The 61,938-nt window shown below is 38.0% G+C and overlaps 3 protein-coding genes and 1 long non-coding RNA gene across 8 annotated transcripts in view; 2 read left to right on the forward strand and 2 right to left on the reverse strand.

The window, feature by feature from the left end:
• The window catches only part of LOC141381079 (uncharacterized), a 42,880-nt gene extending 34,874 nt beyond the window's left edge, over positions 1–8,006 (reverse strand). Inside the window, exon 1 of the long non-coding RNA XR_015480311.1 lies at positions 7,843–8,006. This is a non-coding gene — a long non-coding RNA (uncharacterized LOC141381079). The remainder of the gene's footprint in view (positions 1–7,842) is intronic.
• A 2,399-nt stretch (positions 8,007–10,405) lies between these two features.
• On the forward strand, positions 10,406–20,989 carry sox10 (SRY-box transcription factor 10). The gene is given in 4 exon segments (NM_131875.1): positions 10,406–10,537; positions 12,655–13,336; positions 15,201–15,463; positions 18,857–20,989. Coding segments are annotated over 3 exon segments (1,458 nt in total). The 5' UTR covers positions 10,406–10,537; positions 12,655–12,896; the 3' UTR covers positions 19,612–20,989.
• Positions 20,990–30,621: 9,632 nt separating this feature from the next.
• On the reverse strand, positions 30,622–39,193 carry polr2f (RNA polymerase II, I and III subunit F). 2 transcript variants are annotated; one of them, NM_001002544.3, is given in 5 exon segments: positions 30,622–30,936; positions 35,016–35,087; positions 37,310–37,440; positions 38,741–38,810; positions 39,054–39,193. In NM_001002544.3, coding segments are annotated over 5 exon segments (384 nt in total). In that variant the 5' UTR covers positions 39,074–39,193; the 3' UTR covers positions 30,622–30,845.
• Positions 39,194–42,061: 2,868 nt separating this feature from the next.
• LOC110438610 (GTPase IMAP family member 8) lies at positions 42,062–55,196 on the forward strand. Of its 4 annotated transcripts, none has more exons than XM_087243521.1 (6): positions 42,062–42,114; positions 42,608–42,698; positions 42,973–43,029; positions 46,010–46,585; positions 46,655–47,566; positions 52,638–55,196. In XM_087243521.1, exon 6 carries the CDS (start codon positions 52,757–52,759, stop codon positions 54,569–54,571), a length of 1,815 nt encoding a protein of 604 aa, XP_087099647.1. In that variant the 5' UTR covers positions 42,062–42,114; positions 42,608–42,698; positions 42,973–43,029; positions 46,010–46,585; positions 46,655–47,566; positions 52,638–52,756; the 3' UTR covers positions 54,572–55,196. The 4 variants fall into 4 exon arrangements, with proteins under 4 accessions (XP_087099647.1, XP_087099646.1, XP_087099645.1 ...); XM_087243520.1 differs by having other exon boundaries at positions 42,062–42,154; positions 46,655–47,530; positions 52,638–55,190; XM_087243519.1 differs by having other exon boundaries at positions 46,655–47,530; positions 52,638–55,190.
• The last annotated feature ends 6,742 nt before the right edge of the window (positions 55,197–61,938 follow it).

Here is a 61,938-nt window from a genome sequence, read left to right on the forward strand (position 1 = left end):
GAATAAATCAAGATCCTATAATGCAATTTATAAGCAGAAATAAACAACAAAAAAAAAAAACATGAACCACAATCAGCATAGTGTGTAATTAATTACGCTATTTCTGTTATTAAATTATTTTTCTGCTGTAAAATTAAGATTAGTTTCATTTTGTGTCATTTATTTACAGTAAATTGTACATCCTTAAATACAGTAAATAAATGTAACAGTTCTGTATAAATCAATTCAGACAAAATAGGTGCTCACACTGATCAAGAAATGAACTGAACATGCTTAAAACCATAAATGCAGTGAGATATTAGTCAATATAAACTCAGAGATGCATAATTATAATTTGTCAGTGCTGATTTGTTTTATAATTTGAAAAATTTCACATGCATAAAACATTTCGATGCATAAAATGCTTTAAAAAATTATAATTTTTAAAAAATAAATTCAAAGATCCTGTTTAGAATTAGTTGTTTAATTTCTGTTGTCAACGCATTGGGATTTATATGGGGTTTAAGCAGCAATAAGTCAGGTAATTAGATTACTTATGGAGTAATTAAGTTACTTTTCAGACTAAGTAATTAAAATAAGTAATTTTGCAAGCCATTTACCCAGCGCTGACTGACACAAAGTCACCAACACTGTAAAATAAGTACGCTTCATAAAACTGTGTCCTGTATTTTGTGATTCTTGCTTTTTCTGTTGATGTAAAGTGTGTAAAGTGTCATTTCTGCACATTATTAATAGTGTGCAGTGCTGTATTGTCTGGGTTGGTGTTGTATATTACACTACAGTCTCCTTGTAATAAACTGTAGCACATTTTCTGTTATTTCCACACTTATTTCTCTAGGTATTATTTTTATCCATTATATTATTATTTTAAATGACTAAAATCTCAATAGAAGTCACTTTGTCCACTTCTGATGATGAAGATTCAACTCTACAGTTCAACAGAGCAGAGATCAACATCCCATAATGCAATTCACAACCGCAAATAAACACAAAACACACACAGAAGCTGCTCATTACAGTATCATTTTAGGCTAATGCGTAGTTACTTAATTTAAAAAATTGGGATTGAGTAACTATGTTGGGCGACGCAGTGGCGCAGTAGGTAGTGCTATCGCCTCACAGCAAGAAGGTCGCTGCTTTGAGCCTCGGCTGGGTCAGTTGGAGTTTTTGTGTGGAGTTTGCATGTTCTCCCCGTGTTGGTGTGGGTTTCCTTCGGGTGCTCCGGTTTCCCCCACACTCAAAACACATGTAGGGGAATTGGGTAGGCTAAATTGTCTGTAGTGTATGAGTGTGTCTGGCTGTTTCCCAGAGATGGGTTGCAGCTGGAACAGCAACACACACACACACACACACACACAGGTTTAAGTGTATACTGTGTGATTATGCTGTTATTGCTTATACATATTGTAAGTTTTTCTACATATTACGTTCAGCTTTTGCCATATTTTGCAGAATAATATTGTTTTTTACTAAATAATGTTTTGTATACATTAATATAAACCAAAATAATGCTATAAAAATAACTATTTACAAAGCACTTTGATTTTATTCATAAAAATCCTTGTAATAAACTGATCAGGGGTGTCCACAGCGGAATGAACCGCCAACTTATCCAGCATATGTTTTACCCAGCGGATGCCCTTCCAGCTGCAACCCAGAACTAGGAAACCCCCCAACACACTCATACACTACGGCCAATTTAGTTGATCAGTTCCCCTATAGCGCATGTGTTTGGACTGAAACCGGAGCACCCGGAGGAAACCCACGCCAACACGGGGAGAACATGCAAACTCCACACAGAAATGCCAAGCCGGGACTCAAACCAGTGACCTTGGTTCATTTTGCTGTGGCAGCCTAATCTCACGAGAAAATGTAAGTATTTTACGTTTTGCCAGTTTAGTGGCTAATTTATACGAATTCAGTCATACGAAGTTGTACAATTTTAAAAAGGAGGCGTGGCACCTAACCCCACCCCTAAACCCAACCGTCATTAAGGGGTGAACAAATCGTACTAAATTGTATGAATTAGATTGTACGGATTCATATGAATTAGCCACTAAATCAAAAAGTTACGAATTGTCGTGAGATTGCGTTGGCTGTGGTGACCCCTGATTAATAAAGGGACTCAGCCGAAAGGAAAATGAATGAATGAAATGCAAATGAAAGCCCATTTGAATATTATTTTCCATGTTTGATTTACTGATTGATGCTGAATGATCTCCACAGCTGTTCTCCATCAGTGTGTCCACACCTGAGCATCTGAGTGCAGGTGCACAATATTAAACTTTAATCTTAGTTTATGGAGTGAGATTATGTTCATGAGTTATACTTTAATGAGTTTATGGACTGAATCACTGAACAATTAAACTGCGCACACACTACAGTCATAGGTTTAGAAACAGATTGGGTTATGTTTTAAAAGAAGCCAATTCTGCTCTCCAAGGCTGCATTTATTTGATCAGAAATACTGAAATAAAACTGTTTGACTGTGAAATATTGTTACAAATTAATAAAGTCATTCAAGTTCAATTTATTTTTGTGACTCAAAGCTGGATTTTCATCACCGTTACTGCAGAAATCATAAAGAAATTAAATAATTTATTGCCACAGAAGCACTAATAATTCTAACAATTATCAGTGCAGAAAAGGAAACTGCCATACATTTTACTGTTCATTCATTCATTTTCTTTTGGTCTTAGTCCCTTTATTAATCCGGGATTGACACAGCGGAATGAACCACCAACTTATCCAGCATATGTCTACGCAGTGGATGCCCTTATATAGCTGCACCCCATCACTAGGAAAAACCCATACACTTCCATTTACACACATACATTATAGACAATTTATAGTGCATGTGTTTGGACTGTGGGGGAAACCCACGCCAACATTGGGAGAAAATGCAACCTCCACACAGAAACGCCAACTGACCCAGCCGGGACTCGAATCAGTGACCTTCTTGCTGTGCTACCCACTGCGCCACCCCTATTTGACTGTTAGTTTAATAATTTATATAACTATAAAAAGAATGCTCAAAATAATAATAATAACAAACTTATTTTGTTTAACTAACATCATAAATGTATTTAACATAGTTTATCCTGAAGCCAATACAGTTTTGTTCTCTCATCTCTTGCACTCTGCAATGCTGGGTTGTTGGAACCCAAATTTGGGTAAAATATGGACAAACCCAAAAATTGGGGTTAATAAAATGTACTCATTTTACATTTTTAATTAAAATTATTTAATTATAAATTATATTTCTTATAGACTACTTAGTTAAATTTATTATTTAGCCAACAAATAAATACAGATAATAGGTTTAAAAAGTACATTAGTAAGTTTAGTGTTCAACTAGATGCTAATAAACGTAAGCGCTGCATTTATTTCTGAGAGTAAAAAACAGATCATATGATTTTATATCCATAAAGCTTTATACAAGCAAATAATAATCAGCTTTGTAAAAATAAAACATGAGTGAAAATGTTTACAAGCAATGTTTTTCCCCCAATGTCTGTATATAATAGTTTTAATATCTCATCTCTAATAACTGATTTCTCTTTGTCATGATGACAGTAAATAATAGACTAGATATTCTTCAAGACACTTCTATACAGCTTACAGTGACATGTAAAGGCTTCACTAGGGTAATTAGGGTAACTAGGCAGGTTATATAGCGATGGTTTGTTCTGTAGACAGTCTAAGAAATATTTAGCTTAAAGAGGCTAATAATATTGACCTTAAAATGGCTTATAAAAAATTAAAAACTGCTTTTATTCTAGCCGAAATAAAACAAATCAGGCTTTCTCCAGAAGAACAAATATTATCAGACATACTGTGAACATTTCCTGAATCTGTTCAACATCATTTGGGAAATATTTAAAAAAGAAAAACAAACTCAAAGAGGGGCGAATAATTCTGACTTCAACTGTATATATGTGTGTGTGTGTGTGTATATATATATGTGTGTGTATGTTTCTCCGGCTCTAAGAGTGTGTCAGGTGAGTCTCCCCCACAGGTAAGGAGTGTGAGCATCAGCAGAATCATGAGCTCATGATCGCTCCATCAGTGTGTCTGACCTTTGTGAGCGCGCTCAGTGTCTCCGAGCAGGAATTCCCCACAGCGGACAACAGGACAAAACCTCTCACTGCTACATGATCAATCCTCCACCCACTGCCCGCTGCACTTCCTGTCTCACACACACACACACACACAAGCAGAGCCAGTGCCATCAGGTGTGTGTGTGTGTGTGTCATGGGACATGCGTGTCCTCCTATTGACCTTCTGACCTCACAAACATCTTTCTCTGACATCCCAGAGACCATCTCCAACGGCAACCAGCCACATCATCACTGTCACATGCTGCATGACTGCGCACACACACACACACACACATACACGCACACACACTTTCTCGCTCACACAAACATATTGATTCACATTTATACACACATTTAAACACACAAACACATTTAAATACACACACACACACACACACACAAACACACGCGCACACACACACACACACACACACTTTCTCATACTCACACACACATTAAAAAACACACATGCACATTTAAACACTCAATCAAACAAACACATTTAAGTACATACACACACGCATACTATCACAAAAACACTCACACTTCCACACACACACACTGATTCATTTTCATGCACAAACACACACACATACTATCACGCACTCTCTCACTTAAACACACACACACATAATTCATAATTGATGGCACAAAAACACACTCATAAAATAACAAACACACACTCTAACACTTACACACACACTTACATTTTCATGCACAAACACACACATATCACATAAACACACTCTCTCACCCTTACACACATTGAATTACATTTTCACACACGAACCCACAATCATACAATCACATACACACTCTCTCACACACACACACACACATCCCGATTCACATTTTCATCCACACACTCATACAATCACATACACACACTCACTCTCTACCTCTCTCTCTCTCTCTCTCTCACACACACACACACACACACACACACACACACAATTCACATTTTGATGCAAAATAACACACATATCACATAAACACACTCTCTTACACTTACACACATTGAATCACATTGTCACGCACACACACTCATACCATCACATACACACTCTTCTACACTTACACACACCAACTCACATTTTCACACACAAACACACACTAATTCACATTTTCACAGACAAACACACACTCATACCATCACTTACACACACACGTCGATTCACATTGCATATACACACTCTCTCTCTCTCAAACTTACACATCACAATTCACATTTTCACACACAAACACACTCATACCATCACATAAACACACACACACTAATTCACATTTTTACGCACAAACATACTCATACCATTACATAAACACAAACACACACTAATTCACATTTTCACAGACAAACACACACTCATACCATCACTTACACACACACGTCGATTCACATTGCATATACACACTCTCTCTCTCTCTCTCTCTCTCTCTCTCTCTCAAACTTACACATCACAATTCACATTTTCACACACAAACACACTCATACCATCACATAAACACACACACACTAATTCACATTTTTACGCACAAACATACTCATACCATCACATAAACACAAACACACACTAATTCACATTTTCACAGACAAACACACACTCATACCATCACTTACACACACACGTCGATTCACATTGCATATACACACTCTCTCTCTCTCTCTTAAACTTACACATCACAATTCACATTTTCACACACAAACACACTCATACCATCACATAAACACACACACACACTAATTCACATTTTTACGCACAAACATACTCATACACACTCTTTCACACATTTCCCATTTTCACGCACAAACACACTCATACCATCACAAACACACACAAACACTCATCAAATACAATCTCTCATGCTCACACACACACACACACACACACACACCAATTCACATTTTTACGCACAAACACACTCATACCATCACATAAACACACACACACCAATTCACATTTTTACGCACAAACACACTCATATCATCACATAAACACACACACACACACACACACACCAATTCAGATTTTTACGCACAAACACACTCATACCATCACATAAACACACACACACACACACACACACACCAATTCACATTTTTACGCAGACACTCATGCCATCACATAAACACACACACACACACAAACACCAATTCACATTTTTACGCACAAACACACTCATACCCTCACATAAACACACACAAACACACTTATTCACATTTGCACGTACACACACACACACACACACACACACACACATTATCCTATAAACTGCGCACAACACTAAGCACCAGCAGTTTTAGTTTGCTGAAGCATCAGTTTGTAACAGAATAACTCTGCCTCCTCATGATCTCCTCTTCGCTGCTCATTCAGGCAAAACTGCAGTTTAAAAGCGTTGATAAACAAATCTCCAACTGTGGCACACACACTCTCTTGATCAGAGATGAATTGATAAAATTAATTATGTTTTTGTGTGCGTATTTCTTTATTAAATCACGCAGACGCGCGCAGTTTTATCTCTGCGGTAATGCGGATCATAATAAACTCGTGATTAAAAAACTAATTACACTGTCGCACGAACATGCGCGCATTAACAACGAACACACGAGTTATTTCGATAAATACACAGCTCAGAAATTACATTAAACATTTATAAGATATCAAAAACGGTCAAGAGAAACGAATTTATTTATGTTTTCATAAAGCGCATTTGCGAGTCGCTCAGGAGTATGAACATAATAATGTTTAAAATACACGAAATACTTATACAAATAATACTGTTAATAATAAAAACATTGTTATTTGTATTAAATAGCTTGTGGATATCCAGGAATAATGCGTAATTCTGACCCGACAGATGATCTAAAATAATTTCGTCAGTCTCTTGTTATTTGATGAAGACTACAAATGCATGAAAGGTAAAACGCGTTTTCGTTTTTATTAAATTGGTTTTATTTTTTTTGTTTTAATTGAATTATAATATTATAATTTTACAATAAAATAATTATATTTATTTTTATTACTGACATGCACGCATAATAAACGCGCTATACAAATGCGCATACGCATTACGCACCTGCGCGTTTGGGTTATTTCCATTTAAATAAATTCGCCTACAAAACCCCAAAACAAAAAGTTTAAAAACATTTTAATTTCTGAATTTAAAAAATAAACAAAATCAATCATTTAAAGATTGTAGGCAGGGTTGTATTAACCCAACGCTGGGTCAAATATGGACTCAAAGTTTTTGCATGGCATTTAAATATTTAATCCATCTGCTGAATTTGTCCATATTTGACAATAATACATCCCAGCTATTTTATAGCGCATTTCTGATTTCTTCTTTACCATAAAAACGGAACCCCTTGATAAAGCAGAATGGCATTAAACTGGAAACTAATAATAATGTAAACAATTAACTAATAACATATATAAAACAAAACGATTTACACAAATAGCGCAGGACACATTTCAGCGGTATAAAAGAAGCCTCCCTGTTCTGACAGGCGACGCGACACACATAACAAATCACTCTTCTCAAGCAGCCACATTAAATAACAGAAGAAACAATTAACATGCACGCGCATACTAAACAGCACACATTTACAAATGTCCCTCACTGACAAACACCCCCCAGCTTGATGTTTATGTCCTATAAATGCTCGGAGACCGAGTGTCACTTTCTCCAAAGCGGGGTCTCCTCCTTCCCAAAGCCTCCCTAAGAGCAACAGGGCAAAACTCACATCAAAGTGTGCAGCAGGCCTCAGATCCGCGCGCTTTCCCGTGTACATCCACAGACCCGCGAGAACCGAGACATGTGTGCGTGTACGTTTGAAGGGACACCGAGAAAAAGACGCTCTAAAGAGAGACACACGTCTTTTCTCTTTTCTTTTCTTTTTTTATATACACAGAACTGCTTTTTGTTCCTCATTTTTTCATTTAAGAGGGTAATGGAAGGGGGGTGTTCGTTTGATCACATGATTACAATTCACCTGAGATAAAACAAAGGACGCAAAGAAAGGAGCCGAGCGCCGGAGACCGAGACAGAGAGATGCTCTCATGGTCAGGATCCCCTTATCAGAGTCAACATTCATGGATAATGAAAAAGGCAATGATTTTTGGCTTGGGTGGGGGGGGGGCCGTCGTGAGATGGAAATACAAGAGGTTATTGTTGACCAGAACAGCGCGCGTGTTTGTGTGCGTTTGGCCCGTCGTTTGCCTCTCTTCTCGTCTTTCTATATTTTCTACTAAAGCTGTTTAAACGCGTTAAATGCGCTCTCTGTGTGTGTTTATGCGCGCTGATGCAATTATAACACTAACACACATAGCGCGACACGATGCAGGAGTTCATTCCAGTGCTGCGGGCCTGCGCGCGCAGCATGAACACACCACTGCGAGCAAATCTGCAATATTAATGAATATATATAACTAAAGTGTGCACTTTCTGGTTTATAACTGCAGCACCCCGCATACACCACAGTATAAAGTAATCTACAATATTAATGAATATAATAAACAAGAATGTTCACTTTTAGGTTTAAGAATGCAGGCCTGCGCGTGCAGCATCCCGCGAGCACAACACTAGAAACTAAACTCCAATATTAGTTAATATATTCAATTAAAATGTACACTTTCTGGTTTAAAACTGCAAGTATGCGTGCGCAGCATCCAATATCCCCAACACTAGAAACTAATCTACAATATTTATGAAAGTATTCAACTAAAATGTTCACTTTCTGGTTTAAAACTGCAAGTATACGCGTGCGCAGCATCCGACATACCCAACACTAGAAATTAATCTACAATATTAATGAAAGTATTCAACTAAAATGTTCACTTTTTGGTTTAAAACTGCAGGAATGCGCGCGCAAAATCCTGCGGATAACTTTAAAGACAATTCCGCAATCAGCTAAAACTGAAATGTTCAGTTGATTAATAAATGTAGGCATGCGCAAAATACTCTAAATGCGCACACACATCTATTTAAAACATTAAAACTAAGGCTAAATGTTCACTTTCACCATTTTGGGGAAGATGAAAATTCAGTGTCCCCCTTAAGTGGCCAGCTTTAGGGCTATAGGTGACCCTCCATAAGTAGCATAAAATCGTAGGCTATTCTGGGCACCCTTTGACATCGCCACGCGTTAAACAGAGAATGGAGAGGTTATTGCGCACAGCAGGTGCGCAGAGTCGCGTCCGCTAATGGCGCTGGAGCTGCTGACAGGTCCGCTGGCGCTCTGCGGGGTGGAAGCGCTCGAAACCCCGCACAACCCCTGATTCACCCTGAGGCACAGCCAGGCCAACAACGGGCCAGTGTGATCGGAAAAGAGTTGAAAGAATCTCCGTGACACCAATGAGGAGCCAAAGACCACCTGTGAAATACATCACATGTCAGACAAAAGCATATTAAGCTGATCAAATATTGCGTGTATAACCGCATTACATCACAAAGAAAAACATTAGCTAGCTATGGGTAACTTAATAAGTGTTCTACATTTGCACTGCAGCCATGATTGTGAGCCGAAAAGGTTTGCGCAATAATATTCACCCCCCGAGATTTACATTTTTTGCGTTTCTCTGATGTCGATTAATGGCCACGTGGCCTTCAGATAAACACATATAATATTTAATCTTTTAATTATGTGTTTTAATCAGTGTGTTCCGAATTATTCGGTTATTTTTATTTAACATTTTTATTAATTAGCTTAATTCTGATCCACCCCAACTCTAATTAACGAATCACAAATCAAATGTATAGTTTTAATTGCACAATTAGCCTGTCAAAACTTAACTAAAAGCTGTTAATGCACTGCTTTTAAGTTTGAAAAATAAAGAAAAATTATTAGAAAACTTAAGATTAGATTTTAACATTTGTTGAAATTATCAAATCGGCACGTTTATAATAAAATTTGACCTAAAACTAAAATTCAGATCAACAACAACCTAAATGAAGTTGCATATATATGTATAAATGTGAGGCAAAAGAAGATTATTTAAATAGCATGTCATACACAATGGAAAATCAAAGTGTTTTACATAGACAACAATAAAAGAAACATAAATAACAAGCGTAAAAGCAAATTCAAATTGAATAATAAAAAAATAATAAAGTTGAAGACACAAATGTATATTTAAAAAAGTTTAAGATCTGAATTAAAAGTAAGATGCCCATGTGAGAGGCCAAATATTACTGTCGTTGATTTGCAGCCGAAATCACCGCCCTCTGGGGCAAAACTCAGCAGCCAATCAGAGCGGGACCCGACAGGGCTCTGTTGCTCCTTTAAGAGATTTTTTCCATGAATTGATTTTTTTCTCGCTCTTCACACAACGGGGCTCTTTAAGCCTCGACGCGCGACACAGAGCAGGCATTCAGAGCGCGAGCGAGGGGGCTGAACCGACGGACTCTCGCGCTGGGCGGGCGACCTGCTGCACTGTAAAGTAAGTGCATTACTGGCTTTCTCTCTATCGCTTACTCTGTGTGGGAATATATACGCCATTGCACTGTCTAACGGAGAAACTTTTACATTTCTTATTAGTAATACTACTACTAATAATAAGCAGTGTATATCGCTTTGAATTTATAAACGACATCTACTTATTTTAGATTTTTCGGTTTATGTCTTGATGGGTTTGGTCGTGGATAACTGTAATGGAGAAAGTTTCTAATTGAAATGGATTAAAGGACGTTTTTAAAAGTGCAACTTATCTAATCTTTTGGCGAAAGGAACACTTTAAGTTGGTGTCACGAGGCATAAATTTCGAGATTTGCGTGAATGTGTAAATCAGAGACGTGTTGGGTTAATCTGTCTTAATTGGAAAGAACGGCTTAATCTATCTGTGCACGGACCACTTGGGATGTACATACACTTTTAGGTCTTTTAGTAAATGTTTACAGTCCGATAAATTATACATTTGAACACTTTAATTCGAAGTGAATCAGTTTTTAAATAGTTTTATAAGAAATAATTTTTTTTAATTTAATCCTCTGAGAAGTTTTACTTGCGTAAGGCTATTTGTATATTTCGCCGTCTCTTGCCAAATTGCTCATGTAACCAACGCAAAGATTAACAAAGAGACCAAACTTTAAAGTACACAACTTATAATATTGTTTATCTACACATCCTTTCACAACAAATATAACAGGATCAGAAAACTTAAGTAAAGTAAAACTAACTGAAATGCACATTTGTGTAAGTTTAAATCAAATGTTTGATACAATAATAATCTCCGCAGATTAGTTTGAAAGGTTTCATTCGAATGAGTTTGTGTCATTTATGAGTTTTGTGTTTTGGCATGAGTGAATTAGGGGCAAATTATTGCCAAACCAGGCGTTATGATCCGCCCTACAGCAGCCAAAGATGAACCCAATCAAAAATGAACAAATAAAGTTTACAGCGGAGGAAACTCAAATAAGCAAGAGTTGCGAGCATAGGTGAAATGAATGAGCATAAAGTTTATAAATTTCTCCTGACAGAAAACAGCCGCTGAAATATTTTCCTAAAAACAAAATAAACCCAGCAGCGCAATTACCGAAATTGACGGATACATTTGTTAGCTACTAAAACAAACCAAGTCTTGTGCGATGCTTTCTTTTTCGTCCCAAATAGGCTAAATTGCACAAGTCAAACCATTAACGCTTTCTGTAGGCTATACATGTGATTAACAAATGATCAATGTGTTAATGTGTTTTGTAAGGGGTCTACAAGTAGCCATTCTTGGCTAACTCTGGCACATTTTACAGTAAAGTTTATTAATGTTCAGTGACCTTGTAAATAAACTAAACATGGTTCTGCTCATGTGAAGTCACTTGTATCTTAATTAACACTGCTGTTGGATGCTGTGTTTTTGTGTTTGGCTTGAGATTGGATGTCTGTAACTCAAGTTCAAGCTGACAGGTCGCATCTCAACACCTTCTGTCGCATATAAATTATTTGATTGATTTTTCTGTAATTGGACCTAGTCAACCACATCCACTCGTTTAATTCACGATTACTTCACATTTCAGAAACACACTGCCATGACTCTCTTGATTTTTTTCTTCTTCTGCTGGTTATAAGTCGTCGTTTGTGCTTTCACCAACAAACACTGTGTAATTCAGCTGCCCACGGCAGCGCCGCTCCGTGTTTATCCAGCAGCGAGGAGGAATGAAGCCGGTATTATTCCAGCACTTTCTCTCCCGGGAGCTTGAACAAACCGCCAAACCTTCAACAGTAGCTTGTTAGCAGAAGTGAAGCTAAAATAACACACACACATATACACACACCGAAGCCCACTGACGCCACCGTATGATTGCAGCGCTGCCCTGGAAAAAGGCGACTTCTAAATAAAGTCAAAGCCTCAGTGTTTGTAGGTTTTTCCTGAACAGGTTTATCTTGTTCATGAGGTGTTCGGGTGAACAGCAAAGGGGTTGTGCGGTCATACAGCCAACCATTAAAACGACATTTTAATGTTATTTTACATATTAAGAAGACTTGCTTTGCAGAAGCAAGCTGTTTAATACAATAATAACAATGATTATTTTAACTAATAAATTACCTGTGTGTGTATTTTTGTAGGTTTCCATCAGATCTATATTCTGAGGAAGACGGCGGAAGGATTCCTTCTGACAGAGTCGAGTCGTTTGAAAAGAACTGTTAAAGTTTCACTGGATGATCTTAAATAATAAACAAAAGCACAATTATTTTACAAGAAAAAAACATTTGAGAAGTATAAATTAATACATTTATATTTAAAATAAAATTTAAGTGAGGAAATTAAACCTACCGAAGTCACCTGTGGCCGCAGAACTAGTGGACCGATGTCGGCGGAGGAGCACAGCATGTCGGAGGTGGAAATGAGTCCCGGGGTGTCGGACGATGGGCACTCCATGTCCCCTGGTCACTCGTCGGGCGCTCCCGGTGGCGCGGACTCCCCTCTGCCCGGTCAGCAGTCTCAGATGTCCGGGATCGGGGATGATGGAGCCGGTGTCTCCGGCGGGGTCTCGGTGAAGTCCGACGAGGAAGATGACCGGTTCCCCATCGGCATCCGCGAGGCGGTCAGTCAGGTGCTGAACGGGTACGACTGGACGCTCGTGCCCATGCCCGTGCGCGTGAACTCGGGCAGCAAGAGCAAACCGCACGTCAAGCGGCCGATGAACGCGTTCATGGTGTGGGCGCAGGCCGCGCGCAGGAAACTGGCGGATCAATATCCGCACCTGCACAACGCCGAGCTCAGCAAAACACTGGGGAAGCTGTGGAGGTGAGCGCGCACGAATGATGCTTTACCTGTACACGCACTGCCACAACGGGACTGTTGCGCCACCATGTTGCAGTACAATGTGTAAAATAAAGAGCTAAATATCATACACACATACATATAGTACTACACAGGGGTTAGTTCACCCAAAAAATAAAAATGCACGCACTATTTACTCAGTCAAGTGGTTTCAAACTTCAAAGTTTTTTCTTTAGTTAAACATTAAAGAAGATATATATATATATATATATATATATATATATATATATATATATATATATATATATATATATATATATATATAAATTTCTATTGTAGGAAAACAAATGGAAGTCAATGGTTTCAAACATTTTTCAAACTATCTTATTTTGTATAATTTTATAATTATCTTATCTTATCTTCTCAACAGAAGAAACTAAAGGTTTAAATAAGTATAAATAATGATTAAAGAGTAAATAATGACATCATTTTAATTTTTGGGGTGAACTATTCTTTTATGGCAATGCTTTAAACCACACATTTCATCCTGTGGCAATTCTAAAGCGATTCAATAGAAATAATTTAAAATTAAAAGTAAAATAAAATGTACAATAAAGGTATAGTGAAAAATATTTGGTCGTGGTGACATAGTTTTGGGTAAAACATGGGCAAACCCAACCATTAGATAAAAAAAAGTCATTTAAATTCAAGATAAAAATGAACCAACCAATGGTTTAGTCCATATTTGACACAACGTTGGCTTATGACAACCCAGATTTTTCTTTCTTTTCTTTTGAGTGCATCTCAATAAACCCACGGTGATCAAATCTGAGCATTCTCTGTGATGAGCCACTCTAGAAACAGCCTCCGTGAATTCATTACAGTAATTCTATCAGTTCATAATTGATCCTGCAGTCTGACGGGTTCCAGATCTGAAGCCTCCTATATTAAGCGCACGCTGCTGTGGTGTGGTGTTGTAAACTCGGCCTCTGGCTCTGAGTTTCTCAGAGGCTTTAGCTCAGAATAATCATTCCTTCAACATGCCAGATTAGAGGGACAAATCCCTTCAGGAGCTGCTGTGGAAAAGAGCACACACACACATGCGCAGCCCGTAAACAGCACTATTAACCTGCGGCTTCCAGGCCAACTGCAACTATTACAGAGGCTGTTTATCCAGAGGAGTTTATTTTGCTGAGGAACTGAGTGTTTGGCTTTGCTGGACTTGTAAATGCATGAATAAACTGTGAATGAAAGTGCGTCTCGCTCTGCAGATGACAGTGCAGGACAGGTGGAGAATCACACCGAGGGCTCGCTCATACGCCAGCTGGAATATCACACACACACACACACACAAACTGATCATGTTCAACACTTACAGGAGAAATCTGAGTATTAAGTGTGCTTTACACATATCTGATGAGTTACAGTCAGCAAAATGGGGAAGATAAACACACATTTGTACATACAATAGTCATCATAAAGGAGATTTAAAAGCATACGGATGAGGATATTATGACTAATAATAAAGTGTTTTGATAGTTTAAACATGTTTAAATTCTGGGTTGTTGTTGGGTCAAATATGGACAAACCCAACCATTTGGTTAAAAAGTGTAATTCAAATTAATTTGGAAAAAAAAAAATAACCCAACATTGGGTTAGTCCATATTTGAACCAACGTTATTTAAATAATAATAATATTTACACCATTTAACCTAAAGGTTATTTGACCCAACATTGGGTCACAACAGCTTTATTAGAGTATATATAATGTAATTTCAGCCTCTGGGGTTATTGTGGTGTTTGTAATGTGAACTCGTTCACATTGTCTTGAGTGTTTCTCTATTAAATGTTTATAAATGTATTAATGTATGTTTTTCACATGTTTCAGACTGCTGAACGAGACGGATAAGCGGCCGTTTATCGAGGAGGCCGAGCGCTTGAGGAAGCAGCATAAGAAAGATTATCCCGAGTACAAGTACCAGCCACGTCGACGCAAGAACGGCAAACCGGGTTCCAGCTCAGAGGCCGACGCCCACTCTGAGGGCGAGGTCAGCCACAGCCAATCGCATTACAAGAGCCTGCACCTGGAGGTGGCGCACGGCGGGGCTGCAGGGTCACCATTGGGTGATGGACACCACCCTCACGCTACAGGTGAGATACACCTGCCTATACACACACACACACACACACACACACACACACACACATGTTTGTTTTTGTGAAAAGTGGGGACATTACATAGGTTTCCATTCATTTTATGCAGCCCAAACCGTATATTATATTGCCCTCACCCCACCCCACTCCTAAACCCAACCACCACAGGAGACTGTGTGCAGCTTTACTCTCTGATTAAACTCATTCTGTAGGATTTATAAGCATTTTGAGAAATGAGGACGTCACCAATGTCCTCATATTTCACCTCCTTTTTGTAATACCTGTGTCATACCCATGTCATTATACAGATTTGTGTCCTGATATGTCACAAAAACACGTACACACACACACACACACACACACACACACACACACACACACACCAGTACTTGAAATCTCAAACACACATTTAACTGATTAAAAACTGATGGCAAAGACCTTTGTAGAATTGTTCCACCAGCCTGAGATAGGACATTACAGTGTTCATCAGCAGGGTAAATGACGAAAAGTTTAAATTTTTTTGTAATTTATAAAACTACAGTTAAAATTAATGAAAATAATTACTTGTTAACGCTAATAGGTTAGTTAACTACACTGAAAAAAATATTTTTGCAAAATTGTTTGTATAATAAATAGTACTGTTCAACTTAATTTGTTTGTGTAAATTTACCCCATATAAATTGTTTGCATCCACTTGTATTTAAAAAATGTAGTAAATCCATTTTTTCAGTGTAGCAAGGGTGTTTCTAATGCAGTGTTTAGACTCACTTTATATTTGTTTTACTTTTTTGAAAGTTGTAAGGAAACACGATCATGAAGGTTTTGTTTTTGCCATTTAAACTAAATTTGTGGTGCTCTCTCATTCACTGCTCTAATTTTTACCATTGAAGATTATCAGAAATGTTTCTTAATCATCAAATCAATTAATTTTATTCTATTATTCTTTATTATTATATTAAATCACCCAAAACATGCTGTATTGTTGTAACCCAGTGTTTGGTCAATATATGGACAAAATATGGTTAAAAAGCATAATTTAAATTTAATTGATATAATTTACTTGATGTTGTGCTTGTTCATATTTAACCCAATGTAGTGATACAACAATCAAGCATAAAAAAAAAAAATTATATTATATATATTTACAGTTAAAGTAGGACTTATTAGCCCCCTTGTTTTTTCCCCCCAATTTCTGTTTAATGGAGAGCAGATTTTTTGCAGCACATTTCTAATCACAATAGTTTTAATAACTCATCTCTAATAACTGATTTATTTTCTCTTTGTCATGATGACAGTAAATAATATTAGCCTAGATATTTTTCAAGACACTTCTATACAGCTTAAAGTGACATTTAAAGGCTTCACTAGGGTAATTAGGGTAACTAGGCAGGTTAGGGTAATTAGTAGTGCTGTCAATCGATGAAAAAAATTAACTAATTAATCGCACCTTTTAAAAAAATTAATCGCAATTAATCGCATTTAAAATACTGAAACTTGTAATTTTGGCTATTTAAATGTAAAATTAATGTAAACGCAAGACAAAAAATATTTAAATTCAAAATATTATTGTTTAATAGAATTTTTGTTTAACTTGTAACACAGATTTCTTCATGTAAACAACATACCCACAATAAAACATCAAGATCCTGCTTGACAGCCATATTTATTACAGAAATTAAAACACAGGCATGTTAATGACATTTACATTTCAAAACAATTAATGCCAATAAAGAAAACACTGATTTCCATGTTGGATTCTAAGTGGACTGAAAAATGCCAAAATACAGGAATTGCAGATATGGAAAATGAAAAATTATAACAATAAACTATAGAATACAAACTGTTGCACTCATTGTAAAGTTTTATTGCTGTGAGTTGAGAACATTAATTATAGAGTAGAAACAATTTAGCTTAATCCTCCTTTACATTCATCCAGTTGCTAAGACTAGGAATATCCCGCAAGTGCACAGAGACTCCCAAATGCCCGCAAATGAATGATAATTTCTCGCAAACCGGTCGTTAAATACATTGCACACCCCTCTCGTCCATACTCAGATACGTCGCTCTCTCCACCCCTGACACCCCTCAACAGGCCTGACACAGACACACACACAGACAGACACACACAACGCGCTGACGCTGAACGTCACCAGACGTTCTGAGTATATTTACATAAGACACCAATAATTCGATTTTAATATGATTAAGATAATACTCTAATTAAAATTCTACCGTGTAGCCTTAAAAGGAACCTTACCTAAAGGAACACCGAGTCAAGAAATGCGGAGGATTTTCTTTCTGTTCGCCATGCGGTATCAACTTACAACAGATGTCGAAAGTTAAAAATGAAACACCCGAAATTGCATGAAACTCTGAATAACTTGTGATGCAACTAATTGTTTTATACTGGAACTTGCCTTCAAAAAGTGCTTCCTTGGTCTTATCCACATTTATTGCATGCTGAACACACGTCCACCACAACAGGAAGTAAAAAAACCTGAACTGCGTTAATTGCGTTAATTTTTTTAACGCGTTAATTATTTAAAATTAATCGCATGCGTTAACGCGTTAATTAAAAATGACAGTGCCAGTAATTAGGCAAGTTATTGTATAAGGATGGTTTGTTCTGTAGACTATCTTACAAAAATATAGCTTAAAGGGGCTAATAATATTGTCCTTAAAATTATGTTTAAAAAATAAAAAACGGCTTTTATTCTAGCCGAAATAAAACAAATAAGACTTTCTCCAGAAGAAAAAATATTATCAGACATACTGTGAACATTTCCTTGCTCTGTTAAACATCATTTGGGAAATATTACGGTATATAACGGTAGGCAACAAATAATTAATTCTTTATGAATTAATTAATTATTCATAAACAATTAATTCACCGTCACCTATGACGACGATGCCACCGCCCATTGCTATGCTTCACATTAGACATTATACGATGGCAAATTGTTCAACATTGCCCAACCCTAATATACATTTAGACTGATATATTTAATGGACCTAGTGTATAGTTTCTATTAAATATACAGATATACACCTATTAAGTATAAGCGTAAAACATATGAATTAAAATGAAAAATTATCTGTATATATATATATATATATATATATATATATATATATATATATATATATATATACATATATATATATATATACACACACACATAATAAATATACAAAGTACGCACAAATATATTATGTAAATACAAACTTTTAAATGTAAAAATTCATTCGACAATATTATTAAAATAAATTAATTTTTAATTAATTTCAAATAGCAATAACACCTTTTCCACTCTATTTTTGAGTAAACAACTACTACTTTTGAAAAACGAAAAACCAACTAAAACTATTTCCTTGTATTTGTTTGCTCAGGTCAGAGTCACAGCCCTCCGACGCCCCCTACCACCCCCAAGACGGAACTGCAGGGAGGAAAATCAGGCGAGGGCAAGCGTGAGGGCGGAGCCTCTCGGAGTGGACTGGGGGTGGGAGCAGATGGAAGCTCCGCCTCATCGTCTGCCAGCGGGAAACCGCACATCGACTTCGGTAACGTGGACATTGGCGAAATCAGCCATGACGTGATGGCCAACATGGAGCCGTTCGACGTGAACGAGTTCGACCAGTATCTCCCACCCAATGGCCACCCGCAGGCGTCCGCCACCGCCAGCGCAGGATCTGCAGCGCCATCGTATACATACGGCATCTCCAGCGCTCTAGCGGCCGCTAGTGGCCACTCCACCGCATGGCTGTCCAAGCAGCAGCTGCCGTCCCAGCAGCATTTGGGCGCAGATGGCGGGAAAACGCAGATAAAGAGTGAAACACACTTCCCTGGGGATACAGCGGCGAGCGGTTCACACGTCACATACACGCCGCTAACACTGCCACACTACAGCTCCGCCTTCCCCTCGCTGGCGTCCCGCGCACAGTTCGCCGAATACGCCGAGCACCAGGCCTCGGGATCCTACTACGCCCACTCCAGCCAGACCTCAGGCCTCTACTCCGCCTTCTCCTACATGGGCCCCTCACAGCGTCCACTGTACACCGCCATTCCGGATCCGGGATCCGTGCCGCAGTCACACAGCCCTACGCATTGGGAGCAGCCCGTATACACCACACTGTCTCGACCGTGACACACTCTACCAAGATGACCAGTCACGGAAGGTCCAACCGTAAAGTGTGTGTGTGTGTGTGTGTGCTAAAAATCATCGAAACACTCGCCTGCACCACAATCAACACAAACTGAGTTCTGAGAAACGAGTGTGTGTGTGTGTGGAGATCTGCAGGGAAATATTCTCACGTGCCTCAGACGACCACCGTCCAGACCTGCTCCCTCAACGCCAATTTGAACACCAGTAGTATTTTCGAAAAAGACGTATTACCAAAGTACCGAGACCAAAACATTACAGAAATACGAGAGTGCATCCATTCTTCCTGAACTCCGGATATCAGATCACACACAGACTTGTACAACATATGATGCTAGTACCTGTGCATCCGCATTTTTTATCTGTATTTGTATGAATGAATAATCTTTTTATTAACCAAAATAAGGCCATATTGTTTTTAAAAAAATAATGAGGTGTTTTTCGTTGTTGTAATCTCTTGTGTTGTCGTTACTGTTGTTATTTGTGTTGCCATAACTACACTGAAAAGTCTTCACCACTGTCTAGTGTTTGTTAATGACATTTGTGTTTTATGACTTTCAGCGTGTGTAAATATCAGTGCCAGGATGCCATACACACATGTCTCCACCCAATTAAGGTGCGCTCACAGTGACGTTAGTTAAATTGAGGAATTTCCCAATCATGCGGATTCCTCTAGAAATGGCTATATTTCGTGAAAGCAGTAAATGTGAGAGCACCTTTATTTCACACAAGCAGTACTGTAAAGGTAATATATTTTTGCCAGATTGGAAATAGTGGACGTAATTACGAATTTTTAATAATAAATGACTATTTTTAGAGAATACCGCTAGTGCCTCAAGTCCATCACAAACGAATTGTCGTTTCTGATAAATTCAATTTTGATGATGTAAAATCCTTTTCAGGGTGCAAATTTTATCATGCGTTAACCGATGTGATTATACATCGAATATGCATATGCAAATTAATAAGTGCCATTTTTATAATTAAAAATACATCAACTATCTGAAGACCTTCCTAACATTGGGTAAGTAAATAAATACATTCATTTCATTGTATTATTTTTGGTAAATGCAATATTTAGCTATTCTACGTTTTGTCTCCCTTTGGTACTTTATAGTTTTGTTTTCGCCCTCTTTATTATTTAGTATTATTCAGAAACAAACAAACTCTTTTTATATATTACAGAATATTATTTATATTTGTTGTTGTTTTTTTTATCAGTAGCGTTTTATTCTGTTTGTCGTAAACCTTTGTCGTGTGCTGTTGTGGTGGGTTAAAGTGCTGTTGTTTTTCTCTGTCGGTGTAAATAGAACTGAGAGCAGTGACTAACTTTCCTCACTCTAAATAAAGCTGCAGTCTTTACGAACACGCACTCGCCTCGTCTCATCTTTCTCTTCTCCACCTGTTTAGATAATTGAGCAAAATAAATAAATATACAAAATAACACAGGGGCAAGAAGGTCGCTGGTTCAAGCCCCTGCTGGGTCATTCCGTATTTCTGTTGAGTTTGCATGTTCTCCCCGTGTTGGTGTGGGTTTCCCCACAAGTCCAAACACATGCGCTATAGGGGAATTGATGAACTAAACTGACCGTAGTGTATAAGTGTGTGAATGTGAGAGTGTATGGGTGTTTCCCAGTACTGGGATTTCATGTGTTCATTTTCCTTCATCTTAGTCTCTTATTTATCAGAGGTCGCGCCACAGTGAAATGAACCACCAACTTATTCAGCATATGCTTTACGGAGCAGATGCCCTTCCAGCTGTTATATACAAAAGTATATAAATATAAGTATTAAGCGTGCTCCCAAAGAAAAGCCCATCTAAGCAGAAAGTCAGCAGGTGTCTGTAGCTCCGCCTCTTTGCCCTTGTTTGGTATCCCCCGGTTGGTGCGGTGACGCGCGAACAAAATGGCAAATGTTGGCCACGATTACTGGTAGCTTCTTTAGTGTTCTTCAGAAACCTATAGGTATGCCACACGGAATCTGCGCACGCAGAATCCTGCAGACTTTCCGCAGATTTTTAGCCCATTATAAATTCTGTTTATTTACTCGAGTAAATGTGTAAATCTGAATTTATTCAGTTTTTATTCAGTAATTTATTACTTTTTATTTAATATATTAAAGTGTAAGTTATGATACTCCGCTGGATACTCCCAAAATAATTCCGCTGAAATCCGAAGATTTTTACCAAAATTCTTCACAGAAATAGCAAAAAACGTCCGCAGATTCTGTCTGGCCCTGCCTATGGGTGACGTCACGGATACTACGTCCATATCTTTTACAGCTTATGGTTAATCTCCACTGCTGTATGGATATCCGTTATGTTAGTGTACAAAATAAACCTGATTTAACGTCCACAAAGCGGGATTGAAGCGTCGTCTTTTATAATTGTACTTACACTATGCGGCAGTGGTAAAGAAGAAGGTAAAATCACTGTAATTCATTACAAACATGCACTGTTTTAAAAATGTGTTAAACATGTGAAACTATAACAGTGCCACTCAAAACACCCATCAGATTATTTATTAACCTAGGGTTGTCAAAATTAATTGTTTCTTCGGTGCACCACGATGCAGACGTGGACAATTCGGTATCGGTTCAGTAATATTCATAACCGGTTATTATGTACTGACGTCATTTACCTCATATGCGCTCTGTCCTGAGGAAGGTGAGCGAGGGTATTTACAACAGTCCTGGCGGCAACTGTGCACAATTTCACTGTGTGTGTTTACTATGACACTTACAGCAGAAGTCTCTATTTCTCTGCGAGTGAGGGAATGAAAGTACTCCATTTCAGTCTCTCTGCCACTGTGGCCCATTTCACCTGCTGGCGTGACTTTTCCTCCCATCTCTTTTCCTCTTGGCTGTATGCATTCCCGCGGCTGTACCTGTGCATTGTTGCGAGACCCGACCAGATTTCATGCGGTGCGGGAATACATTTCCAAATAAAGTGCGGGAGCAGTCGGTAACTCTGGTGTAATTTTAACAAGAGTGGGCGGTGTCACGATATCGCTACCTAGCGAGCGAGCAAGCAAACGTGCGTGGTGTGTGCGTGTTTGGTGCGGTGTGTCCGTGTGTGTGTGTGTTTATACAGAAAGCTTGTTATAGCCACCCCCTAAAATACAACACTGTGTATGGAAAGCATCATCAATGCACCGTGATGCACTGAGATCTCGAATTGAACCAAATTGATGGCTTGATAATCGGAACCGAACCATGAGACCAGTATAGGTTCACACCTCTATATTAGTGATGGGAAGTTCGGATCATTTTACTGACTCTGATCTTTGAGTCTCGTTCATCAAGATAAACGAATCTTTTTTCGAGTCATTTCGTTCATTTGGTTCAATCTGGCAAAACATTATTAAAATGTTACGAATTGCTTCCAAACACATCTACAACTAGCCCAAAAGGTTGAACTCACGACAAATAAGTCATAAATAGAATATAAGAAGGAGAAAATAATAATTCAATGTTTACCTGCTCTTTTGTCTATGAAGGTATTGTCGTCTCTTTGGTCAGCTCACCTCTTCATGTCTTTAAATGTCAGGGGTTCATTCACGTTACACTGACAGACACATATAATCTTAATCAAAGCACAGTCTGAGCTGATAGGAGCCATGATCGTTCGTTCATCACGTGACAGAATGACTCAAACCCGAGGACTCGAGAAATGAACGGATCAATTCTTTTTCCGGCTCTAAACGCATATGATTGGCTTCTGCCAATGTGATGAAGACTTGAAATTAACGATACTACCTGCACAAATGTGCCCATGCGTGGATGAACGAATCATTCCCTGAGAGGACTCGTAGTTCCCGAGTCATTTTGAAGATTCGTTCAAAATGAACGAATCGTTCATGAACGACCATCACTACTCTATATTATACCTTTCAGAAGTTTGGGATTTTTAGCTCTGAGGATCTTGTAGTTGATTTTGTTGCCTGTGCCTTTAATGCTAGTCCTCCCCACCCATCGTTCTCACGTGCCTGTCAGTGTGCCCCAATCTCTATCTTCGGCTGCATCAGATAACAGACAAATAGTTGCAACGGTGAGCCTACACAATCTCATTACAAAGTAAAGTAAACCTGAAGTAAATCACTGTAATTCATCACAAACATGCATGTGTCAAACTTGATCATATTTAATGATGACTGATGATCACAGAGAGCTGAACAGATCTTTTAATCCCAGTTGCTTTGCGCACGTCCTGTCTTGTTGATATGATTATTAGCATTACTATGAAGACTTGTTGATATGCAGCTGTCAATCAATATGTTGGGTGGGGAAACAGAACTCCTACTTCACGTTGCGGTGGGCCTGAAAATAGGAGGGATTTGGATCCTATTTTAACGTCAGGAAATTTAAAATAAGAGACTTATCGTGTTTATATCAGCTCAATATGACTGTGGACACACAATACTACACACAGCTCTGTCTAAACAACACACAATAGAGGATTTCCATCATAGGGGTCCGTTACCTCTTGATAATATAAGTGTAAACGCCACATTGTGACACTTACATGTGACAAACACAGTCTGGCGTATATTAAATGAGTGTACATGTTAATTATGGCGATGCTGAACAACACAGCAGTGTGTGTGTGACACATTTTTGAGCATGTAGGTTCACCCTGATTGGCTGAGAACAAAATCATGACAGAGCACATCACTACGCTCTCTGCATTTCTGCATTAATTATGTGTGTGTGTGTGTGTGTGTGTGTTTGTGTGTTGTCCTGCATATCTGCATGTGTGTGTGTGTGTGTGTGTGTGTGTGTGCTGAGAGCTGAGGCTGATTTCTAATTCCCCTGATTTAATCATCTGTGTGATACTTTGGTCAAACAAAGAGACTCATTGAGCTCCGGCTGAGCGAGGGGAGGGAGGGAGGGGGTCAGACCTGCAGTTTCACTGAATACAAAGACACACACACACACACACACACACACACACACACACACAGAGAGGGAGAGAGAGACGTGCACATAGGCAGAGATGCGCACACACATTCTCACATACACAGTAACATGTACACACTCACACTGAACACAGAGAAAATCACACACACACACACACACACACACACACACACACACACACACACACTCACATTGAAAAGACACACATATACAGAGGCGTGTACACACTCACAATGACACACACATGCCTATACAGACATATGTACACACACACAAAGACATGAACACACTCACAGACATGTACACACTCACGCTAAACACACACACACACACACACATAGACAGACAGACATTAACACTGAAAAATACACACACACACACACACGTACAAACTCAAGTTAATTTCACACACACACACACACTCACACACATACAATAACACACGCTGAAAACACTGAACACACACACACATACATAGAGACATGTGCACAGACATGAACACAGATACACACACACACACACACACACACACACAAAGAGATGCGCACACAGAGACATGTTCACACGCTAAAAACACACACACACACACACACACACACACACACACACACACACACACACACACACACACACAAACATATGCTAAGCACAGACACACACATACAGAGATGCAAACACACACACACATATGTACACACTCACGCAAATAGAGCTAGCAGGAGAGACACACACACCCAGGCAAATGCAGAAATACACACACACGCACACACACAGACACATATACACACACTGAACAGACACACTCTTAATCACAGAAGAGCGACTACACACACACACTCACGGATACACTAATACACGTACACACACAAACCTGCAAAAACACTGATATAACACTCATACCTAACAGAAACACAATAACACTCACACAAACATTATTAAGAGACATTATTAGAAGACATGGGATCAGCTTTCACTGCAGTGCAGATGATACTCGGTTATATATTTCAACTAAACCTGACGAGACGTCTGAACTGTCTAAACTAACTGAGTGTATCAAAGACATCAAAGACTGGATGACCAACAATTTCCTTCTCTTAAACTCCGATAAAACAGAATTATTACTTATTGGGCCTAAATCCTGTACACAGCAGATCTCGCAACTCAATCTACAATTAGAGAGATACAGAGTTAGTGTTAGCGCTACTATAAAAGATCTGGGTGTTATATTAGACAGCAGACTAACTGTTGATAATCATATATCCCATGTCACAAAAACTGCCTTCTTTCATCTGAGAAATATCGCTAAATTACGAAATATGCTATCCATCTCGGATGCAGAAAAGCTAGTTCATGCTTTTATGAGCTCTAGGCTGGATTACTGTAATGCTCTGTTTGCTGGCTGTCCAGCATCCTCTATTAACAAACTTCAGCAAGTACAAAATGCAGCAGCCAGAGTTCTGACCAGGTCTAGAAAATATGATCATATCGCCCCAATGTTCTCCTCCTTACACTGGCTGCCTGTTAAGTTTCGTATTGAATTTAAAACATTACTTCTCACCTATAAAGTTCTAAATCATCGAGCTCCTGTTTATCTAACCAACCTTCTGTCTCGCTACAATCCAACTCGCTCTTCAAGATCTCAAAACTCAGGGCTTCTGGTAGTACCTAGAATAGCAAAGTCCACTAAAGGAGGTTGAGTCTTCTTCTTTATGGCTCCTACACTCTGGAATAGCCTTCCTGATAATGTCCGAGGCTCAGACACACTCTCTCAAGTTAAAACTAGATTAAAGACTGATCTCTTAAGTAAAAAATACACTCAATGCATCACTTAGCAGTATGATACAGGAATGTGCTCCATGCAGGTAAGCTGGCTTGACAACCACCCGCAGGACACAGTCCTCCTTAATACACCAGATTGAATTCACTCAGTTAGAAATTCTCATATGCTTCAAATGTTTGTTTATATAACTGCTATTTTCATTTACAGCACTTTATTTTTGCATCTCATTTAAATACTCTATGAACGCTAACACTAATTATCCCTTTTTATTCTCTATTTCCATGTGGAGATACTCATCCCAAGGCCTCTAGAGATTATGCAGCGCCATTGATGCGATCCAAGACCTGTGAAGAGATGATCCCAAGATTTCCATATCCTGGACCAGGCCGTATCCTGAGCTGATGCTATGGTTGACATGGAGGAGTGGAGAGCATGAGACTGATTTCTGAAAGACCCTAGTGACAGACGAGTCCTCGAATTGATCCCATGGCCCAGTCTCCTGCCAGTTCTCCATAATGGACGTCCATCTTCTTCATTCTCTGGCGCCTAGACTGCAGCTCCACACAGGAAGTTTGGCCAGTGGAGAAATGGTCAGAGCCTGGTTTCTCTCGAGGTTTTTTTTCCTTCACTTTGGTCAATTGGTAAAGTTTGTTCCTCCACTGTCGCCACTGGCTTGCTTGGTTTGGAACTTGTGGAGCTGCGCATCGATGGATTTGCTCTTCAGTGAATGGACTCTTAGCAGTGAAAATTAAACCACAATGAACTGAACTAAACTGAACTTAAACTCTGACAACAAGACTTTACTAGAACTGTGTGAAGCTGCTTTGGCACAATCTACATTGTAAAAGCGCTATAGAACTAAACATGAATAGAATTGAACACACACTTACAGAGACACAAATGTATACTTACAGCCACTCTCCCTCTCTCACACACACACACACACACTCACTCACTAACTAACTAACTAAAACTGGCTTGCACAAACACTCACTCACATGTACACTTACACAAATGCACACACACACACTAGTTCTTGCTGCAACAGGATTTGACATTCCTAAACAATGTGCATAAGAGAGAGAGAGAGAGAGAGAGAGAGAGAGAGAGAGAGAGAGAGAGAGAGAGAGAGAGAGAGAGAGAGAGTACTTGTAACTCCACAAGTCATGAGGACAGACATTTTCCCCATCTGCACCTGAGATGAGTGTGCAGCAGTGAATCCTCTGGTTCAGTGCAATCTGAGCGTCATCCAGTGCTTTTAATTAGGCCTGTGCAATATGGACAAAGAAATCATACTGCGATTTTATGAATGAATATTGCGATAGCGATTTTATTTGCGATTTTGGCAACTGTATTTGCTTTTTCAAACAAGCTACACACACACATTTTAAATGTATTTAATGCTCAAGAAGTGCATAACAAAAACTATTGCGTCAGTAATTTCTTTGTGCCATTTTGACCCTGTCCCATAAGGTAAGGCACTTGCAAATGCTTAAACAATGGATATTAGCTTAGTCTGTTTGGGCTGGCTTTGAAGAGTGGTTTATTGTTTCGATGGACTTTGTCGAGATGCATTGATCATGCAGTTTTTTATGACACTGTTTTAATCACAATCGCAAAAAAATAAAAATAAACTAAAAAAATCGCAACTTAAGCACACACGAAGTTTTAAATCGCAGAAGGCTGCAATTTTTTATTAAATTTATTTATTTATTTTGAATTTTATTCAGAATATGTTCTTGTGCACATGATTTTAATATGTTAACCAATCAGAGCTGACGCAGTGCACCGGGCAGTTACAGCTAAGCTGAGTTGGAGAAAGATGTTAATCAGGTCACTCTGTGCATGGCGAAGTTGAGTGGGAGGATCGAATAGGCGAGCAGGAGGAAAGAACATAAAATATGGATGCAGATCAAAATAAAAATGATTTGATGATAAAGAGAAATTCAACAACAGTCGTTTGGGAGTATTTTGGATTCAGGAGAGAGGATGTGTCACAGAGCAAGGCAATTTGCAAGACTTGTGAAATGATTATTCCAACAAAATGGAGCAATACTACAAATCTGATCCAACACTTAAGACAGTGTCATAAAAAACTGCAAGATCAATGCATCTCGACAAAGTCCATCAAAACAAACAAAAGCACACATCAAAGCCAGCCCAAACAGACTAAACTAGTATCCATTGTTCAAGCATTCGCAAGCGCCGTGCCTTATGGGAAAGGGTCAAAACGGCACAAAAAAATTACTGACGCAATAGTCTTGTTATGCACTTATTGTGCGCTGAATGCATTTAGAATGTAGCTTGTTTGAAAAAGCAAATACAGTTGCCAAAATCGCAAATAAAATTGCAATCGCAATATTCATTCATAAAATCGGAATATGATTATTTTGTCCTTATTGCACACACCTAGTATCAAACCTTTAACTTAATAAACAGTTGTTAATAAACAGTTGTAGTTTAATCAAATGGAGCACAACGTACAACAGAACTTTGGTAAGCTCGGAAGAAACAAAGCTTGAAATATAAATTACATGGCTATTTTCAACGACAGGCTTCAGCCACTGTTTAAACTTGTCTGTCTTGTTTCTTTTACGGGCAGGAGTACGCAAACTTAAATGTGTTTCGCTCTATGGATTCTCTACATGTGGAGAGCCTCATATCACCTTCCCACGTTTGTCGCAAATTACGTGACATCATCCCGGACAGAGAAGCTTGGCCGGACGCGCCTTGGCTTGAACCAGTGGTGTGAATCAAGCACACCTTTGTAAGTATTAGAGGGAAAATAATATTTTTTGTTTTTGGAGTCAAACACTTTGGACAACGCTTGAACAAAATTTAAGACCTCATAAAAGCACAATTAAGACTTTTGAATACCGTTAAGGACCTTAACTTTCATCATAATTGATTTATCAACATTTAATACTTTTTAAGACCCCTTGGCACACCCTGATAAAGTACTCGAATTATTACTAGAAAAAAAAGTACCCTCACATCTTGACTGTTTATTACTCCGATGACTGCAGCAGATCTTCGTCTTCTTACAGTATTTACCTTAAAAAAATAAACAGGCAGATTCAGACACTTTAACTGAAACAGATACCTTAACATTTAACCGCTTCTAATGTATTCTAACGTCCATCATCGCTATTATTTTTTTAACTAGATATTAAAGTTTGAGGACAATCTTTATGGTGGCTTGAAAAGCCAAGTCTGAAAGTTTGAAGTGGTTTTAAAGTGTAAATAGCATGTTAGTATGATTCTAGCTTGAATTACTATGTTACTAGCATGGTTCTAACATGAATTAGCATGATTCTAGCATGAATTAGCGAAAAACATGGGTCGAAATTTATCAGTAGTGAAGGAATCTGGATGTTTTAAGCCGCATAAGAAATCTTGGCCAATACTTAAATCTAAATTAAGTATTGGCCAAGTTGTACTAGTCTAATATGTCCCAATTCAATATTCAGGTTAGTATAAACTACTCATCCACCAGTGTGCAGCATGCTAATTATATGAAGGGAAGGAAACCACACTATTCATCTACCAGCAGATTAAGCAAACGTTCTTGATACATATACACAAAGGACTCGAATTACAAAAATAAGTACCTCAAACCTCGACTGTTTACTCCGATGGCTGCAGCAGATCTTCGTCTTCTTACGGTAGATTTACCTTAAAAAGGCAGATTTACACACCTTAAACGAAACAAACGACGAATACCTTCAGATTCACTCAACAGCTCGTAACGGAATTCTAACGGAAACGGTTCCTCATCGCTATTTTTAAATAAAACCCCGCGAAAATTATGGCGCGAAGTTTTCTTCACATATTAAATCATAACAATAAATGAACTATAACACACTTGTTGTACAATGATCATACAAGTTAATAAATTCTTTAAAAATATATAAAATGTGCATCTGCTATAATAAAATGGAGGATTAAATACAGTATTTGGAAACGATTTTTAAAAACAATATGCCACAGATACAGTACAAGCTAATTTTTATTTCAGCATTAAGTGTAATTTAAAACCAGCCCACTGACTAAAAAACAAATACTGCATACTATTCTGTATGTGTAATGTAAAATATATATATTTAAAATTCTAAATTTCACCATTGATTAAGCACTACACCGAAATTAAAAAAAATTAATTCTGTGAAATCTAATTATTTTAATAAAACTGACAATAAGCTGACCAGGTTTGCAACCAGTTGTTAGTACAAAGTAAAATGCTTGGCATTCAACATGGATCCAGTAATAATGTCACAGAAACACAAGAGCACAAAGCATTCTTTTCTACAAAAAGGTTTAATTCAGCACAACAATAAAAACAAAAATGAACATTAAATTATGACATTGTGAGTGAAATCTTCTTTTCTCTGGTGTTTCAGTGTGTTCCTACTGCCCTCCTGTGGACAAGCACAACAACTGCTGAACATAAAGTCACCTGCACACTGTAACCCAGTGCTGAAAACACACAGATCAGATGTGGACCATGACGTGTGTGTGCTTCTCAGTCAGTAATGATGAGTTCATCACAGCCCCAGTCCTCATAACTCCCGTCAGGGAGATACCGGCGGATGATAATGGGGATTTTCCTGCTCCTGAAAAACACAAACATGATTAAAACACACAAATAAATGTTTTCAGAAATGCATGTTTTTGTGTTCATCTAATGAATAAGGTGTGTATAATGCAGTTATCTCAAACAGGATATCTCATTATTATTTTACATATATTAAAATATAGTACATTTATTTATTATTTATTTATTTCCACGTCAGCAACTTATGGCCATTTCAAGGCAAAATGGATACACATAAAAACATTACATGATAAAAACAAATTCCTATTACAATAAAAAGTTACTGGGACAAATATATAAAATATAAATCAATGAAATTCACACAAAAATATACTCAAAGTTAAATAGGATTTTTCAGTTAAATTTTTAATAAATAATTTAATAATCTTTCTGGTGGTACCTTTTTAAAAATGTCCATCAAAGTACTCCCCTTATCAAAATATTGTATAACAGTATTTATCATTCAATCTGATGTTTTATTATAAGAGCAGCCTGGCAGTAATTACATTTAGGTGGTGCTTCAATATTCAGTAAATGTAAATGAGTCAACCTACAATGTCCAATTCGACATCTAGTATAGAAAATTTGATCATGTCTGGTCTCAAAATTATAATTTGTAAAGTGTCTTTCATTTATTTACGGGTTTAATTTCATGTAATTTATTTATAGTAAGTAAGTAAGTAAGTAAAGTTTATTTATAAAGCACATTTACTTCAGTTTGGCACTGACCAAAGTGCTGAACAAAACCATAGCACACACTCTAAAAGAGTAAAAGATAACAATAAAAGTAATAATAGGAATAAAAGTATTACAGCAACAACCACAATAAAGATTAAAAGCCTGGGAATGCAATAGAATAAAAATGTGTCTTAAGTCTGGACTTAAAAATAGAGAGAGAAGAAGCACTTGTAATATCCGGTGGCAGCTGGTTCCACAAACGAGGAGCAGCGACTGCAAAGGCTCTATCCCCTTTCAGTTTAAGTCGTGACCGAGGAACATGAAGTAAAATTTTATTTGAGGACCTAAGAGACCGAGAAGTTGACTGTAAGTTAATAAGCTCTGATATATAAGAAGATGCTTGCCCATTCAGTGCTTTAAAAACAATAAGTAAAATCTTGAACTGAATTCTAAAATTAACAGGAAGCCAATGAAGGGATGCTAAAACTGGAGAGATATGAGCATGTTTTTTGGTGCCTGTTAAAAGTCTAGCTGCCGCATTTTGAACCAACTGCAACCGTGCCAATGAGGATTGGGGGAGACCAACATATAGAGAATTGCAATAGTCTAGGCGGGACGTGATAAAAGCATGTATGACCTTTTCCAGATCTTGAAAGGAAAGAATGGATTTGAGTCTGGAGATGATCCTCAGCTGATAATAACTATTCTTAACCACTGAGCTAATTTGTTTTTCTAGACAAAGGTCAGAATCAAAGATAACACCTAGATTTTTTACTTGCGATTTAACATACGGTGCAAGACTTCCCAAGCCCCCAATATACGACATTCTTGTTTTTGAGGGGCCGAAGAGAATAACTTCAGTTTTGTCATTATTAAGTTGAAGGAAGTTTTTTGCCATCCAACATTTAATATCCTCAAGACAATTAATTAGAGACTGCAGGGAGTTCTGAGATTTTAAAGGAACATACAGCTGAGAGTCATCTGCATAAAAATGAAAAGATATGTTATGTTTCCTTATAATATTACCAAGAGGAAGCATATATAAGTTGAAGAGCATTGGACCCAGAATAGAGCCCTGGGGGACACCACACAGAAGAGGGGCAGATGTTGACATAAATTGGCCAACAGAAACTGAAAAAGACCTGGATTTCAGATATGACTGAAACCATTGAAGTGCTGAACCCTTTATGCCCACCCAATGTTCCAGACGTGACAGAAGTATGGTATGATCAACTGTATCAAAAGCAGAACTCAGATCTAGTAAAACCAAAACTGCATTACTGCCTGAATCTACCGACAGCAGTAAGTCATTCCACACTTTTAACAGAGCGGTTTCAGTACTGTGGTGCATAGTGAAACCTGACTGTAAAGGTTCAAGTTTATGGGACGATTTTAAAAAAGGCTGTAGCTGTGATAAGACAGCTCTTTCTAGAACCTTTGACATAAATGGAAGTTTAGAGATAGGACGGAAGTTATTTAAGCAATTTATATCTGCATTGGGTTTTTTAAGCAATGGCTGGACAACTGCATGCTTTAAAAACGCAGGGACAGTGCCTGAAACTAAGCAGGAATTAATAATTGCTTGTATACTAGAACCTATTGTGTTGAAAGTCTCCTTTAAAAGATTAGAGGAAATAGGATCACACGGCAAAGTTGAAGTTTTTGTCTGAAACACTAAACCCCTCAACTCAGAGAGAGACACTGGTTCAAAATTACAGAAGGTAGCTGAAGAAACTGTCGAGTCCACACAGGAACTAGGGCAGAGAGGGGCAAAAGAGGATCTGATATCAGCTACCTTCTCAGTAAAGAACCTTTTAAATCTCTCACATATCTCTGATGACTGCTCAATTTTGCATGAGGTACGTGGAGAAATTATTGCGTTAATTGTGTCAAATAAAATTTTAGGGGTGTGTGAATGTTTATTAATAATGTCTGAAAAGTATGTAGCTCTAGCCTTTTTTGCTGCTTTTTGAAAGTTTACTTGTGCATCTCTAAAGATTTCAAGAGAGACAACAAGGTGATCTTTTCTCCAGCGCCGTTCTGCTTTACGACAAATCTGTCTGAGTGAGCGAGAGAGATCATCCAGCCATGGCTGTGATTTCATTTTTGGATACTTATATTTTAAAGGAGCTACACAGTCTAAGATATCTGAACAAGAAGAATTAAAAAGAGAAATTAAATCATCAGGACTTGAGGAATGCTCAGCAGCAGCTAATATTGCTGTAGACACTTTGTTACTATTAAACATAGTAGAAAACTGATTTGCAGTGAGAGAGTTTATGCAGCGAGAGTGAAAACCTTCACTTTTTGTAGTACCAGAGAAGTATGATAGAGTAGTGTTAAAAACAATAGGCTTATGATCTGAGAAGGAGGCATCTTCAATGACAATATTTTCTATGGAAAACCCGTAGGACATTATAAGGTCCAAAGTGTGGCCTAGTGCATGTGTAGCACCAACAATATGCTGAGTAAATCCAAAAGAATCCAAAACATGCATAAACTCAGTTACCAAAGGCTTTCCAGGGCAGCACACGTGAATATTAAAATCCCCTAAGATTAATAAACGATCATAAGATGTGATTATATGAGAAACAAATTCAGAAAACTCCTTTATGAAACCTCTATCAGGCTTAGGAGGCCTGTAAACCAGAACACACAGAAAAGGAGTGGTATCCGATTCTATCAGAGCACATTGGGATTCAAATGTAGTGAAGTCCCCGACAGAGATAGTCCGATGATACATTTATAAATAATGAAATGGGGTTATATGTCTTTATGTTTTATAAATATATATGTATATTGTCATTTTATGTTGTAGGACAGTGTCAAATATGAATGCCTGCCAAGAACATCTGTGCAAACAATAAGATAATGAAAAAAAGTAAATAAGATTATACAAATGAAAACATTTTTATATAGATAATATTACATTACATTATAGTTTGCACTCTTTACAATATCTGGATCTACATGAATAAATGACTTACGCCAACATACAGTTGAAGTCAGAATTATTGGGCCATATTTAAATAATTATATATTATATATAGATTTTTAAATATTTCCCAAATTATGTTGAACAGATTCTGGAAATGTTCACAGTATGTCTGATAATATTTTTTCTTCTGGAGAAAGTCTGATTTGTTTTATTTTGGCTAGAATAAAAGCAGTTTTTAAATTTTTTAAACACCATTTTAAGGTCAATATTATTAGCCCCTTAAGCTATATTTTTTCGATAGTCTCCAGAACAAACCATCATTATACAATAACTTGCCTTCAAAACAAATGATAGTCAGTTTAAAATAGTACAATATATAATACTAATATACTCCAATTAATCATATTAACCAATGGAGAATCTGTCAATTACAGGATGTAATAGTCATAAAGGCTGAGTCTTTCTGATGTGTTTCATCTTACTTGAGCTCTTTCATTGCGATTTGCAGTGGATCCGTCTCTCCCTCCAGCTCCACCATCACCGGCGCACACATCCTGTCACACAGAAGGTGATGTCACTGATGAGTAAAGCAGCATTATTTGCAAACACTAAACATGATCATTATATCATCTCAAAATGTGAATCACTGTATCATCCAGCTCGATTGAGATTACAGAGCAATAAAATCATCATGAATAAATTGAACATCTTCAACTTTACAACTTCTGTAAAGCAGACTGTAAACAATGCTGTGGAAAGCGCTAGATAAATACAATAAACCCAACAGGGTTTCCTCTTAAGCCAAATGGAAAAATCTGACTTTTACAGACTGTAAAGCTGAATTAGCATGATGTACAGAGAAAGATGAAAAACAGACAGACGTTGTGTTGAGCATTAAGCAGAGTAAAAGACTGACTGAGTTTGACAGAACTAAATGTCTGTTGTCAAGTGAGAAAGAAAAAAATGGCAATGTAGTCAGGCCTGTCACAATAATCAATAAATTGACTCATCGCAAAACACATGGACATGACCTCAATCAGTTTTGGTGATGCAAAATACTCTCACCGGCCACTTTATTAGGTACACCTGTCTAACTGCTCATTAACACAATCTTTCTAATCAACCAATCACATGGCAGTAACTCAATATATTTAGGCGTACATGGTCGAGATGATCTGCTGCAGCTCAAAGCAAGTAAAACTGGACAATAGAAGATTGGAGAAACGTTGCTGCTCTGATGAGTCTCCATTTCTGCTGACACATTCAGATGCTCGGTTTAGAATTAGACATCAACAACATGAAAGCATGGATCATCCTGCCTTGTATCAGCGGTTCAGGCTGGTGGTGGTGGTGTAATGGTGTGGGGGAGATTTTCTTTGGGTTCATTAGTACCAATTGAGCATCAACGCCACAGCCTAGCTGAGTATTGCTGCTGACCATGTCCATCCCTTTATGAGCACAGTGTCTCCATCTTCTGATGGCTACTTCCAGCAGGATAACACCATTTCATAAAGCTCAATCATCTCAGACTGGTGAACATGACGATGAGTTCACTGTACTCAAATGGCCTCCACAGTCACCAGAGCTCAATCCAATAGAGCAGCTTTGGGATGTGGTGGAACGGGAGATTGGCATCATGGATGTGCAGCCGACAAATCTGCAGCAACTGTGTGATGCTATCATGACAATATGGAGCAAAATCTCTGAGGAATTTTGAAGATTTGCCGGACATGTCCTCGGGAGTCTGTTTTTCATATTAACTTGTGAAATCTGAACTTACAAGGAGAGGATGCAGGACTGAACTGTGTTTAGGCTACTTAATACTGAGGAAAAAGCCCCAATCAGAAAGGCGAATGTCTGCAGCCCTGCCTTTGCTTTCAGATGTCTCCATTTTCCCCCATCCACACTGAGACTAAGCAGCAGCGTTTTAAAATGAAAATGGCCTCTTCAGCGTTTCCAAAACGTTCCATTTTTAGGGCTCTAAAACTATAGCATAGCAACTATAGTAACCATAGCAAAACGTATGCGTTTTCAAACTAAAATGTATTAGTGTAAACAGGGCATCTGTTCTCTTGCACTTTTTTTGTTCACATTTATTATTATATTTTTTTCTTATTTTGACTTCAATGCTTCATCATTAAACTGTTTATAAATATTCTGTGCTCTTTGGAAGAGTTTAACTGCAATGTGATAATATTATATTGTTATTCTGGCATTGTGTGAAGTTTTGAAACCATTTCTGTTGGGTTTTACACTTTAATGCTCCTCTTGAAATGAATGCTAATCAAACGGATAAGAGGCAGATCATTTTGATTGTTTTAGGGAAAAATTTCAAAAATAAGTTTATGGAAAGTTGAAAACAAAATATTTTTCTTAAGAATTTTTAGATATTTGGACTAGAAACGAGAGAAAGCAAAGTAAGAAAAGCATTTGTTTCTCCACAGAAAACCGTCAAATAGAGCCAATCAAACTCTCTAGTGAAACTGTATTCATATCACAATATTTATCACAGAAAAATAAAACCTCACAATATCAGACTCCAAGATCAGCAAGTTAGGCGAAACCAAAGCAATGCTTCAATCCACAGTCAAACAGCGGACAGAGAAAAGGACAAATTAACCAAGTCTAAGCGTTCAGATTAATGCTGTGAAATGATTTAGAGATTCAGCCATTGCAGTGTGCATGTGTGTGATCTCCATGTTTGGTAATGTTGTGTATTTGGCAGTGTGTGTGTGTGCGTGTCGTGTTGAGTGGTGATTGTGGATCGGTCACTCACGCGATCTGCAGAGCTCGTGTTCCCAGCACTCGCGCTCTCTCGTATTTGGTCATGTATTGGGTGGTGATTCTCTTCTGATTGGCCTGCTGTCCTTCACCTGCCGGCAGGATCTGAACATTCTCTTGGTCCTCCTACACACACACACACACATACAAAACATGGGACAAAAATGAAGGCACATAACACACTCACAAACGCATACACGATACACACATTTAAACAAAACACACACATATATATACATATATATATATACATATATATACATATATATACATATATATATATATATATATATATATATATATATATATATATACATATATATACATATATATATATATATATACATATATATACACATATATATACATATATATACATATATATATACACATATATATACATATATATACATATACATATATATATATATATATATATATATATATATATATATATATACATATATATATATATATATATATATATATATATATATACATAAAAAAATAATAATAATATATATATATATATATATATATATATATACATACATACACAACACAGAAACAAATGCATGCTCAAAACACATATAAGCATGCACACGCCCTCACAAATATGCATAATGTACACAAATGCTAGGACAAAACACAAACACAAAAGCATGCACAACACACACACATGAGCAAGCACAAAACACGCATACAAAAACACTATACTATAGTGGAGAACTTGATTTGATCTGTTGTGGTGATTCTACTATATCATTCTACTATATTGGTATCACAGTGGAGCTGTGGGTAGCACAAGCGCCTCACAGAAAGAAAGTTGCTGGTTCAAGTCCCGGCTGGGTCAGTTGGCATCTCTGTGTGGAGTTTGCATGTTCTCCCATGTTGGCGTGGGTTTCCTCCAAACACATGCACTATAGGGGAATTGATCAACTAAACTGGCCACAGTGTATGAGTGTGTGTGGGTGTTTCCCATACACAAGTGCTGTGTAAAACATATGCTGGATAAAATAGCGGTTCATTCCGCAGATTAATAAAGAGACTAAGCCAAACAGACAATGAATGAATGTATTGTACTTTAGTAATATAAACAAATAAGACAATACTTAAGTTTTTACTACAGTAAACTCTGGTGTATTGAAGTATAATATACTCTATAGTTGTAGAAATCTATCGTATACTACAGTTATTCTCAGGTCACTATAGTTAATATTACAGTATGTTGGAGTATTCATTAATACCAGTTGAAAAATACTATAATATATACAGCAAAATACTACAGTGTGGCTCAAAGCATTAAACTAGAACTCAGTGGTATTTCTCATGTGGAAATAAGAGAAACCTTTAACTATAATACTGCATTACTCAGTGATTACCAGGCAGAATATAAGCAAGTATTTCTCTGAAAGTGTGATCTTACATCTTCCACATTCTCCAGATCATCCAGAGGCTCTTCATCTTCAACATCATCGAAATCTCCGTCGTCAAAACTAAACAAACAAACAAACTCTGAGATAAACAAACACACAACATCGACAATAAATCACAAATCAAGTCTTCGCTATATCGGGTAAATAAGACTCAGCTGTTAGGTCTGTGTAAGTCACATTCATCGTTATATCTGTTGTGTCGCAGTATGGAAATGATCGCATGTTGTTGTTTTCCACATTCACACACTTTAAACGATCGAAAACAGTAAAACATTGAGCGCAACACACGCGTTTGAAACTCACTTGTCCTCGTTATCCGACATTATTAGTGTTCTGCGTCTCCTACCCCGGTTTAATAGGTAATTTTTAAGAAAAATGTTATGTCTGGAATCTCACAGCTAATTTACCGCAGCGCGACTCCAAGCGTGGAAGGATTTTCCGGTGGTGCTGCAGCTTCACTGTTCGTGCAGAAACACGATCCACAGCACTGACGTTCCACAAACACGCAGATCGTAAAGCAGTAAAAAAAGACACAATGTAGGAAATGTTTTTATTTATTTATTATTTTTTTATTAACAAGAACCAGCATGTACAGTTTTCTTATACAATACAATCACTTTACATTTCTTAACAAGACAATGTAGGAAATGTGTGATGGTTTATAAAACACGCCTATAGCAGGATGCTAAAAAGACGTTTCAAAACATTTTGACGCTGTAAAACGTTTTGGTTTTATTTTCAATATGTATCCCCCATTTGTCATATCTAATACTGTAGTATTGTATCTAATATAATACAGCTATAGAGTAGCTGTACTTTGTTATTAAATTACCCAATAAAATTAATTTTTTAACGTCTACCCCAACCCTAAACCCAATCGTCACAGTTACTGTAAAAATATTAATTGTTGTTATGTGTCCCAGAAAGGATGCTATATTGATGTGCATATCCTATCCTATCTCTACCCTGTTCTAGCATCAAATTTACATATATTTATATGTTTAACATGACAAACATATGAAAAAAAGACAACAGAACTGAATGAGAATATAAAACTATTTCTACTGGAGTTTTAATTTGGGAATATAGCCTACAAACTCTTTGGTTCTGACCAAAGGCAGAGGTTCTCAAACTTTAACGACACACACGCCAAAAGTGGAGCTTTTTTCAGTTATTCGCCTTATTTATTTGTTTTCTTATTTTCTATTTTTACTTACTGTATAAAGCAGTGCATAGGGTGGCTCCTTACGTCTGCAATATTTCTACTCCTCCTCGCAGTCTTCACTCTGCTTCTGGTCTTACCTTATTCCAGCCATGCTGCAGCTACGAAATACCAGAACACATGTGTTGAGCTGTTGACAGTCGTATATGTGTCCCACACTGCTATAAACACTATTAGGACACCTATATCTCACTAAAAAGTGAAAATTGGTTGTTTTTGTGTTATTTCCAGCTTATTCGTACTTCTGGTTTGAAGCTAATTTTTGAAGCTGCGTCACGGCCATGAGATCTTAGCATGTATTCCAGCGTGTAGACTGGTGGTCTGTACCTGGGGGTACCGTATTATGTCTCTGAGTGTGCTGCATTCATTCATGATTAAGGGCCCTATCATACACCTGGCGCAATGTGGTGCAAGACGCGGCGCAGTAGTCTTTTGGTAGTTTCAGCTTGGTGCAGGAGTGGTTTTGAGGCGTTGCGCTACGCTGTTTAAATAGCAAATGCATTAGCGCTCATTTGTGCGCCCATAGGCGTTCTGGTCTAAAAAGGAAGGCGTTCTGAGGTGGACCGCTGGCGCGTTGCTATTTTGAGAAACTATAATAGATTTTTCATTAGACCAAAACTAACCCGGTCTAAACTCCAGCGCAGAGTTGCACCTCGCTTACACACTGCTTAATACACACAAGAGAGCAACAGGCAAATATCTCTACATATGAAAACATTTAAATATTAAGTATATATATATATATATATATATAGGATATAATAAAGATATAGATATAGAATATAAATATAAAGGATTAAAATATTACAAAACATATTATTTTCTAGCCTACATAAATATGAAAAATCACTGCTTTTATGCCTTCTTCATCTCGGGAGGCTTTTTCAGTTCATTCATAACAATTTGCTTTTGTATAATGTTATTATTATTAGCAGTATTATTTATTATATCCATATTTATATTTGTTTTATTAAAAACAAGCTTAGATTTGTCCATCTGTCAGGTTTTAGACCATATGGGGCACAGCATGTGTTTTAATATATAACTCAGGTTTTTGAGCACATTTCATTATTATTGTTCATTTATTCGTTTGCTGGAAATTAGAACTGAATTTAGAAATAGTTTTGAAACAAATCTTTGCGCTTAACAGACGCAATTAATTATTTATAGACTAATTGATGTCTGTGCGTAAAGGTTTGCCTATCCAAGAGCGAAAGTGAAAGTAGATCCATTATCTCTCATTCTCGCGCAGTAGATGCTCTGTTTAACTGTTTGCTTGTGAAATGCTCAGATTTTCCACTTAGACTTACTTTGCGTCCTGTAAATAGCGAATGCGCTTATGGCGCGACGCAGCCTTAAAGGGAATGGGAGATGAGACTCTAATTGGTTTATTCCCAGAACACACCTATAACTCATTAAGAAAATAAACTCAATCCTTTTAGACCATGTGCCACGGCGCAAAGCAGATTTTCCTGTCCTTAAATTAGCAAAAATGCGTTCTGACACGCCCTGAAAGCATTTGTGCCCTGCGTTTTGCGCTCTGCGCATGGACCGTCAAAATAGAGCCCTAAGACTTGGTACAAACCAATCATCATGCTCTATTTTGTATGCGATGCAACTTCATTAATATGCATGACAGCTTCCAAGACTGTTTGTACCTGAAGACACACCCACTCTCTTGACTTTTTCCAAACTAGAGGTGTGAAAACGCCGTGCTGAAACGGGGGATTTCATGTTTTTTGTCAGATGGCTCACCGGTTTGACTTTCATTCACCGTCATTCAATTTAAAAAGCAGCCGCTCCATTTTATTTGTGTATATTTTACTGGAACGCATAAACTCTACAGGAGCCTGAGAGTTAGATGTGTAGCTAACACTAATCACTAATCACTCTAGTGAATGCATGAAAATCGTCATCATAATTTACTCGAGCGCACCCCTCAATGTCTTGTGCCCCCTTGGTGGGGTGCGCCCCACAGTTTGAAAACCCCTGGCCAAAGGGTTAGTGTTACCCGCCATTAAAATAGCATAAAAAGAAGAAAACAGAGGCACAGGTAAAGAATGTCTTGTGGCGTCACAAAAGCTCTTCCAAAATACAGGTTTTTCCAGTTTTCAAGAAGGAAAAGAATCTTCAACACACACGGTATGATGTTTGTTTTAAATTCAATCATTATGTAAAATATGTAAATATACTACTGTACATATGTAACTGCGATGCTCGGAAGAATTGTTTATTTTGGATGTATTCAGTGTGTAGTTGTAATCAAGCTGCACATTTGTGTAGTTTTATTTTCAGGTGTGTTTGATAACCAAAAACAAAACATTGAATGTATTCTATGAACTAAATCTGAATGTGCAGTGTCAGCTTGTTTTAAAGAAATGTTAAAGTAAAGCTTTTATAGCTCCTGTTGAACTTTGTTGTGCTCTTTTCATTAAACATGTTCACTTTTGCTATAAATAGGCTCATTTGATTTAATCACTAAACCGCATATGTACAGGGTAAATAAGTTTAAATAGATGTTCATATAGACTACACCAACACTCGAACATTTGTAATATATTTGAATAACAGTATTAAAAAGTTACAAATCAATAGGCTATAACTTGCATAGTATAATCTGTGTAATCTCCGACAGGGTGATAAACATCAAGAGTTAAAGAGAAAGACGATGGCCTGAAGACTGAAGAAAAAGCAGAAGATCAACATGTCCGGCAGAGAAAGCAGAGGTCAGAGTTTATTCATCCAAACCGGCTATTTCCTAAAGTCAAAAACTACCCACCACCGCATGTGCAAACCAAAAGAAAACAGCTACTAAAGATGAAGATGTGGGTTTTTAAATAAAGATGTTAGAATTATCCACTATGAAATGGCTTTAAATGGTTTGAGCAATAATGCTCACCTCACGTTTACTTTTTTCACTGTTATAAAATATAGATGTCCTGTAGTAACACTCCTGTGCTGATCTTTTCTAACATGTTTTTTTAATCTAATGTTTTATAGCCGTTGTTGCTGGTTCTGCTTACAAGAGAAGTCAGAGCAAAGATAAGTCACCCACAAGTAAGTTTTAAAATTGATAAGCAACATGTCATAATTATATTTTTGGTCTCTCAAAAACAAGCTTGTATCTGTAGCTGAAGATAGATAAATAGAACATATTTGTGGGATATTCTGTACGCTATTGTGTGGTTAAAACCCAACTGGCCTAAATCCTCTGTTAGAAAGAACTGTAGCTACTCCAGAATGAACATGTCCAATTTCCTTTATTTCTTTATGAGGACATTCACTTTTGTGTGATTATATGGTGCGGTTTCTGTCAAAGACCAGGAATCAATTGTAAATATACATAAAAGGTATAAAGTGACAAATATACAAAATTATAAACAATATTCAATCTCTTAAACAATCTTTACTGATACATATATGGAGTACATGCAATATAACTCGAAAGAGCAGCGCAGCTGCTATAGGCACTTATTAATGGTGTCAGATTACACTTTGTGCATGCGCCTGTGTTAATATCACGTGCGCTCCGCATGATAACTATTCATATGACAATATGAAACAAACTTAATATCGTCATTGAAACTGAAACTGTTAAAAGTAGGGAAAGTAAACAGACGTATGATAACAATTAAATAAATAATTAAACTATCGGGCACTGCCGCGATTGTACACTGGGTCTAGATTTTCTGAGGTAAATTAGACCAGATTATACCAGACACATTATAAATACTTCTAGAATGATAAGAACGATAATCACTTACAGTTTTATATGCGCACAGTGATACCACACAAGGATAGATTCTTTAAGCAGTATAAACAGAGTAGCGGAGTCTCCGTGCTGTCATACTCAGCAGGGTACGGCTGAACTGAATAAACGCACATGCGCCAAGCCTGTCTAGAGAAGTCTCTCTTGCTCATGCGCGAAAGGGGGAATTTTGTACAATATTTGTGGATTGTGTATAGAAAGCTAACACCCCAAGGATGTTTTAATTGTAAATGTCTGTTTAACAATTGTTTCATTTATGCTTAATAATTAATCTAGTGCATGTATAGTATTTGTATACTTACAGTGATGCAATGAGTGTCCAGCAGGTGGCATTAGCCAGGTGAAGACTCCCTAGGGGCAGACCTGAACATAGAGAAAAATGCAATGCTTTGTTTAGAAGAGTAGTACTGTTGTTGCTGGCAGCTAGCTATCTGCAACTCTCACATGGTCGCCCACTGAAGCTAAGCAGGGCTGCGCCCGGTCAGTACCTGGATGGGAGACCACATGGGAAAGCTAGGTTCCTGCCGGAAGTGGTGTTAGTGAGGCCAGCAAGGGGTGCCCAACCTGTAGTCTGTGTGGGTCCTAATGCCCCAGTATAGCGACGGGGACTCTATACTGCTCAGTGAGTGCCATCTTTTGGATGAGATGATAAACTGAGGTCCAGACTCTCTGTGGTCGTTAAAAATCCCAGGATGTCCTTTGAAAAGGAGTAGAGGTTTAATGGCCGTATTTCTGTTTTTAAGCGAACGCAAAGCGGCGGTTTGACGCCATACCTTTTCACGCTTACCAGCTGACTACTTACCTCCATGTGGAGGGCTTTCCCGCTGAAACCAGTTTGTCTAGTTTTCTCGTCATGTACGTTGGCAGACTTGAGATACAGAGAGGAGTAGATCATGACTTTGACGACCGGAAGAGTGGTTCCAGAAAATAAAAATCCAAAAAATGAAGTGAACAAGTTCATTACAGGGTGAGAATGTGGTTAAATCCGAAAACGTGGTAAAAATCAGACAAGGGCTTTTCTTTTTCTAGATGGCTTTTGTTAATCGTTGGTTGGTTTTAGGGAAGTAAGTGGGTGGGTGGGTCAATCTGCAAAATTGGTTGGGTTTAGGGAAGGAGGAGGGTGGGTCAGCCGATTGGCCAGTCAATCATTCAGTCAGTCAGACAGATGGTCGGTTGACAGCGGCCTCTGATGGGTTCACGCGAGAAAACCGCGAACAAAGACATTTGAGATATGAAAAAGCGCACAGCCGCCTCTCATGGATTCGCAAAAATAAAAACTGAAAAAAAAAACGCACCTCTCAGGATGTATTTCGCGGTCTCCAGAAATGTCCACAGGACTAGGATTTCAGAATGAACCTGGGTTGGTATGGAACTGTAGTGATATCTATATCTGATGGCAAATACACTGGCTGTTTATAAAGATCCCAAGTTTATCACAAGCTTAGGCCCAATCCCAATTCTATTTTTGTATCCCTACCCCTTCCCCTTGGCCCTTAAAACCGAGTGTGAAGGGGAACAGCTTCAAATTATACCCCTAACAAATGGGACAGCATTACAGCACCTTCACACGTCATCCTATGTCATCCCGATCTCTTGCTGCATATGAGATCAGACGATGGTGACTGCTGTAGTGATTCCAGTTGCTTTGTTTCTTGGTATTTATCTTCAGGACATTACTGAAGGCATATATTATGATACCATAATAATCTAATGTGTCAATAAGATCGTAAGTATACTGCGCATTTACACGGTGGCCATATTCATCTATGTAAACACACCAAAAACAACATTAACTTTATAGCAGACACTGTAAAAAGGTCATTCCCACCCACTAAACTTTCCTGACAGGGTAAAAGTGTAAACAGGATATTTCCAGGCAACTACAATAAAAATGGCATAAAACTATTTAAAACTAACAAATTCATACAGACACGAGAACGCCAGCATCTGGGTCAGCACCTGCGGATGTGCCCCAAGCATTAATGTGAGTAAATAACTTGAAAAATAGTGCTGAGAGTAAGTGCTGAGGTGTTTGGACTTGTGGGGGAAACCAGAGCACCTGGAGGAAACCCACTCCAACACAGGGAGAACATGCAAACTCCACACAGAAACTCTAATTGACCCAGCCGATGCTCGAAGCAGCGACCACCCAGCACTACCCATTCCACCACTGCGTTGCCTCCAAATGGATTACATTTAAAAGTAATTTTCCTCAACACTGGTGATGTTTGAGTCATAATGATAAATTTGACTCTTGTTGTGTTTCAGTGAGCTTTACTTCTCCTCTGAGGATTCTTCTTCTGGGTAAAAGTGTGTCTGAGAACAGCCGTGTGGGGAACTTGATCTTGGGTCGATCAGCGTTTGACAGTGAAGCTCCTCCAGATGTTGTGGAGAGAGTCGGAGGAAGACTGAAGCACAGACACGTGACGCTCATCAACAGTCCTCAGCTGCTCCACACACACATCTCAGATGATCAGATCACACAGACGGTCAGAGAGTGCGTGAGTCTGTCTGATCCAGGACCTCATGTGGTGCTTCTGCTCCTCCAACATCAGCAGTGTTCAGCAGAAGATCAAGAGCGTGTGGAGAAGCTGCAGGACTCTTTCTCTGAGCGCCTTCTTCAACACACCCTGGTGCTCAGCACACAAGAGCCCACTGAACCCAATCAGATCCTGCAGAAGATCATCCAGAAGTGCTCCAACAGACACGTCAGTCTTCAGACAAGCAGCTCTGCTGATCATCTTCTGCAGGCCTTTGAGGACATCGAGCGGAGCAATGAGGGACGACACCTGATTTCTGGAGACTCACAGTGTTCTACAGTGGAGAAACGGGACACACAGACACGTGAGTGAGAGCATATCTGATGTGTCTGCTGCTGGATGAAGGGTGTTTAATCTTCTTCTTCTCTTTCAGACTCTGAGAAGCTGAATGTGTTGGTGTGCGGGAGCGACGGCTCACTGAAATCCTCCATCTCAGAGCTGATCCTGCAACACACACACAGAAGATCAGAAAGTGTGAGGACAGACGTGATCAATGTGCTGGAGCTTCCAGCTCTGTTCAACACTGGGCTCTCAGAGGAGGAAGTGATGCGTCAGACTCTCCGCTGTGTGTCTCGCTGTCATCCTGGAGTTCATGCTTTCCTCCTCATTATTCCTGATGCTCCACTGACTGATGAAGATAAAGCAGAAATGGAGGAGATCCAGAAGATCTTCAGCTCCAGAATCAACAAACACATCATGATCCTCATCATGCAGAACTCAGAGCATCAGACAGCAGAACTCAATGAAGAAACACAGGCTGTCATTCAGAGTTTTGGAGGAAGACATCATCACTTCAGTCCTGAAACACAAGTGTCCACATTGATGGAGAACATTGAGCAGATGCTGGAGGAAAACAGAGGAGGTGTTTACTCCACAGAGACATTCCTGGAGGCGCTAATGGAAAAACTGGTGAAATACGAAGAGATGAAGAAGAAAATTAATTCCCTGGATAAAGAACAACAGATCCTGATGGACAGAGTCAGAGAAAAAGAAGGAGAGATGAAGAAACTAGAAGAAGAGAAAAAGAGAATGAAAATGATGATGGAGGAAGAACAACAGAATCAGGAGAAAGAGAGAAAGATGCAAAAGATAAGACGAGAAACGATGACGTTTAGACATGAAACAAAGGAAATGTGGAAAAAAAGAGAACAAATGGAAAGAGAAGAACAAAACAAAAAACTTTTGAAAGAGAAGAAAGAGAGGGAGATGCGTGACAAAATAAAGAGAGAACGAGAAGAAAAGGAGAAACGTAAGTAATATGGGCTTTATAATAGATGACTAATATGTATATATATATATATATATATATATATATATATATATATATATATATATATATCTTAATAATCAAACAAAACCATTTTAAAACTATTTTAAGAGTCACATACAACATTGTTATTCTTTGCATTTAATTTGAATATTAAACAGATTGATAATTAAATCATGATTAAAATACCTATATAGAAAAATGTCTGAGCAGTAGAGTGTGGATAATTTTAATGTGTTTGTGAATCTGCTGTCCACTGTATTCAAACACAGTAAAACACCCACTGTTTTATTTATTACTTGTTCTTAAGGACACAAAAAATAATGAAAAATAAATTTGACAGAAAACTGTAAGCACCCGTGTCAACATCTGATTTAGGAACCACTGGTCTAGTGTATCGAGGAAGCTAAGACAGTGAGAGAATCCATATGTGGATGTTTATTAAGGGTCTTACTCAGAGAAATGAACGTGTAAACAGGCAGAGAGTCGGCAACATGTAAGCAGTCCAAACCATTCGATATACACATGGGCGGTTTGAGCAGGAATACATGGAACGAAGGAAATATACGGTAGTTAGCAGAGAGCTCTAACTGCTAAGTCACCTGATTAATTCTCTTTAAAATCTTAAAAGGACCAATATACCTTGGACTAAGCTTTTTGCTGGTTAGCCATAGCTTGATATCCTTTGTAGAGACCCAGACCCGCTGTTCTGGTTAGTAGGGAGGGTTGTGGACAATGTTATCGGTTGGCCTGGAACTCCGGTGTTCTCACAGCCCATTGGAGACGGACATGAGCACTGTCCCACATGCTCTCACTAAGCCAAATCCATTCATCGACTCCTGGAACTGCAGAAAGCTCACCAGACCATGGAAACAATGGAGGCTGGAATTCTAAGACTCACTGGAAGGGGGTAAGTATGTTTGAGGAGTGAGTTAATGAGTTCTGTGCGTATTCAGCCCATGGTAGGAACTTAGACCAACAATGTTGTTTCCTACTGCAGTAAGTGCTGAGATATCTGCCTATTTCCTGGTTAAGACGTTCGACTAGTCCATTAGCATTGGGATGATATCCAGACGTAAGTCTCACATTTATGTCCAGCTGCTGGCAGAAGGCTCTCCAAACCTGTGAGTTGAATTGCGTGCCCCTATCACTGACGATATATTCTGGTAATCCATAGGCTCTAATTACATGCTGGGACAAGGCTTGAGCAGTTTCCATGGCTCTGGGTAAACTTGGTAAGGGGACCAGATGGCATCACTTAAAGAAACAATCGATGATTACTTGAATAGTGAAGTGGAGTTACTTAATGGAGGTAGGTCAGTGATAAAATCTATGGACAGATCAGGGTCGCTGTTGAATAGGTAACTGTTTGAGGAGACCTGACGGTAATTCTTTGGTTGTTTTCGACTGGGCCCAGACTTGGCATGACTTGACGTAATTGGTTATATCTTTACTCATCAATGGCCACCAGAATGAATTCTGCACTATATGGATTGTTCGTGAAATACCTGGATGACCTGCATATATGGACGTATGGACCCATTGCATGACTTGTTCATGTAAGTTAGCTGGTATGTAGTGCTTGTTGGATGGATGTTGTGGGGGTGGAACTTCATATTGTTGTTCCCATTGAATTTCCTCCATTATGTCCCATGACACCAGAGGAAATACCACAACAGGGGAAGTATGGATTTGTGGGTGTTGTTATTATCAATGGGAGAGTCATGATGGCAAGAGAGATCATCTGCTTTGCAGTTTTTACTTCCTGGTCTATACGTGACTGTGAACTGGAACCTGGTAAAGAACATGGCCCATTGGGCATTGTCTGGGGTTTACGCGTTTTGCACTTTTAATATACTCCAGATTTTTATGGTCTGTGATGACTTAGAATAGATAAATGGCTCCCTCTAGCCAGTGTCCATTCTGAAATAGCCTTCTTCATTGAAAGTAGCTCCTTATTGCCCACACCATAGTTGTGCTCTGCTGTGGTTAGCTTTCTAGAAAAGAACGCACATGGGGGCACTTTACCTGGTGTTCCATGCCTCTGTGACAGTACTGCTCTGATTCCTAGATCTGAGGTATCAACCTCCAAATTGGACGGTGAGTTGGGGTCAGGATGTTTCAATATGGGGGCTGTGGTGAATCTTTCATTTAACTTAATGAATGCCTGGTTAGCTTCATCAGTCCATTACAATTTCTTAGGTTTTTCTCTCAGTAGTGAAGTTATGGGAGAAGCTACCAAACTGTAATTTCGCATGAACCTCCTGTAGAAGTTTGCGAACCCCATGTATCTCTGAAGTTCTTTGACTGTGGTGGGAACTGGCCATTCCGTGACTGCTTGGACCTTGAGTTCATCCATTTGTACTTCATTGTTACTGATGTGGTAGCCTAAGAATGAGTTCTGTTTAACATGGAATTCACACTTTTCTGCTTTGACATACAATTGGTCGTCCTGTAATCTTGAAAGCACGACCCTGTCATGATTAAAAATGTAGGAGACCACGTACTTGTTAATCAGATCCTTAAAAATCTCATTGATGAAGGATTAAAAGACTGCTGGAGCATTTGCCAGTCCATATGCCATGGCCTAATATTCAAAGTGCGCCCTGGTGATGAAAATGCAGTTTTCCATTCGTCTCCCTCACAAATTCTTATCAAATTGTATGCACTTCATAGTTCAAGCTTGATGTAGATAGTGACTTCACGTAGTTGTTCTAAGGCAAAGGGGGCTAATGGGAGAGGATAATTTAACAGGGATATTATTCAGACCACTGTAATCAATGCATTCTTTTCCACAAAGAAGAACCCTGCTGCAGCTTGTGATGTAGATGGATTAGACCTGAATCATCCACTCATCCATTTGCTTTTTGTGTATGTGAGAGAGAGGGTAAACCTGATTCTTGGGTGGTATAGCAATAGGAAGCAAATCAATTAGGCAGTCTCAGGGTCGGTGTAGAGGAAGTTGAATAGCTTTAGCCTTGCTGAACACTTCTGATAAGTCTCTTTAACACTTGAGTATGACCACCACTTTATGCGTCTTTGGACTCTCAATGCTAGTTGTCAGACATGGATGGGGTTTTATCTAGATACACCTCTCTAGACAGAATGGGGACCACTGAGTCAATTCTTTAGAGTGCCATGAAATTTTTGGATCATGGAAATACAGCCAAGGATGTCCCAGGACTACTTCATACTTGGAGGAATCAACAACATAGAAGGTAATGGATTCTTGGTGCAGAGCTCCTACGTAAAGAGTGAGAGTTTGTGTATGACGAGTAATTCTGCTTCCAATAAAAGTATCATCAGTGGACTTGATTTTGATAGGTGGAATGCAAGCTTGAGTGGGGTTATCATATTTGTCAATCAAATGTTTACTTATAATATTTAATGCAGCTTCTGAATCAATCATCGCTATTAACTAAAAACAGACAGCATTAATTTGAAGGGTGAATGGTAATGTGAATGATTTATTACTGAGTAGGGAGAAGTGCCCAATATTTACACCGGCTGGATTGCATGTTTTCTGTGGGCATTCAAAACTTTGATGACCTGCTTCGCCACAGTAAAAACATAGCTTGAAGTGGCATCGTCCTTCTCTCTTCTTCGGACAAACATGAAGTGTTCAGTAGCACAGAATTTTCTTGATTGAAAATTCAACTGAATGCATAAATTGACTGCTATTTTGACGTTGGAATGCTTGTCTCATGAGGTTGGCTAATTTAATGGTTAACTTGACAAATTCAGGGAAAGACAACTCATCGCCTTTACAAGCCAGCTCCATTTGAAGATCCACATTCAGACTGCGAAGAAGCATAGCTTTTAAAGCCACATCATTCCATCCACTCTTCCATCTTTCTAAACTCAATTGCATAATCAGCAGCAATTCTGTTTCCTTGCATGAGATTTAATTATTGGGTGGAAACTCCTTTTCCCCCAGCTTGGTATTCAACAATGGATCTGTTTCATGGAATACTCCAATAAAGTTTTGATCCAAGTGTCCTAATCCTAAACTGCTGCAGCCCAGTCAATAGCTCTCCCAGTCAACAGTGTCATCAGAAATGCACATTTTCTATTCAGACTCAAATTTCTCTTCCTGGTGCTCCATATAAATTTTTACTTCATAATGAAAGCCTTTATATTGTTCAGCGGTGCCCTTAAACTTCTCAGAAATAGCAAAACTTACCATCTTTGCCATGGTTGGAGACAATGAAGTGCATCAGATGCTTGTCTATCAACTACAGCTGCATCATTTGCTGTTGACAGCCCTTTAAAACTTCACCCTGGTATGCGACTGTAGCTTGCAGGTTTGAGTCCTCCGCTGGATTCATGATTGGCAAAGTATTCTGTAACGAGGATACAGAGACAGTGTGAGAATCCATATGCAGATATTTAGTGCAGACACATCAACATGTAAACAGGCAGAGAGTTGGCAACATGTAAGTAGTCCAAACCATTCGACATACACAAGGGCTAATTCAGACGATTTGGTTATAAAGCAGGCAAACAATCAAGGCAGTAACAAACAGTCCAACGCAGATAAAAAGGGAAAAGACAAAGAACGTACTTGATCAGGACAAACAGGGTCATACACAGGTTAGCAGTCATGTGAGTCACTTGGAACAATGCTTGGTAAGGCAGGTAAACTGGCAATATTTCGCAAAGTAACATGACCTGAGTTCTCACTGAAATACAGCACAAACAGGAAGTAAGGGCAGAGGGAGCAGAGCTGAGTCAGTAGTCGGGCGAGAGCTCCCTCTGCTGGAGTGGCGTTACGTCTCGGTCAGGAGTGTCCACACTCAGTTCTGGAGGGCTGGTGTCCTGGAGATTTTAGCTCCAACCCTAACCGAACAAACCTGAATAAGCTAATCAAGCTAATCTTGCTAGGTATACTAGAAACTTCCAGGTATGTGTGTTGAAGCAAGTTGGAGCTAAGATCAGCAAGATACCGGCCCTCCAGCACCGACTTTGGACACGCCTGATCTAGGTGATCTAACTCTTACTAAACTGTTGCTATTAATTGTATTTAAAAATATGAATGTTCAAACAAGTAAAATAAATGTTTTGATTAATTAATGTTTTCTTCACACAGTTTATCTCGAGTGTCTGAGGATTGTGCTGATCGGGAGAACAGGAAGTGGAAAAAGTACAACCGGAAACACTATTCTACAAAGAGAAGAGTTTCCCAGCCAATTAAACACAGATTCAGTGATGAATGTCTGCAAGAAAGGAGTTGGAGAAGTTGATGGTCGATCAGTAGCTGTTGTTGATACTCCAGGACTCTTCGACACAACACTGACAAATGATCAAGTGGTGGAAGAAATAATGAAATGTGTTTCGCTATCAGCTCCTGGACCTCATGTGTTTGTCATTGTGTTGACTTTGGGAAAGTTTACCAAAGAGGAGACAGAAACTATAGACCTGATTAAGAAGATCTTTGGTCCAAAAGCTGCTCAGTTCAGCATTGTTCTGTTCACCAGAGGAGACAATCTCAAATATCAATCTATAGAGGATTACATGAAGAGAAGCAAATCTGCAGAACTCCAGAAACTGATCAGAGATTGTGGGAACAGATTCCTGGCTTTCAATAACAGAGAAAAACAAGACAAAACTCAAGTGATGAAGCTGTTAGACATGATCCATGAGGTGAGAAATAATAATCAGGGTGGATACTTCACTAATGACATGTTTGAGGAGGCAGAGATGTCCATTAAGAAGAAGATGGAGGAAATCATGAAAGAGAGAGAAAGAGAGATTCAGAAACAGAAAGAAGAGTTACAAGACAAATATGAGATGGAGATGAAGGACATGATGAAGAGACTCGAGGAAGAGAAACAAAGAGCAGAAGAAGAGAAGAGGAAAATGGAGAATCAACTGAAGCTAAAAGAAGAAAAACTAAGAAAAGAGTTTGAAGAGAAGGAGAAAACAGATCAGAAGAAAAGAGAGATTGAAAACCAGAAACGGTTAGAAGAGGAAAAACAGCAAAGAGCTGAATATGATCAGAGAATAGAAGAAATGAAGAGAGAGATAGAAAATCAGAGATCACAGTATGAACAACAGCAGAAAGAAAGAGAAGAAGAAGACAGAAAGAGAGAAGAGAAATACAGACAAGACAAAGACAAGATGAGAAATGAACAAGAGAGAATTATAGAAGAATTAAAGATGAGACATGAAGAAGAAACAAAACTGAGGGGTTTGGAGAAGAAAAGAAGAAATGAAGAAGAAGAGGAGGAAAGACAGAGATGGAAAAGAAAAATAAAAGAAGCTGAAAATGAAAGAAAAGAGATTCAAGAGGAAATTAAACGACAGCAGAGAGAATGGGAGGATGAGATGAAGAGAAGGTTGCGAGAACGAGAGGAAGAAGAAAGAAAAATAAAAGAGAAACACGAAGAACAACTGAGAGAAAAACAAGAAGAACTGGAGAAAATGAGAAAGAGATTTGAAAGAGAAAGAGAAGAAGAACGACAGAAGATGGAGGAGGAGAGGCAGAAACAGAGAAGAGAAAGAGAAGAAAAGGAGAGAGAATATGAGGAAAAGAGACAGGAGACAAAGAGACATTATGAACGACTGGAGAGAGAGAGAAAAGAGGAGTGGGAGAGAAGAAAACAAGAAGATGAAGAGAGACGAGATAAAGAGAGAAAGAGATGGAAGAAAATGATTGAAGATCTGAAACGAGAGCAAGAAGAGGAGATCAGGAGAAGAGAAGCAGAGGAGCAGAAGGAGAGAAAACACATGGAAGAGAAAGAGAGAGAAAAAGTGGACAAAGCATCTGAAGTGGAAATGAAAGAGATGAAGAAGAAATATGAAGACAAAGCCAGAAAACAAGCAGAAGAGATTGAGTTGACAGAAAAAAAACTGAAGCAAATTCTGGAGTATGAACTCAAGCTTAAAGAACAGGAGAAAGAACAGGAATCACTGAAACGAGAATATAAACACCTCCAACAAGAGAAAGAGGATGACATAAAAAAACTACAACAAGAAGTTGAAAAACTGAAAAGCGAAAAATATAGTTGTGTGATTTCCTAAGCATGAATATGAATATTAGCAATATTATTCATTGTTTCTCCAGTCATATTGATGTGATAGAAACACAATAAGTCACTTTTTAAAAAAAATTCCTGATGTTAAAATAGGACCCAAATCCCTCCCGTTCTGTGGTCCACCGCAACATGACGTAGGAGTGCAGTTTCCTCACCCACAGAATTCATTGACAGTCGGGTATTAACATGCCTCCATAGTAATGCACATAATCATATCAGCAAGACAGGAGCTGCACAAAGCAACTGGGATTAAAAGATCTGTTCAGCGCTCTGTGATCATCTGCAGCTCGAGAATGAGTTTTACCAGTTTAATACGTTTATAAATCACTGCATGTTTGGAATTAAGACAGAAAATCGCTGTAAATCATCACCAGTACAACTATTAAAGAAGCTGCTTCAATCCCGGTGTGTGGACTGTAAGAGTTGAGATACCACAGATAATTTGATGTCTTTCACAATACAAGCATGGGCAGGAAACACAGAGACAATTGTGTCTACACCCGACCAGGTGGGAATGTAGGAAAGTTCACTCATCTCCATCATTTACATTTGGAGTATCTCCCGCACTCCCTTCTGTTCACTCACCCTCTCTTAATTCATCTCACACAGAATGGTCATCTTGAAGTCTTAATGTTCTAAATCAATCCAAGTGACTTTATCATATTTGATATCATTTGAAATGTCTCTGGTACAAAAATGCGACAGGTACAATGGTCTCATTCCCTCAGAAATAGACATAATCAAAACAATAGATGTATAACTTCAGGTATCTTTTGAACTACTGTCCCCTTTACCTAGGTTAGGGGTGTCCACACTCGGTCCTGGAGGGCCTGTGTCCTGGAGAGTTTAGCTCCAACCCTCATCAAACACACCTGTATCAGCTAATCAAGCTCTTGCTAGGTATACTAGAAACTTCCAGGCAGGTGTGTTGAAGCAAGTTGGAGCTAAAGTCAGCAGAACACCAACCCTCCAGGGCTGACTTTGGACATCCCTGACCTTGGGGGATATGTTCAAATGATCATATGTTGCCTATATGTAGTAACTCTTCAGATATAACATGCCACTAAATCCTGATGTCTTTTGTTGTTCCACACACACCCCTTCTTGAAGGAGATCCGTGGTTTGACTATTTAAGGGAAAGTGTCAAGAGGTTCGGGGTGATGCTGTAACCAGATCAGCCAGTAGTGTGGAGCTCTCATGCTCCAGGTATGCAACTTTTGATTTTAGATCTATCTTTGAGAATTTGATGTCTTGTATTAATTGTTTATGAATCGACTGAATAATTAGCATAATGCACATTTACCTGATTAATACATTGTTATGTCTGAACACATTCTGCTTACTCTGTAATTATTCATAGTAGATTACGCTGTATCCTTGTTTCCACGTTTCCTGCATCAGGTCAGTAGATGGGCTGAAGTCCAGTTGAGATGCAGCATTGGGCACACTAACTGTATTTTAGAGATCTGACTGACTCTTGATATTGATTCAGGTGTACTTAGATGGAAAAGGAGTTATTTCCGTCCAGGGCAACAGACAGGATAGGGTGCATGAGCCTTGTTTGAAAGTAATGTTGTTCTAAATTAAGTGTACATAGGAAGCCATGAGCTTGGCTAAACTGAAATCATTATAGAGAACAGTAGTCGGTTACATTTATAATAATGGCCGTGACCTCTGATTAAACATGACACTGTCTACTTTAGAATGATACTTTAGAGCAGGTGTCAAATCCAGTTCCTGGAGGGCTGCAGCCCTGCTCAGTTTAGTTTCAACCCTAATTAAACACACTTATGCCTGGTTCACACTAGAGGATTTTAAGCCTGAATTTAGCCCGATTTGGAAGTTAACGAGCTCGCCGACAGATCGGGCTGTGATCGGGAAGAAATCTGCAGGTGCTCGGCGCTCGCCGCTCTTTATGTGTGAACTACTGAGCAACGCATCAACGAGGCTCGCTGACGCGTCGCCGACACCTCGCAGACGGAAATCCAACATTCAGCATGCTGAATATTCCAGAGCAGTCGGCCGACTCAACCCCACGTGTGGTCAGATGTAGTGACGAGCTGCAGCCAATGAGAGAGCATATCAACATGAGCTGAATGCCTGTGTGTTCAGGAGCTCAGCAGAAACATCTGTGATTGGTCAGAATGGGCATCAGTGCACTCGCTTCATTCTGCGTTAGCACAGACATGAGAGTAGGCTATATTAACAGTGGAACTAGAATTCTGTAACTATTAGAATTACCATACTGCTCATTCCGACCGTTCTCATATAAAACGCCATACTGTCACAACATATTTACATTCAAAGCTATTATTGAGATATTAAAATTAAGCTTTGAATGTCTGGCATCATATTTAATAACACCATTACCCTAAAATATAATCTTTTTTTTGTAATACAGCCTATAAATATGTAGTTAAGATACTAAAACACTTAAAGGTCTTGGCTTTCATTTTCACTTTCAAACAGGAGCTATTTCAGAGCACAGAATCTGCTGTTTTGAAAGATATCTAAAGTAAATTGATGTTTTTGCCATCAAAAAGTTTTGTTTATGTTAGCAGGAAGTTGCTAGGCAAGAAAATGCACACATATTTAAAGTCACAGTTCTTTACTGTTTTGTAATAAAAAAAATAACAATGTCATGAAGAAATACACTGATAGTTAGAAAACGGCAGGGTGTTATAAATATGTTAGTTTTATTTCAAAGAGCTATAAAATTACAAAAATGAAAAACTCTCTGTTTGTCTATCCACTGGAACCTGCAGATGAGTGATTAATGCGCTGATAAATCAGCTGATTGACGATGTTTTTAAATGCTTTCTCCAAAGCTTGAAACACTGTCAGTGATGTCATCAGCACACAAGCAGCCAATAGTGTTCAGCTTTTTCTGACGACTCCTCCCTCAAAATTTCATTGGCTGTGGTTTGGTAGCTTGAATGAGCTGATGGGGAATGAGTTGTTGTCAAATCATGTAGTGTGTGACCCCCCTCTTGTGGATCGTTCACGGAGTGTTGCGTAGTGTGAACACCACAGAGATTAAAAGACACAAAGTCAAGTCATGTAGTGTGAACGGCACAGCGATCTGCTGATGTTTAACATCCTGTAGTGTGAACTAGGCTTTACCTGCAGGTATCAAACAAACCTGAAGCACTTAATTAGTTTGATCAGGTGTGTTTAATTAGAGGTAAAGCTAAACTGTGCAGAGCTGCGGCCCTCCAGGAACTGGATTTGAAACCTGCGCTTTAGAATGAGCAAGTATAGGAGCGGCCATCTAATTACCTCTGTTTAATAATCAAGACTGATGAGAATGTGACTTTGAGGGATGCCATCGGCCGAGGCGTCTTGTCTGTCACTGTACTGTTTATCTACATAATTGTAAGTTTATTGTCCTGCACTTTATTTTGTTCTGTTTTCCTGCCATGTGATCTGTAGTGTTTGTGTGTCATGTTTCTATTGGTCAATCTTGTCATGTGTCTAGTCAAGTGCTTCCTAGTGTGTATATGTCATGTTCTTGATGAAGGCTACATCTATCATAGAGATCCTTATGGCTCTGACAGGCACGTGGGGATGGTGGGCGAGGAGAACCAGCTTATTTGTATTAAAGGCACAGGCAACAAAAACACCTATAATGTCCTAACAGCTCAAATATCCCAGATTCAGAACGGTATAATAAATAATCTGATAGATATTCTGAGCTGAAACTTTACAGACACATTCTGGAGAAATAAAGACTGATCTCAAATCTTGAAAGGGGGTAAAATAGGTGTCCTTTTCAAACTTGTTTTTAAGCTTTTCCCTCTTCCTCAGTTTATCTGGATACTAATAGATTACAAATGCGCTCCTGATATAAACGTCCACCCAGCTCATGCTTTATCAGTCTGATGCTGTTGTGAATCGTTTTGTACGAACTTTATCATGTCTGCATATTCTACAGTTTTAATAAATGGATTAAATATTGTTGCATGAATTTTCTTGTGTTTTTTTACCAACATCATATAAAAGTAACTACTAACATTTAAGTTTCTCTTACACTTTAGTATTTTAGTTTTGTTTATTGTGAAATGTAATCAACCACAGGTCTGTATGTAAGATGAATGAAATTTGTGGACCAGATACGAAACTATAGAAGCACTTTTGCGGACCAGCGCTTTCACTTTCAGCACTTCCCTTTATTTACATTCATTTATTCATTCATTCATTCATTCATTTTCTTGTTGGCTTAGTCTCTTTATTAATCCACAGCAGAATGAACCGCCAACTTTTCCAGCACGTTTTTACACAGCGGATGCCCTTCCAGCTGCAACCCATCTCTTGGAGACATCCACACACACATTCACGCACACACTCATACACTACGGACAATTTAGCCTACCCAATTCACCTGTACCGCATGTCTTTGGACTGTGGGAGAAACCGGAGCACCTGGAGGAAACCCACACGAAGGCAGGGAGAACATGCAAACTCCACACAGAAACATCAACTGAGCCGAGGTTCGAACCAGCGACCTTCTTAGAAATTTACACAGTATAAAAAATAAATATCAGGAGCAGATCTAGGAGAGAGTTCAGTTTCCTGGCAGCCCGATGGATGAAGCTGTCCTACAGTCTGCTGGTCCTGGCCTGATGGCAGAAGACTGAAGAAACTGTGTGATGTCTAAAAATGTCTGTAAATAGTGTTGTTGTTCCACAATTATTTTTCAAGTGTAAACTGAGTTCTTGTATCTAATTTGCATTATAGAAATGTATTCACTGATTTCGTTTTCGCACATGGTGAACAACTCATGAGATGATTCCACCTCACCCAGAACGCCAAGAAATGTTTGTGCATCAGTGCTTCAAGCTCACCTCCAGATGTCTGAGCATTAGCTCTGAGCATCCGTCTCTGTGGTTCAAACAATGCTCATTTGGAAAAAGTTAGTTGAAAAATAAAGTGAGGCATAGAAAAGGAAGGTAAGTTTAAAATGTCTGCAGGAATGGATGCTTCTGCAATGGACTTCAAGTGCACAGGTAGCTCTCTGCAGCTCACACATAGTTGCCCACTGAACCTAAGCAGGGCTGAGCCTGGTTAGTACCTGGATGAAAGACCATATGGGAACACTAGGTCGCTGCTGTAAGTGGTGCTAGTGGGGCCAGCAGGGGACGCTCAACCTGTGCTCTGTTGGAGTTTTGATGTCACAGTAATTGTTGAAACTGATTGTAACACAACACCAGCTGATTACCAGTGAAGCTCTCTGCTTTTCATGCTCAAGCCTTGTTGGCGTGGAAACTGATCTACAAGCACAATTTTTCACCACAACGTTATTTTATTTGGAACAATAGATATATTTTGTATAAATGCAAGAGTATCTTTTTGGAGAGGTGGTTTGAAAAGGGTATTGTTTTAGTTTGTCAATTGTTTAACACTCAAGGGTATCTTATGACATATGACGAGTTTCTTGTACATTTTAACTTTCCTGTAACTCCCAAGGAATTTTCTCTTGTTTTCTCTGCAATTAATTCTAATATTGTTTCCTTATTTAGAGGTGTAACTTGGATTCATAAGCCCATAATCAAACTAGTTGATACAGTGTGTGGTAAAATTTGTTTCTCACAGTCTAAAAATAACAAATCTATTCGCTCTCTATTTGTAAATCAAGTTGTATCTAAACCTTGCTCTATTACCTATTGGAATAATTTTGTAAGAATTCCTAAATGGGAAAGTATCTGGTCATTGCCTCACAAATTTTTGGTTACAAATAAGATAAAAGAAATATCTTTTAAACTAATTCATAAATTCTATCCGGTTAAACATTTCCTAAGTAAAGTTAAAAAGGATATTGATATAAATTGCTCTTTTTGTTCTTTGCATTTGGAAACTGTACCCCACCTTTTCTGGCACTGTGGTTATGTTAAAAAGCTCTGGTATGATGCTTCTGTTTTTATAAAGAAAAGGGTACTCTTTAACTTTAATTTGCATTATGAAACTGTAATTTTTGGGTATTTTAATTATGATAATTTGAATAATGAAGCTTTTGTTATTAACCTATTTATTTTGCTAATTAAGTTTCATATTCATAAGTGTAAATTTTCCAACAAAAAACCTTGTTTTACTGCGTTTTATAAGGAACTGAAAAATTACTTTTGCACTATTCAGCATAGTGCTAATCGAAAGGCCATTAAAACTGTCCAACTGTGCTCTAGTTTCAATATCTTTGATTAATGTAAAGGTCCTGCTAGTTTATATTTGTAAGAATTTTTAGTTAAGTATTTATACTCTTATTTTTATGTTTGTTTTATTTTATTTTATGTATTGTTGTTATAATTTACTTTCTATCACCCTGGCATTGTTTTGTTTGCTGTATTGTCATGTATATGTTGTTTAAAGCATAAAAAAAAAAAAAAAAACACAACACCAGCTGAACTGAACATTTAAAGAAACATTTCCTGAAACTGAACGAGGATGCTTTTTTGTTGATTTCTCACTGTTATGATTTGTATTTATAAAAGCTTTATTTTAAAAAATGCATGCAATTAAAATATATGTATGAATATATAAATGATAAAAATCCATGCAATTTAAAAAATGCATGCATTTATTCATGCCAAAATACACACATTTATAAATCAATAAATAAAAATGCATGTACGTATAAATAAAAAGCATGCATTTATAAATCAATAAAATAATACATTCAGAAATCAATAAATGCAAACGTTTATTTAAAAATTGCATTAATTAAAAAAACAAATAAATTATTGCACACAATTAAAATAAATACATTTATAAAAAATGTAATTAAAAGCACATAAATAAAAAAAAAGCAGGCATTCATAAATGAATAAAAGCGGACATTTATTAAGTTATAAACATGCATGAAATTAAAATAAATGTATACATTTATAAAAACAAATAAATAAAAAGCACACATTTATAAATGAATAAAAGCATGCATTTATAAAAATATATATAAAATCTATGTAATATAAATACATACATGCAGTAAAATAAATCCATGCATTTATTAAATAAGGAGTCATGCATTTATGCATTTTATAAAACACAGAAATTTATGCATTTTTAAAAGATGTGTGCAACTAAAGAAAAATGTGTGCAACTTAAATAAATATATGTACTTATAAATAAGTGCATGCCTTTCTAAATTAATAAAAACACGCATTTATAAAAATAATATAAATTATGCATTGGTAAATAAAATCATGCATATATAAAACATGCACGAAATATAAAATGCATGAAGTTAAAATAAATGTGTGCAATCACAAAAAATGCATGCATTTTAAAAAAACATATTTATAAATGTATAATAACATTTAAAGAAATGCCTTTATAAACTCTAGCAATATAAATACACAT

Source organism: Danio rerio, chromosome 3, assembly GCF_052040795.2.
Source record: "Danio rerio strain M-AB ecotype USA chromosome 3, GRCz13ab, whole genome shotgun sequence".
Taxonomy (NCBI): domain Eukaryota; kingdom Metazoa; phylum Chordata; class Actinopteri; order Cypriniformes; family Danionidae; genus Danio; species Danio rerio.

Coding starts and splice junctions, on each gene's coding strand:
- LOC110438610 (XM_087243520.1), top strand. CDS start 42,677: ATGTCCGGCAGAGAAAGCAGAG. Junction 46,586..46,654: donor GAAACGGGACACACAGACAC/GTGAGTGAGAGC, acceptor CTTCTCTTTCAG/ACTCTGAGAAGCTGAATGTG. Junction 47,531..52,637: donor ACGAGAAGAAAAGGAGAAAC/GTAAGTAATATG, acceptor TTCTTCACACAG/TTTATCTCGAGTGTCTGAGG.